The sequence below is a fragment of the Musa acuminata genome, chromosome BXJ2-8 (assembly GCF_036884655.1).
Source record: "Musa acuminata AAA Group cultivar baxijiao chromosome BXJ2-8, Cavendish_Baxijiao_AAA, whole genome shotgun sequence".
Classification (NCBI taxonomy): domain Eukaryota; kingdom Viridiplantae; phylum Streptophyta; class Magnoliopsida; order Zingiberales; family Musaceae; genus Musa; species Musa acuminata.
In genome coordinates this window covers 25,877,098-25,949,186 of record NC_088345.1, presented here as the reverse complement: position 1 = coordinate 25,949,186, position 72,089 = coordinate 25,877,098, and the positions used below count along the sequence as shown (strand labels likewise).

The 72,089-nt window shown below is 38.5% G+C and overlaps 1 protein-coding gene across 5 annotated transcripts; it reads right to left on the bottom strand.

Moving 5' to 3' along the window:
* Nucleotides 1-34,760: 34,760 nt before the first annotated feature.
* Nucleotides 34,761-40,580, bottom strand: LOC103972912 (uncharacterized). 5 transcript variants are annotated; one of them, XM_018821189.2, is made up of 10 exons: nt 40,274-40,580; nt 39,434-39,532; nt 38,783-39,300; nt 37,670-37,787; nt 37,081-37,251; nt 36,562-36,662; nt 36,350-36,418; nt 36,217-36,257; nt 35,375-35,453; nt 34,761-34,968 (listed from the first exon to the last, which is right to left on the bottom strand). In XM_018821189.2, the coding sequence occupies exons 1-9, from the start codon at nt 40,439-40,441 to the stop codon at nt 35,407-35,409; spliced, it is 1,332 nt and encodes a 443-aa protein (XP_018676734.2). In that variant the 5' UTR covers nt 40,442-40,580; the 3' UTR covers nt 34,761-34,968; nt 35,375-35,406. The 5 variants fall into 5 exon arrangements, 3 of the variants coding, with proteins under 3 accessions (XP_018676734.2, XP_009385584.2, XP_009385583.2); XM_009387309.3 differs by having other exon boundaries at nt 37,595-37,787; nt 39,434-39,484; nt 40,274-40,579; XM_009387308.3 differs by having other exon boundaries at nt 37,595-37,787; nt 40,274-40,578.
* Nucleotides 40,581-72,089: the final 31,509 nt, after the last annotated feature.

Here is a 72,089-nt window from a genome sequence, read left to right as displayed (position 1 = left end):
CTCGCCAAGTGGATCGTCGCAAGTCCAGGAGTTTGCCGGAAGTCCACCGGAGCAACGCCGAGGGTTCGCCGGAAGAAGCGATTGACGCACCGGAGCAAGTTGTAGTAAATGTCTTAAGAAATATCGTAGTTAGCATGTAGATTAAGCTAGGAATGAGAGGTGATCTCATTAACTGAATATGGGGGCAATTGGGCCCTTGACAGACCCAAATTGGGCCGAATGGATCAGCCCATTCAGACCTAGATTGCTTGGCCGACGATGGCACCGCCCAAGAGCTCAGTCTCCCAAGAAAGCTAGGTGGTTCAACCACCCGATCAGGCAGTGGCACCGCTTGGGCTCAGTCGCCGAGTGAGACTGGGCAGTGGAACCGCCCCAATTAGGCGGTCGTATCGCCCAGTCTAGTGTTAGTACTGCCAGGACCCCGGAAATCCGGGATATGACATTTTTTAGCTCCAAATTCAAACCAGTTTGAGGCCTATATAAACCCCACCCTTTCCTGCATGAAAGCGCACCGAAAATCCAAACCCCACCCTTTCCTGCATGAAAGCGCACCGAAAATCCAATCTTACTCTGTGATTTTTAGAGCTCAAAAGTGTTGTAAAGGCTAGAAATTCTCCTCCCTCTTTTCTTCTAAGTTTTGATCCTTCAAGAGAGGAGAGAAAATTTTGTAAGGGTTGTCTCCTAAGCCTGTCAAAAGGAGTGAAACTGTAAAATGGTGGTTGGCCTTTGCCTATTGAAGGAAGGCCTCTAGTGGATTTCGATGACCTCATCGGAGGAGGTAGCCAAAAGTGGATATAGGTCAAGATTGACCGAACCACTCTAAATCTCGATTTGCATTTACTTTCTGTTCTCTATCTTAATTGCAAACTACCTCCATAGATTTACTTTAACTGCACTTCGCCTAATCTAAGTTAAAGCAATTTCCGAATCGGCTTTCTTACAGAAATCGTTTTTATCGTACGAACGTCGTTTTAAATTGTCGAAAGTTTTCCGCTGCACTAATTCACACACCCCTCCCCCCCGCCCCCCCTCTTAGTGCTCTTGATCCTAACAATTGGTATCAGAGCGGGGTTAACTCTCAAACAGATTAAAACCCAAGAGAGATGGCATACATCGGAAATCAAGAGGGTCACTCTATTACACGTCCACCCATGTTCAATGGGACGGACTACACCTATTGGACGAATGAGGATCTTCCTTATTTCAATGGATTTTTAACTTTGGAATCATGTCGAAAATAGATTTTTGAAGTCTTCTCTTCCAATGATCGATTGGAGTGAATTAGAGAAGATGACTTTCGCTCTTAATGCAAAGGATATGAATGCCTTATTTTGTGCGCTTGATAAAAATGAGTTCAATCGTGTTTCGATTTGTAAAACCGCGTTTGATATTTGGCATACACTCAAAGTGACTTACGAAGGTACAAGTAGAGTGAAAGAGTTAAAAATCAATCTTTTGATATATTCTTTTGAACTTTTCCGAATGAAACCGAGGGAGACTATTGGAGACATGTACACCCGTTTCACGGATGTCGTCAATGGTCTAAAAGGACTCGGTAAAATTTTTTCAGATTTTGAGCTCGTAAATAAAATTCTAAGATCCCTTCCTAAGAGTTGGGACCCTAAAGTCACTACTATTCAAGAGGCTAAAGATTTAAACAACTTCCCTCTTGAAGAACTAATCAGGTTATTAATGACCTATTAAATGACTTGCACGGCTCATGAAGAGCAAGAAGACATCCTTCTAAAGAACAAGAAGGATATGGCACTTAGAACTGTAGATGACCACTTGAGAGAAAACTCAAATGATGAGGACTATGATAATGACTTGCCACATATAACAAGGAAATTCAAAAAATTCATTAAGAGAAACAAGTTTAAAAATGACATAAAAAATAAATTTGAACCCAAAAAGGACCAAGTTATTTGCTACGAGTGTAAAAAGACAGGACACTACAAAAGTGATTGTCCCCAAGCCAAGAAGAGAATATCAAAGAAGAAGGCGCTCAAAGCAACGTGGGATGACTCAAGTGCGTCTGAAGAAGAGGAGTCCAACACCGAGTAAATTGCTCATTATGCCCTAATGGCCATCAGAGAGTAGGTAACAAATTTAATTGATGTACATTTATCATTTGATGAATTATTAAATGTCTTCCATGACTTATTTAATGAATGTAAAATAATTAGTAGAAAATATAAATTATTAAAAAAGGACCATGATAGTCTTACTAGTAATTTCGATAAATTAAAAACTGAATATCATGATAGTTTAGCTCCATGTATAAAATGTCAGGATATAGAAACTCTCCAAAAAGAGAACTTGCTACTTAAGGACACCTTGAAGAAATTCGAGGTTGGTAGCAAGTCTTTGAATATGATCCTTGTAAATAAGGGTCACGTTCCCAAAAGAAGTAGAATCGGATTTGTGAGAAGTCCTCACCAAAATCCAACCACCTTCATAAAAGGCCCTATCTTACATGTTTGGCACCAAAGAAAATGCAACTTTTGTTGCAAACATGGACATAAAATGTATCATTGTCCATTCAAGAAAATTAACCCGAACAAACTGATTTGGGTTCCTAAAGGAACCATGATAAACTCTATGTAACATGATAAACAATGTAGATTAGTTTTTTAGGCACCCAAAAGTAAATGAGTACCTAAAAATCACCATTTCTTGTAGAAATGTACACCATCAAAAGCTAGGAGCAAAAGATAATATCCTGCTTTTTGGGCACTCGACATTCATGACTCGAGATCCAAAAGAACACGTAATGCTCTCTAGCCTAAATAGTAAAAAGAGGATTAGAAAATTAATATTACAGAGTGATACTGATACAATCGTGTTTGATCCCTCAAATTTCGAAACTCATAATTCTCCCTTCACATACCCTCCGGATTTCTGAACTCATCGAATTGATTTCCTCTTTACCTTCGGATCCAACTATATCTTGAACTTATGTCTTGTAAGCAAAGTTTGTCATAAACTTGTGAAGCTTACTAACTTGGATAATAAGTCATGAACATGTCTAAAATTATGTATGACATTTAAAGTAGAGTATGCGCGTCACAAGATCTATCTTGAACGTACGAAATTTCTCATCTTGAAATCAAAACTCTTACGTAATTACGAAAGTAAAGTTGATTGCTCCATAAATGAAAACTCTCCTCAAGTAAAAAACATCCAAATCAGCCCATACAGCCCCCAAACAAGTGCTCACCGTTGTAGGCGGTGGCACCGCCCAGCTAGCGGTAGCACCGTCGGCTGTCACGGGTTGCAAGCGGTTGCACAGCCCAGCCAACGGTGCCACCGCCTGCAACTTTGCCCCCTTTTAAACCAAACTAGGGCCAGCGGTGGAACCGACCCCAACTCACTCCCCTCTCCTTCTAGCAGCTCCAACACTTCTCCACCTCTATTTCTTCTCTTTAGCTGCCCAAATACTGCCCATTTCAAAGCAAAGTTCAACAATCTCCCACTCTCTTGAAGATCTCACTTAAGGTATTCTCTAAGAAGCTCTTGATTTCTGTTTACTCTTGCTCATTACTATCTTCTTAAATAGCAATAGTTATGGGCTCGAGAAGATCCTCTAGGGACAAAGAGAAGAGGAGATTATAAGAAGACTTTGATTCCACCCTTTTCGATTCAAAACTTCATGCCCAAAAATTTGCTTCCATAGAGTTTAGAAATGTTCATAAGGGAAAGTATGTTGATCTAAATGAACTAAGTAATTTAGAGACAATTCAATGATTTGTAAATTTAGATCTACTCCCAATACTACAAATTAGTAAACCCATCTACCCAAGATTTGTTAGGTTGTTTTACTACAATCTACAAGTAGATGAAGAAGAAAGAGTGTCTACCTATCTCTTAGGATAATACATTTTCATTACGGAAAGATTCATTTACGACATGATAGGCATTCCCGTAAAAGATAGAGGTCTTTATTTTAGAGGATTGTAGGATGATGAAACAGTTGGGACAACCTACGTCGAAGCCCTAGGAACAATTTTCGGTAATCCAAAATTAGTGATAGTTCCTAAAAGCTGTGAGCATCTACTACCACTAAACACTAAAGTATTTCATCATATTCTAACTAGCATCATTCTCCCTAAACAATACCATCATGATGAAGTGAGTCAAATGGAATTAGGAACCATGTATTGGATCATTAAAGGATATAACATCTGTTTTGGTTACCTTATCCAATAGAACATGATAGAAATATCTAAGAAAGATATGATGCTTCCATATGGTGGTATAATCACTAGAATACTTAAAGCCTATGATATTCCTATACCACCAGACGACGAGGTAATAAAAGTAGATAGGTTTAGCATAATAAATAAAAATCTACTTCACCGATTGAGATATTTTTATAGAAACGGTAATTGGGTTAGAAAACCTAGAAGAACCGATCCCCCTCAATCTGAACCTGAACCAGAAACACCAATCTTTAGGGGTACTCAATCTCCTCCGATCTGTCCCTTTGAGGAAACACATCTATTTGAGCAAGCTCCTGCATCATCTGTCGAAGACATAGGGATTCGGATGGACCGATTTGAACAAAGACAAGATCGATTTGAACAAAGACAAGATCGGCTTGAACATCGACAAGATCAAATCATATTTAAGCTGCAGCAAATTCAACAACAATTTGACTCCTTATTTAGGTATTTTAATTTTTCACCTCCTAAATGAGCTTGTATATGTAAATGTGGTCACAATTTCTTCTTGTCTTGTTATAATAATTATATTGTTGTAAACTCTTTATGCTACTCACCTTGATCATAATGCCCCTTGCCTTGATAACTACTAATCCTTGATATGTTTTACTTAATATATTATTTGGTGAGCATATGCAGAGTTAGAAATATTAATGTCGATTGAACATCGTTTTCGGATTTTCCTTGAATCTCTTTACACTACTCGTTTTCAAAATTTTCTTGATCACTTAAGTTTCACATTGAGATTGAATGCTTCTATAACATGCTTACTTTATAAGTTGAAAATCTAGTGCCTTGATTTCCATGATGAGCATGTTATACTCTCATTATGATTTGAGAAGATTCATACATGGAATTATTAATCCTTGAGCACGACAAAATTGTGTCCGAATGCATGAACTTGTTAAGATTATTTTTCGGACTTTTTTCATTTAATGATCAAATAACTTAATTGCCATGATGATTTTACACAATTACATGCTTTAATTACATGTTGGAAATTATGTGTTTTGGATACAAAAATTTTCATAATAATAAGCATGTTTTATCTTCATTTTTGAATTTGAAAATCTATAGCAAAACCTCGTCTGAATGCATGAAAGTGTTAAATTTCATTTTCGGATCTTCTTGATCCTAACAATCGGATTTTCTCGATACATTATTCTCTTCCGGACTTAATAAACATATGTCATATCGAGTTTGATTCACATTATTGATTTTTGACATATGGAATCAACTAGCAAATGTATCTCTCATAGACTTATCATGTGAAAAATATCTTTCGAGAAATGGATTTGATGATTCCTTCTTATATCATTTGAGAAAAAGTCTTACGTGCAAGGATTTGATTCACAAACATATCTTGATCCTTGTAAAAATGAAGCATGCTTTAATATCTTATCAATTTTAACTTCATTCGGATAAGCTCATAAATGACTTTTCTCCTTCATGCAAAAAGATAATAACAAATAAAGAGGAATAAGTAATAAAAGTTATCTCCATGTCATGTTTTCCTTGAGATATTTGTATAATTGGTATCCTGTTCCTCATCGTTGAAAAATGACATAAACCGAGTTAAAATTTACTTATATCGTTCTCCTTTTTGTTGATGACAAAGGGGGAGAAATATATGAATTAATATTATGAGTGCCATATTTGAATAAGAAATATATGAATTGATGCTATGAGTGCCATATTTGAATTTAATGCTACATGAATTGATGCTATGAGTGCCATACTTAAATTTGAATTATGTTGAGATATCAAAAGCTTGCATCGAAATATATGATAAATTGGTGATAGAATTGCTATGATTGTAATATTTGCACTATGTTATTGCCATATTTGCACTATGTTAAGATATCTAGAGCATACATCGTAATTCTACAAATTGATATCTTGTCAAGTGATGAAATGCTATGAGACGTTTGTATTATGTTAAGATATCAAGAACTTACATCGTAGTTTTACATGTTGATATCTTACCATATGATGAATTGCTACGATTGCTATCTTTCACATTTGAAATGTAAAACCTGAAAATGGATTTTAAGCCTTGACATCATTTTCAGATAAATACATCATGATAGAAATCATGATGGGAGTATTGATAAGGTTAAACGATCTTAACTTATCAATTTGTCTCTTGAATTCAAAGGCTTTGAATTCAAGAATGACTTATCTCAAGTATGGCATATAGATAGGGGGAGTTAAGGTTAACTCCGTTATCAATTGATTATCATCATCAAAAAGGGGGAGATTGTTGAATCTCGAATTTTGATGATGAAGTCAATTGTCATTTCTTATATAATCCATATGTTAAGATAAGTGTACAGGATTAACTATGATGGAAGTAAGACATACAGTAGGAGTTGCGCCGGAGTCAAGACCATGATCACGTTGGGGGTTCGAGAGTTCGACGGAAGTCCGGACGGTTGTCGGAGGTTCTACGGGAACAAATCCGAGAAGTCCAGGAGTTTGCCAAAGAAGCTCATTGGAACTCGCCAAGTGGATCGTCGCAAGTCTAGGAGTTTGCCGAAAGTCCGCCAGAGCATCGCTGAGGGTTCGCCGGAAGCTCGCCGGAAGAAGCGATTGACGCACCGGAGCAAGTTGTAGTAAATGTCTTAAGAAATATCGTAGTTAGCATGTAGATTAAGCTAGGAATAGGAGGTGATCCCATTAACTTAATCTGGGGGTAATTGGGCCCCTGATAAACCCAAATTGGGCCGAATGGATCAGCCCATTCAGACCCAGATTTCCTGGCCAACGGTGGCACCGCCTAGGAGCTCAATCTCCTAGGAAAGCTGGGCGGTTCAACCGCCCAGTCAGGTGGTGGCACCACTTGGGCTCAGTCTTCGAGTGAGATTGGGCAGTGGAACCGCCCCAGTCAGGCGGTAGCACCGCTAGAGCTCAGTCTTCGAGCTTTGTCAGGCGATCGTACCGCCTAGTCTGGAGGTAGTACCGCCAAGACCCCGGAAATTCAGGAGATGATATTTTTGAGCTCCAAATTCAAACCAGTTTGGGGCCTATATAAACCCCAACCTTTCTTACATGAAAGGGCACCGAAAATCCAATCTTACTCTGTGATTTTTAGAGCTCAAAAGTATTGTAAAGGCTAGAAGTTCTCCCTCTTTTCTTCTAAGTTTTGATCTTTCAAGAGAGGAGAGAAAATTCTGTAAGGGTTGTCTCCTAAGCCCGTCAAAAGGAATGAAACTGTAAAAGGGTGGTTGGCCTTCGCCTACTGAAGGAAGGCCTCTAGTGAACATCGGTGACCTCATCGGAGGAGGTAGCCAAAAATAGATGTAGGTCAAGATTGACCGAACCACTCTAAATCTTGGTTTGCATTTACTTTCTGTTCTCTATCTTAACTGCAAACTACCTCCATAGCTTTACTTTAACTGTCACGTCCCCCCCCCCCCGAATATAATTTTCATTCAATAGGTGTGAATCTAACTCAAAATTGATAATATTATAATTCAACAAATAATCCGGGATCCAATCACACATTTGTGGTCACTAAGAAAAACATTCAAGTCATTCACCTCTACAATCCATAATTCACAAAACCTGTGTAGTTTATAATCATACATCATGTCACTAGATGATTCTTAAAATCCAAAAGCAACGTAACTAAACCATAACTATATCATAAATCCATAAGCGCGACAATTAATGCAATCACAAAACTAACATGTACTACATGTTTATATCAGTACACAGTTTAGACTTAACATTTCTAAAATCTTGACGTAAGAGGTACTTTTCAAATATTTACAAGATACATCAATCTAGATTTGTCATTGATATTTCATTACACCCAAAAAGAACTTATACAACATCAACCTATCAAGTACAAAATATTTGCCCCAAAATCTTCTAGCCTTCCATTATCTCAACCCAATTTACACATTTTAGTAAGCGATAAGCTATCCTGAAAAATGTATATATCAATGGGGTGAGCATATAAAGCTCAACAAGTGACTAACATATCCATAGCAAAGAGGACAGGCTTCAAACAAATAAGATATCAAAATACAAAGTAGAGATACAAGATGAAACAGTAGCATGTTTTGTTTGAATGCAGAATTACAATGTCATATCGTTCGAAGCACGTTTTGTTCATACAATCGAGGAAAGGTAATTGGAGCATATCATTGGCATAAGGAGCATATCGATGACATATGGTAATTTTAAGGCATAACAAAGACGTAAGGAGCATTTTGGATATCATGAAAGGAGAATTACGATGTCATTTCGTTCGAAGCATGTTTTGTTCATATAATCGAGGAAAGGTAATTGGAGCATATCATTGGCATAAGGAGCATATCAATGACATATGATAATTTCAAGGCATAACAAAGACGTAAGGAGCATTTTGGATATCAATGGCATATGAAACAGTTTGGAACATATCAATGGTGAATGAAATTATGCTCTAATTTATACAAAATAGGTATCATAGAAAGCTTTGTCAATCTAGTTTTAGGCAAATCAAGTTTAACAAGAATTGGAATTTACAATAGGGAGTTACAGATAATTTCATAGTGAAAGGTTTGAAAATATTAGCTCTGTTTTACTGAATCCATAGGGTCGATGAAAGTAGATGTTTTAGTTAGCAATTGTACTCCAAAAATTTCAAATCAGGAATACACAGAAAGCATTTTGAGTCTAGCTTTGAATAAATCATACTTTGTATGAATCCAAATTCACAGCAGAAAGTTATAAGTAGTTAAGCAATAAAAGGTCAGAAATTTCAGTCCCTGTTTTGCAGAATCTATAGGGTTAATTTAAACAGACGTCTTACTAGGCATTTAAACTCCAAATCATTCAATCTTAGTATCAAAATAAAGTTTTTTTTGTCTACTTTCAAATGGAATAGGTTTTGTCTAAATCAGAATTTATTACGAAATGTTATAACCGAAACATTGCATAGAGGTCATATTACCAAAAAATTATAGATTCATAGCTTTATATCAAAACGAAAGAAGGTCTGGTTCTCAGTTGAAATCTTTCAAATTTTGTAGAATAAAAATGGAAACAAAGATTAAGGTTAATGTGGGATAGGGTTAGAACACTTGCCTTAAAATTATTTGAATCCCAAATGTGGGAAAATTGATGAAAAACCTCAATCTCTTCTTCTTCTTCTTCTTCTTTTCTCAAACTCACATTGGCTGCAACTCTTCAGGTTTGTTTTCTTTAACCTTTCATCTAATTATTTGGGTTTTGGCTAATGCAAAAGTTGCAAGGTGTCATGCATGCATGAAAGAAGCTAGGTGTCATCTTTAGAGCAAAGATAAGTGGCACCAACCTTAGGTTAGCTAGTGACACATGTCCACTATTTTTTTTTTAACTTAAATCTGAATCTTTCATAAATTATATCAAACTTCTAATATTTACTCTTAGGTCCTTAGCCATAAACTTTTAATATAATATCATTTAATATAAAATAATTATTAAATAATCCTTATTTTTACAAACAAACCTTTTACTAAATTTTTAAAAATGGGGGATGTTACATTAACTGCACTTCGCCTAATTTAAGTTAAAGCAATTTCCGAATCGGCTTTCTTACCGAAATCGTTTTTATCGTACGAACGTCGTTTTAAATCGTCAAAAGTTTTTCGCTGCACCAATTCACCCCCCCCCCCCCCCCTCTTAGTGCTCTTGATCCTAATAACTTTTAGTGCCTACTTCTTCTTAGATTGCTTCTTCTTCACTTGGGGATATTTACTTTTGAAGTACCCCGACTTCTTGCATTCATAGCAAATTATTTGATCCTTTTTAAGTTTATTTTTATTTTTAATGTCATGTTTAGTTTTTTGTTTTTTTTAATGAATTTTTTAAAATTTCTTGTTAGAAGTGTTAAAGTCATCATCATCATCATCATCATCACTTGAGTTTGCTCTCAAATGGTCTTCTTGAGTTCTAAGTGTCAAATCCTTTTTGTTCTTTGGAAGGTTATTCTCAAGTTATTCGTGTGCATTGCACATCATTTCGTAGGTCATCAAAGACTTGATAAGTTCTTCGAGTGGAAAGTTGTTCAAGTCCTTGACTTCTTGAATTATAGTTACTTTAGGATCTTAACTCTTTGAAAGCGATCTTAATATCTTATTAACAAGTTCAAAATTAGAAAAACTTTTACCAAGTGCTTTTATACCATTGATGACATTCATAAACCGGGTGTATATGTCTCCAATGGTCTCGCTTAGTTTTATACGAAATAATTCATAACTATGAACTAAAAGATTGATTTTTGTCTCCTTAACTCTACTCGTGCCTTCGTGTGTGATTTCAAGTGTATGCCAAATGTCATAAGTCATTTCGCAAATAGAAACTCGATTGAATTCATTTTTATCCAAAACACAAAATAAAGTATTCATAGCTTTGGCATTCAAAGGGAAAGTCTTCTTCTCTAAGTCATACAAATCGTTCATTGGAAGAGAAGACTTTTGAAATCCATTTTCAACGATATTCCATAACTCAAAATCCATAGAAATCAAGAAAATTCTCATTCTAGTTTTCCAATAAGTATAGTCTATTCCATTGAACATGGAAGGACGTGTAATAGAATGACCCTCATAATTATCGATAAAAGCCATCTCTCTTAGGTTTTAAACCAAATCGAGAGTAACCTTGCTCTGATACTAATTGTATGCCAAATGTCATAAGTCATTTCATAAATAGAAACTCAATTGAATTTATTTTTATCCAAAGCACGAAATAAAGCATTCATAGCTTTGGCATTCAAAAAGAAAGTCTTCTTCTCCAAATCATACCAATCGTTCATTGAAAGAGAAGATTTTTGAAATCCATTTTCAATGATATTCCATAACTCAAAATCCATAAAAATCAAGAAAATCCTTATTCTAGTTTTCCAATAAATATAGTCCATTCCATTGAAGATGGGAGGACGTATGATAGAATGACCCTCATGATTGCTGGCGAAAGTCATCTCTCTTGGGTTTTAAACCAAATCGAGAGTAACATTGCTCTGATACCAATTGTTAGGATCAATACGGTATTAAGAGGGGGAGAGGTGTGAATTAGTGCAGCGATAAAAATTACGTTGATTTAAAAATTTTCGTTCGATAAAATCGTTTCAACAAAGCTCGTATCAAAAAGTAATTAAAGTAATGACTTAGAGTAAATGTAAAGTGTAGAGTGCAGCTAAGTAATGAAGGAAAGCAGTAAGGAAAGAACACACTGGATTTATAGTGGTTCGGTCGTTGTGACCTACGTCCACTTCTAATTCCTCCTCCGTCGAGGTCACCGACGTCCACTAATGGTCTTCCTTCAATAGACGAAGACCAACCACCTTCTTACAAAGCTTTCTCCTTTTCACGGGTTTAGGAGACAACCCTTAAAAGCCTCACACCTCTTCTATAATGATTACAAAGCAAGCTGAAGAAAGACGATGAGGACTCTAAGCACTTTTACAACACTTTTACACCCCAACACTTAAAGATTTTTTCACACTTTTCTATTCTTTTTGTTACCTTTCATGCATAAAGAAGTGGGGTATTTATAGGCCCTAATGGTTTCAAAATTGGAGCAAAAAAATATCACATCCCGGATTTTCGAGGTACTGATGGTACCATTGCTATTTCTGGGCGGTACCACCGCTTGACACTCTAACACTAAGCGGTACCATCACCTAGTCTAGCAGTACTATCGCTTGATAAAGCCTCGGTGATTGGGCTCTAGTGGTACCACTACTTGATAGGGCGGTGCCACCGCATGGCAAGGCTCCAAGTAGCCAAGTAAGCCTTCCATCCAGCCCACCCAACTCAGCCTTGTCTTAGGCCCAATTGGCCCCTATTTGAGTTAGTAGGATTTCTCCCAAACCTAACTCAAATTGAACCCCTAACTACGATAATTAAAGGCATAGACAATTAAAACGTAAGTAATCTTCGTTGTCCGTCAAGTTAATTGTTCATCCGAACTTCTAATGAGACTTTCGGTAAAATTCCAGCGAACTCTCATCGATCTTCCGACAAGCTCCCGATCTTCCGGCGAGCTTTCACTACATCGTCTAATCCTTCGGTGAATCTCTCGATTCATCAGACCCAATGCTTAATCATTGACTCCGACTCAAGTTTGATTCTTCTTTAATCGCTTTGCCTTTCTTACAATCATAGTTAGTCCTATATCACTTATCTCAACATATGGATTAGATCATTAATTCACCAATTGATGTCATCATCAAAATCCAAGATTCAACATCTATAATCTCTCATCCATCTAATATCCCAAAGACCGTATATTGGGCATGGTAACATCAGGTCTATATGAAATCCTATCCGAGTCTAACTCTAATTGGATTCTCCCGAAAAACTCCTCTCTCAATCCGAACGACCTTGGCCAAGGATTTTGTCTGAGCAAGCACATAGGATATTTCTCTTACGATACCGAGAGTGGATGATCCTCTATTGACACTCAATTGCTTTCATAAAGTTAGCTATCATTCCTAGGAACCGATTGTACCAGATATGAAACTTTCAAACCTGTAAGTCCAACGTCAAAGAATTGAGTACTTATACAAGGCATCTTTGGTGTCTCAAGTCTAGGGACCAAACACATAACTAGAACTAAGGAATCAATGTCTGGTGTCAAGTATCATTAACCATATAGCATTCCGTAGGTGGATTAATGTAACATCCCTCATTTCTGAATTTTTGTATAAGTTTCTCGTGATAATGTAAGTAACTATTTTAAATTTGACAAAAGAGCTAGAGTATGAATCAGAGGTAACTTATTCTTAAGATTTGGGAGATTTGTTAAAAAAAGAATATGAGGACCTATATGTAAACCCTGAGGACCTAATCGTGAATATAATAAAAACAAGGACTAAACTGCAAAATACACAAAAATACAAATCCCACCGTTTAAGCCTCTCTGCCTTCGTTCTTAAGGAACTAGAGAAGGCAGCTACGTGGATGATCAGGGAAAGAAAGAAAGAAGAAGAAGAAGAAGAAGAAGAAATTGGGGCTTTAAGGTTTCTTGCTCAAATCTTCTCATTTAGAGTCAAAATTCTCAAAGGCAAGTGTTCTAACCCCATCCTACAGAAATATTAGTCTCTGTTCTTATGTTGATTCAAAATAATCTGAAGGATTTCTATTTAGAACCTGATATGTCTCTCTTTGGACATAGAACCATGGATACTGAAAATTTTCGGTAAACTGACCCCTATATACTGTTCCAGCTATAATTTTTAGTACGAAATGCAGATTTGGGCAGGACCTAGTTTGTTTGAAATTAAACTCTTGTATCTTTCTTTTGACATAAATTTTGAAGATTTTGAACACCGAATACTTACCCTAACGTCTGTTTCAAATGAGCCAATAGATGCTGCAAAACAGGGATCAGAATTTCTGACCTTTCGGTACTAAAACACCTATAAGTTCCTGTTGGAAATTCTGATTTGTACAAAACTGACTTCATTCGAAACTAGACTTGTAAATCTTTCTTTTGACACATAGAGTGATAAATTTGGAATTCATATGCCTATCCTGTTATCTGTTGAACCCGACCCTATGAATTCTGCAAAACAGTGATTTTGTTTGACCTTTGATTACTAAATTCATGATAACTCTGTGTTGGAAATCCTGTTTCATATGAAATTTGTTCCATCAGAATACAGATTGATATATTGTTCGGTATTGGAGCATAATTAACAATTTGAAATAATTGTTCAATGTGCCTCTTGATTTTTGCCAGAAATCGAACTTGGATCGATTTCGCATCTCTTGTTTTCATTCGCTTGGGAATAGATTTCATTCAGGTCCCTTCACTCAATTGAGGCTTATATTAATGCTTGAATTCTCATTTGCTCTTGTCTATAAACTATTTCCATTCTTGAACATATTGTGTAACTTTTATGCTATATCACACTAACTCGTAAAGGCACATGTACGTTTTGTTGTTCCGTGTGTGCTTCCGATATGTGCTATTTATTGTTCATACTGCCTTTTGTACTCTGGTGTTTGTGGGATTATCTGGACCTTTGTCAGAAATAGTAAAGGGTATGTGCATAGAGCCTGAGATGCTCTGCCGGCCCCCCTCTGACTTCACCTAGACATGGGTGGATGGAGCTCCCAAACGTGGGAGACTTCTGTCTGGTGGTCATTCAGAAATGGATAATTCACATCCTGTCTGCGATCCCGCTACACCTTCTGTATGTTTGATATGATATCCAGAGCTTTGGTTATATGTTTCTGTACATGCTTTGGATAAGAATTATATGAATGCAATGTCAAATACGACGTTTGAGCTTCTGTTTGGTATTTGCTATTCATATGCTCCGAAATGTTTCATACGCCGTTGATATGCTTCGAAACATTTTATACGCCACTGATAAGCTCCGAAACGTTTCATTTGTTGTTGTTATACTCTGAAACGTTTCATTCGTTGTTGATATGCTCCGAAAGATTTCATCTGTTATTGGCATGCTCCGAAATGTTCCAAATGCCGTTGATATGCTCCGGAACATTTTATACTCTATTGATATGCTCCAATTACTCTATGATCTGTCTGTTAAGAACCAAAAATGTCGATTGAAATGATATGTGTGATTCTACACCTAATGAGATTTGGTTTATGGATTCTTATATTCTGCCTTTCATTATGAAACCTTATTTGTTTGGAAATTTTCCTCTTTTACCATGGATATGTTAGTCACTTGCTGAGCTCTATATGCTCACCCCGTTGCTGTATAAATTTTTCAGGATAGCCTGTCGCTCGCTTAAATGATTAAGATTGGGCTGAGGTAGTAGAGAGCTAAAGGACTTTGGGCAGATCCTTAATTGTATATATGTTTTTGTTGTATAAGTACACTCTGCATCTAATGAAATGTTGACGATGAATCTAACCTTGTAGATTTTGTATAAGTTTAAAAGACTCCTTTTTATGTCTAGGATTTTGGAATGTTAAGTGTAATTCGTGTAATGATATGAACTTATGGTAAATGTTGGTTTTGTGACTGTATAGACTCCTATACTGGTGAATTTATGTCGTGGTTATTATTTTGGTGAGTTGGGTTCAGATTTTATGAATCATCGAACGATATGTTGTATGTTTATGAACTGCACAGGGGTTTATAAATTTGTAGATTATAGAGGTGAAGTTTTGATCTGAATGTTTTCTTAGTGACCTCAAATATGTGATTGGATCCTGGATTGATTGGTTTTTGATGAAAATTTTAAAATCATAGATATTTTTTTTGAGGGGCGTGACAGAGGTGGTATCAGAGCATGATTTGAGAATCACTAAGAATATTCTTTTTTTTATATATATTTGATGTGAAAAAAAAAATATATTTTGAGGTTTATTAACTATCATTTAGAGATTGATCAAAGAAAATGTTCTTGTGATGTTTTAGGAAGCAAGGATGACGAGATCATCTGGTTCTCCTGTTGCATCTACTGCGGATCAATTGAGTGGTATCATGCGGACTTTGGAGACTATGGCACAAGTGATGCAACAACAACAACAACCTGTCCAACAAGGAAAAAATGATGGAACAGGGACATCAAACCAGACGGGGTTGGGAATTGAATAGTTTAAGAAGCTTAGTCCTCCCAGTTTTAGTGGTGAGTCTGATCCAATGGTGGCAGAACGATGGATGATGCAAATAGAGAAAATATTTGATGTCTTAAATTACCCTGATGATCGAAAAGTCTTTCTTGCCACCTTTATGCTGGAAGGAGAAGCTGAACACTGGTGGAGAATGATTAAGAGGATTTCTGAAATCAAACATGAGCCAATGACATGGAAGTTATTCCAAGAAAAGTTTAACGATAAATATTTTCCAGATTGTACGAGAGAGCAAAAAGAATTGGAGTTCTTGAATCTTATCCAGGGAAGTATGACGGTTACAAAGTATGAATCTAAATTCACTGAGCTCTCCAGGTTTGCCACACATATAACTGATGATGAATCTAGAAAAGCAAGAAGGTTTGAAAGGGGATTACGACCAGCAATAAGAAGTCGAATGTCAGCTTTAAAACTACAAACATATGCAGATACGATAGAAAGAGCTCTGAAAATTGAGAGGGACTTGGAGGAAATTCAAGAAATCTTGGGTAAGAACAAAAAGGACAAATTTGCTAGCAAAAGTAAGAGGGAAAATGAATATGGAGCTAGTGACAAGAGGATCAAGACATCTAGATTTGAAAAAGGTAAACCACTATGGAGGACTCAGTTATGTGCAAAATGTGGATTAAATCATGAGACAAGTCAGTGTTATCGGACGATTGGAGCCTGTTTTGCTTGTGGAAGGTTAGATCATCAATTAAGAGATTGCCCACTGAAAAGGAAGAGAGAGCCACTGCCTCCTAGACCTTCAACCCATGCTAGAGTGTATGCTATCACTGAACAAGATTATAAAGCTTCTAAATCCGTGGTTGAAGGTATTCTTCATGTTTCTAAAAGAAGTGCAAAAGTTTTGTTCGATCCCGGTTCTAACCTATCCTTTGTTTCATAATACTTTGCTTGTCACTTGGATATTCTACCTAGATCCCTGGGTGATATGTTATATGTAACGACTGCTGTTGGGGATTCTTTGGCAACAAATTTGGTTTACCCATCATGTTCGATCTCTATTGGATAACATGAACTTCTTGCTGATTTGATTCTCCTAGAGATCCAGGGCTTTGATATTATACTTGGCATGGATTGGCTATCTTCCTATCATGCTGGTATTGATTGCTACACAAAGATAATTACTTTTTGTATACCATTATCAGCCTATATTTTACTTTGAGGGCATTAGGCATGATTTGCCTCCTTGCTTGATATCAGCACTTCAGGCTTATCGTCTTATGCAGAAAGGTTGTTTTTGTTATATAGTGTGTGTAAAGGAGCATTTAAAACAGGAAACCCATCTAGATGAAATTTCAGTGGTCAAAGAGTTCCTTGATGTATTTCCAGATGACTTGCCCAGTTTACCTCCAGATAGAGAGGGTGAATTTGTTATTGATCTGGTCCCCAGTACAACCCCAATATCTAAGCCTCCCTACAGAATGGCACCACTCGAGCTAGAGGAATTAAAGAAGCAACTACAAGAATTATTAGATAAGGGCTTCATATGACCCAGCGTTTCACCGTGGGGTGCTCCGGTATTATTAGTGAAGAAGAAGGATGGAACATTAAGGCTTTGTATTGATTATAGACAATTGAATCAGGTGACCATAAAAAACAAGTATCCCATACCCAGAATTGATGATTTGTTTGACCAACTACAGGGAGCACAAGTATTCTCTAAGAATGATCTCAGGTCAGGTTACTATCAGTTGAAGATCAAGGAGGATATTCCAAAAACAGCTTTTAGAACTCGATATGGTCACTATGAATTCTTGGTGATGCCTTTTGGTTTGACTAATGCTCCTGCAGCTTTTATGGAACTAATGAATAGGATATTTCAATCGCTCTTGGATGACTGTGTAATTGTATTCATTGATGACATATTGGTGTATTCAAGGAGTAATCAGGAGCATGAGGAACACTTGAGAAATGTATTGTCCATACTAAGAGACAAGAAGTTGTATGCAAAGTTCAGCAAATGTGAATTTTGGTTTAATGAAGTTGCTTTCTTAGGTCATGTGATTTCAGGGAAGGGTATATCTGTTGATCCAAAGAAAGTGGAAGCTGTAGTTGAATGGGATGTACCAACAAATATAATAGAAGTTAGAAGTTTCTTGGGCCTGGCTGGATATTACAGGAGATTTGTGGCGGGATTTTCTCGAATCGCTCGACCTCTCCCCAACCTCACTAAAAGGAATGTGAAATTTGTATGGGGTGATGATTATAAGCAAAGTTTTCAAGAGTTAAAAAGAAGATTGACTAGTGCCCCTATTCTCACTATTTCAAGTGGTAGTGAGGGATTTGTAGTTTATACTGATGCTTCAAGAAAGGGCCTTGGATGTGTTTTGATGCAAGAAGGGAGAGTGGTTGCTTATGCTTCTAGGCAAATAAAAACTTATGAAGTAAATTATCCAACTCATGATTTGGAATTGGCAGCAATTATTTTTGCTCTAAAGATTTGGAGACATTATTTGTATGGTCGACAATTTGAAATCTTTACTGATCACAAGAGTTTAAAATATATTTTCACTCAGAAAGAGTTAAACATGAGGTAGCGAAGATGGATAGAACTTCTAAAGGATTATGATTGTGCCATCCGTTATCACCCGGGCAAAGCCAATGTTGTTGCTGATGCACTTAATAGAAAATCTACAAGTTTTATGGCTAGTTTGGTGGTGAAGCAATGGAAGTTATTAGAAGAAAATTCTGATTTGAAAGCTTTGGGGAAAGAGCAAGACTCGATGATATTGATGGCCTCCATTCAAGTGCAATCTGATCTTATTCAACAAATTAAGAAAGGACAATTACGAGATCCACGTTTAATCTACTTGAGGAATGAAGTAGAAAAGGAATTGAAGTCAAAATTTCAAGTTTCAAAGGATGGCCTATTGAAATTTGGGGAGAGGGTATGTGTGCCAAATGAGCCAGATATCAAGAATCAAATCCTAAAGGAAAGTCATACTTCAAAGTACACTATGCATCCAGGGAGCACTAAGATGTATAGGGATATCCAAAGTCATTATTGGTGGGAAGGCATGAAGAAGGAAATTGCAATGTATGTTTCAAAATGCTTGACTTGTCAGCAAATCAAAGTAGAACACCAAAGACCTGGAGGGTTGTTGCAACCTTTAGATATTCCTGAATGGAAATGGGAATGTATTACCATGGATTTTGTTTCGGGACTACCTGTTGAATCTCGGATTTTGATGATGAAGTCAATTGTCATTTGTTATCTAATCTATGTGTTGAGATAAGTGTGCAGGATTAACTACGATGAGATTAAGACAAGCAGCAGGAGTTGCGCCGGAGTCAAGATCATGATCATGTTGGGAGTTCGAGAGTTCGACGGAAGTTCGGACGGTCGTCGGAGGTTCAGAGAGAACAGATCCGAGAAGTCCAGAAGCTTGCCAAGCGAAGCTCGTCGGAACTCGCCAAGTGGATCGTCGCAAAGTCCAGGAGTATGCCGGATGTCCGCAGAAGGATCACCGAGGGTTATCGGTTGATCGACGGAAGTTGGCCGGAAACTCGCCGGAAGAAGCGATTGACGCATCGGAGCAAGCTGCAGAAGTTGTCTTAGAGATAATCGTAGTTAGCACGATGATTAAGCAGGAAAATGGGAGGTGATCCCATTAGCTTAATCTTGGGGCAATTGGGCCCCTGAAAAGATTCAAAGTGGGTCGAATGGAGTGAACCATTCGGACCCTGATTGCACCAGGAGGTGCAACCGCCCCAGCCAGGAGGTGCAACCGCCTGGGCTGTGGGGGTTGAGAGGTGCAACCGCCCCAGCCAGGAGGTGCAACCGCCTGGGCTGTGGGGCTGGGAGGTGCAACCGCCCCAGCCAGGAGGTGCAACCGCCAGGGTTGCAAGGCTGGGAGGTGCAACCGCTCCAGCCAAGAGGTTGCACCGCCAGAGCTCAAGTTCCGAGCTCTGCCAGGCGATGCAACCACCAAGCTCAGTCTTCGAGCTTTGGCAGAGTGGTGCATCAGCCTGAGCTCAGTCTCGAGCTTTGCCAGGTGATGCATTCACCAAGCTCAGTCTTCGAGCACTGGCAGAATGGTGCATCAGCTTGAGCTCAGTTTGGAGCTCTGCCAAGTGATGCAACCACCAAGCTCAGATTTCGAGCTCTGCCAGGTGATGCAACCACCAAGCTCAGTCTTCGAGCTCTGCCAGGTGATGCAACCATTGAGCTCAGTCTTCGAGCTCTGGCAGAGAAGAAGCAATCGGCAGAGCTCAGTCTTCGAGCTCTGCCAGGCGGTGCCACCTCTCCAGTCGAGAGGTGCAACCGCCTGATCCCAGAATTCTGGGATTTGATCGATTTGATCGTTTTGAGCTCGAATTTTGAATTGGGTTGGGGCCTATAAATACCCCACCCATTCAGCACTGAAAAGACACAGACCTATACCGAAATTGTGATCTTTTCTGTGATTCTAAAGAGCTCAAAAGTGTTGTAAAGCCCTTGAGTCTCCTCCTTCTGTTCTTCAAGTTTTCAACTGTAAAGTGAGGAGAGAAAGGTCTGTAAAGGTTGTCTCCTAAGCCTGTCAAAAGGAGAGAAACTGTAAGAGGGAAGTTTGGCCTTCGCCCATTGAAGGAAGGCACCTAGTTGACGTCGGCAACCTCATCGGTGGAGGAAGCCAAAAGTGGAGTAGGTCAAGGCTGACCGAACCACTCTAAATCTCTGGTTTGCGTTTATTTTCGAGCACTTTATCATTACTGCAAACCTCCCTCGTCACTACTGCTCTCTGCGCTTTCACGAACAAGTTCTAAGTGCTGTTCTTCCAATTCTGCATTCAGACGTAAACTCGTATTTTCATACATTACAGTTTACGTTTACGTTTGATTCTGCAAATCTGTTTTCCGTGCTTTTACGAACGGGCTTCCTTGCAGTTTACGCTTACATTTTAATCCTATTAATAACTGCAATCTGTCCTCTACGATTTTACAAACGAGTTTCAACATTTAGACGTAAAACTGCATTCAGACGTAAATCGGCTTTCTTCGCTCAATCATCAGATTTCAGTTCACGTTTACGTCTTGGTTTCAACTGCATACTGCCTTCTGCGAGTATACAAACAAGTTTCAAAGTTTAGACGTAAATCTGCGTCTAACTGCGTTTAGACGTAAATCTGCGTTTAGACGTAAAACTGCGTTTAGACGTAAAACTGCGTTTAGACGTAAAACTGCGTTTAGACGTAATACTGCGTTTAGACGTAAATCTGCGTTTAGACGTAAAACTACGTTTAGACGTAAAACTGCGTTTAGACGTAAATCTGCGTTTAGACGTAAATCTGCATTTAGACGTAAATCTGAGTTTAGACGCAAAACTGCGCTTAGACGCAAAACTGCGCTTAGACGCAATCTGCGCTTAGACGCAAAACTGTGCTTAGACGCAATCTGCGCTTAGACGCAAACTGCACTTAGATACAAACTGAGAATTTGCTTTTGCATCATAATAGTTTTTGAACAAACGCAGCTTTTGGTTTTAAATTTATTATACGATTTCCGCTGCACTAATTCACCCCCCCCCTCTTAGTGCTCTCGATCCTAACAATTGGTATCAGAGCTCGGTTAACTCTCTAAAGGATTAAAACCCAAGAGAGATGGCATACGCCGGAAACCAAGAGGGGCATTCGATTACACGTCCACCCATGTTCAGTGGAACGGACTACACTTACTGGAAGACCCGAATGAGGATCTTTCTTATTTCTATGGATTTTGAACTATGGAACCTTGTTGAAAATGGATTTTCAAAATCTTCTCTTCCAATGATCGATTGGAACGATTTGGAAAAGAAGGCTTTCGCTCTTAATGCAAAGGCTATGAATGCCTTATTTTGCGCACTAGATAAAAACGAATTTAATCGTGTTCCAACTTGCGAAACTGCTTTTGATATTTGGCACACACTTGAAGTGACCCACGAGGGCACAAGTAGAGTGAAAGAGTCAAAAATCAATCTGTTGCTGCATTCTTTTGAACTTTTTCGAATGAAACCGAGTGAAACCATTGGCGACATGTTTACCCGTTTCACGGATGTCGTCAACGGTTTAAAAGGTCTCGGAAAGAGCTTTTCGGATTTTGAGCTTGTGAATAAGATACTAAGATCCCTTCCTAAGAGTTGGGATCCTAAAGTCACCGCCATTCAAGAGGCAAAAGATCTGCAAAATTTCCCTCTTGAAGAACTAATCGGGTCATTAATGACCTACGAAATGACCTGCAAAGCTCATGAAGAGCAAGAAGACATCCTTCCAAAGAACAGGAAGGATATGGCACTTAAAACTTCTGAATGCCACTTGAGAGAAATCTCAAGTGATGAGGATTGTGATGATGACCTGGCACTTTTGACAAGAAAGTTTAAGAAATTCTTCAAAAGAAACAAGTTTAAAAACGATGTGAAAAATAAACTTGAATCAAAGAAGGACCAAGTAATCTGCTACGAGTGTAAAAAGCCGGGACATTACAAAAGTGATTGTCCCCAAGTCAAGAAAAGAACAACAAAGAAGAAGGCGCTCCAAGCAACATGGGATGATTCGAGCGCATCTGAGGAGGAAGAATCCAACACCGAGCAAGTTGCTCATTACGCCTTTATGGCCATCGAAGAGGAGGTAACGAATTTATTAGATGCTGATTTATCTTTCGATGAATTATTAAATGTCTTCCATGATTTATTTGATGAATGCAAAGTTATAAATAGAAAATACAAGTTGCTAAAAAGGGTACATGATAATCTTACCTGTGAGTTTGATAAATTAAAAGTCGAACATCATGATAGTTTAAACTCATGTATCAAATGTCATGATTTAGAAACCATACAAAAAGAAAACTTGCTGCTTAAGGACACCTTGAAAAAATTCGAGGTTGGTAGCAAGTCATTAAACATGATCCTTACAAACAAGGGTCATGCTCCCAAAAGAAGTGGGATTGGATTTGTGAGGAGTCCTCACCGAAATCCAACTACCTTTGTAAAAGGCCCCATCTTACACGTTCAACACCAAACCAAGTGCAACTTTTGTTGCAAATCTGGACACAAGACACATTGTTGTCCATTCAAGAAAATAAGTCCAAACAAATTAATTTGGGTTCCTAAAGGAACCATGATAAACTCTATGCAACATGATAGAAAATATAGATCTGTTTATGAGGCACCCAAAAGCAAATGGGTTCCTAAAAATCATCCGTTCCTATAAAAACATTAAAAGTCTAGGCCGGAGCAAGAAATAATGTTCTGCTCCTTGACTCTCAATGGTCATAAAATCAAAAAGGAACTCGCAACGCTTAAGTAACAAGTGGAAGCTATGAAATCACAAATACGATACAATTAGAAACATATGATATCCAAATTCACATACCCCTGATCTTCAAAACCTGTTCATCTACGAATTAATTCTTGTAGAAACTAAACATGTCATAAAAGGGACACCAAACAAACATTCGTATGCACCTTAAAAGATCTATCTTACAAAGAGCTTCTTCCTTAAATAAAAATTCATACGAAATCATGTAACAAACATCAATTGCTCTGAAACTCTCCTCAAGGCAAAGGCTCCCTAAATCAAAACATCCTAAAATGCTCATCCTAAGGAGCTAATCCTAGGAGACACATCAAAAGGGGTTCAAACACGATCTTCTTTTAAAAACTTTTGTGCCAACGCCGCTTTTCTCTCCCAAATTGAACCCAAATGTGTTGATGAAGCCATGAAAGATGATTCATGGATTATCGCAATGCAAGATGAATTAAATCAATTTGAGAGAAATGAGGTGTGGACGCTTGTTCCTAGGCCAAATGACCATTTAGTAATTGGTACTAAATGGGTCTTTAGAAACAAGCAAAATGAAAATGGTATCGTGGTTAGAAACAATGCTAGATTAGTGGCCAAAGGTTTCAACCAAGAAGAAGGTATCGATTACGAAGAAACCTTCGCACCTGTGGCTCGATTGGAAGCCATAAGGATGCTCCTTGCCTATGCTAGTTGCAATAATTTTAAGTTATTTCAAATGGATGTTAAAAGCGCTTTTCTAAATGGTTTCATTTCCGAAGAAGTTTATGTTGAACAACCTCCTGGATTTGAAAATAATGGCTACCCTAATCATGTGTTTAGATTAACTAAAGCTCTCTATGGTTTAAAGCAAGCCCCAAGGGCTTGGTATGAGAGACTTAGCTCTTTTCTCATTGAAAATAATTTCGTAAAAGGCAAGGTTGATACTACATTGTTTATCAAGAATTTTGAAAATGATTTTCTCATTGTTCAGATTTATGTTGATGACATTATCTTTGGTTCTACAAATAAATCTCTTTGTGAATCCTTTTCGAAAACTATGAGTCATGAATTCGAAATGAGTCTAATGGGAGAGTTAACATTCTTCTTAGGCCTACAAATCAAACAACTAAGCAATGGCATCTTTATTAGTCAAACCAAATATGCTGTAAGTTTGCTAAAGAAGTTCAAAATGAATAATTCAAAAGCCATTGACACTCCTATGAGCACCTCCACTAAGTTAGAAATTGATGAGAATGGAGAAAGCTTCGATCAAAAAACCTATAGGGGTATGATAGGAAGTTTACTTTACCTCACTGCCACCAGACCAGACATTATGTTCAGTGTAGGACTTTGTGCTAGATTTCAATCAGACCCTAAGATATCTCATCTCAAAGCTGTCAAAAGAATACTCAGATATCTTAATGGAACTACCAATCTAGGATTATGGTACCCAAAAACAGAAAATTTTGAATTAACAGCCTATGCTGATGCGGACTTCGCTGGCTGTAAACTAGACAGAAAAAGCACATCAGGATCATGTCAATTTTTAGGACATGCCCTTGTATCCTGGTCATCTAAGAAACAAAACTCGGTTGCCCTATCAACAACCGAAGCTGAATACATTGCAGCAAGTGCATGCTGTGCACAAGTTGTATGGATGAAAAACACTTTAGAAGATTACAAAGTGAATCTTAAAGATATTCCCATTAAATGTGATAACACGAGTGCAATATGCTTAACTAAAAATCCTATACAACACTCAAGAACAAAACACATTGATATTAGACATCACTTTATACGTGATCATGTCACTAATCATGACGTGACCATAGAGTTTATTGATACCAAACATCAACTGGCTGATATCTTCACAAAACCCCTATGTGAAGAACAATTTGATTACATAAGAAGAGAATTAGGTATGTTGATGTGTCCAAATACTTAAACTAGTTAAAATTATCTTTCGGATGTTATTACTATTACATGCCTTGACAACGCTTGATCAAATAACATGTTGCAAATTATGTGACAAATATTTTTAACCAACTGCATGTAAAAAGTTCATTTTTCGGGTTGTATGCTAAAAATGGGATGTTCCCGTACACTCTTATGAAAACTCGTTGGAAAATGACTTTCCTCCGTCAAAGCAAAAACAATAAAGAGATATATGTGTCATGACTTCCTTTATATGCTCGATAATGCTATCATGCTTTTTGTTGATGACAAAGGGGGAGAAAAATATGAATTGATAAACACTATGTCATAGCTGAACTGCCATAATCATATCTATGTCATAGTTGCAAATACTTGAGTGATGCTATAAACAATGTTATGCCATCCTTGCATCACCAAGAGATATGTGAACATGTACTATAGTTTGCATCATATCTTGATTTGATATTGTGAAGAAAATGCAAACTTACTAGAAAATCTCAAATGTAAGCATCATGTAAAAAGTCCTTCGTAGCTTTATATCATTGCATGATGAATGGTTACAAACACTATCATACAAACTTGATGATGTATGTCATGCCTTGACATAATTCTTGAAGAGATACATCATGATAGGCATCATGATGGAAGTATTGATAAGTTTAACTGATCTAACTTATCAATACGTCACTTGAATTCTTAGGTCTTGAATTCAAGGTTGACTTATCTCAACTATGGCATATAGATAGGGGGAGTTAAGGATAACTCCTTTATCAATTGATTGTCATCATCAAAAAGGGGGAGATTGTTGAATCTCGGATTTTGATGATGAAGTCAATTGTCATTTGTTATCTAATCTATGTGTTGAGATAAGTGTGCAGGATTAACTACGATGAGATTAAGACAAGCAGCAGGAGTTACGCCGGAGTCAAGATCATGATCACGTTGGGAGTTCGAGAGTTCGACGGAAGTTCGGACGGTCGTCGGAGGTTCAGAGAGAACAGATCCGAGAAGTCCAGAAGCTTGCCAAGCGAAGCTCGTCGGAACTCGCCAAGTGGATCGTCGCAAAGTCCAGGAGTATGCCGGATGTCCGCAGAAGGATCACCAAGGGTTATCGGTTGATCGACGGAAGTTGGCCGGAAACTCGCCGGAAGAAGCGATTGACGCATCGGAGCAAGCTGCAGAAGTTGTCTTAGAGATAATCGTAGTTAGCACAATGATTAAGCAGGAAAATGGGAGGTGATCCCATTAGCTTAATCTTGGGGCAATTGGGCCCCTGAAAAGATTCAAAGTGGGTCGAATGGAGTGAACCATTCGGACCCTGATTGCACCAGGAGGTGCAACCGCCCCAGCCAGGAGGTGCAACCGCCTGGGTTGTGGGGGTTGAGAGGTGCAACCGCCCCAGCCAGGAGGTGCAACCGCCTGGGCTGTGGGGCTGGGAGGTGCAACCGCCCCAGCCAGGAGGTGCAACCGCCAGGGTTGCAAGGCTGGGAGGTGCAACCGCTCCAGCCAAGAGGTTGCACCGCCAGAGCTCAAGTTCCGAGCTCTGCCAGGCGATGCAACCACCAAGCTCAGTCTTCGAGCTTTGGCAGAGTGGTGCATCAGCCTGAGCTCAGTCTCGAGCTTTGCCAGGTGATGCATTCACCAAGCTCAGTCTTCGAGCTCTGGCAGAATGGTGCATCAGCTTGAGCTCAGTTTGGAGCTCTGCCAAGTGATGCAACCACCAAGCTCAGATTTCGAGCTCTGCCAGGTGATGCAACCACCAAGCTCAGTCTTCGAGCTCTGCCAGGTGATGCAACCATTGAGCTCAGTCTTCGAGCTCTGGCAGAGAAGAAGCAATCGGCAGAGCTCAGTCTTCGAGCTCTGCCAGGCGGTGCCACCTCTCCAGTCGAGAGGTGCAACCGCCTGATCCCAGAATTCTGGGATTTGATCGATTTGATCGTTTTGAGCTCGAATTTTGAATTGGGTTGGGGCCTATAAATACCCCACCCATTCAGCACTGAAAAGACACAGACCTATACCGAAATTGTGATCTTTTCTGTGATTCTAAAGAGCTCAAAAGTGTTGTAAAGCCCTTGAGTCTCCTCCTTCTGTTCTTCAAGTTTTCAACTGTAAAGTGAGGAGAGAAAGGTCTGTAAAGGTTGTCTCCTAAGCCTGTCAAAAGGAGAGAAACTGTAAGAGGGAAGTTTGGCCTTCGCCCATTGAAGGAAGGCACCTAGTTGACGTCGGCAACCTCATCGGTGGAGGAAGCCAAAAGTGGAGTAGGTCAAGGCTGACCGAACCACTCTAAATCTCTGGTTTGCGTTTATTTTCGAGCACTTTATCATTACTGCAAACCTCCCTCGTCACTACTGCTCTCTGCGCTTTCACGAACAAGTTCTAAGTGCTGTTCTTCCAATTCTGCATTCAGACGTAAACTCGTATTTTCATACATTACAGTTTACGTTTACGTTTGATTCTGCAAATCTGTTTTCCGTGCTTTTACGAACGGGCTTCCTTGCAGTTTACGCTTACATTTTAATCCTATTAATAACTGCAATCTGTCCTCTACGATTTTACAAACGAGTTTCAACATTTAGACGTAAAACTGCATTCAGACGTAAATCGGCTTTCTTCGCTCAATCATCAGATTTCAGTTCACGTTTACGTCTTGGTTTCAACTGCATACTGCCTTCTGCGAGTATACAAACAAGTTTCAAAGTTTAGACGTAAATCTGCGTCTAACTGCGTTTAGACGTAAATCTGCGTTTAGACGTAAAACTACGTTTAGACGTAAAACTGCGTTTAGACGTAATACTGCGTTTAGACGTAAATCTGCGTTTAGACGTAAAACTACGTTTAGACGTAAAACTGCGTTTAGACGTAAATCTGCGTTTAGACGTAAATCTGCATTTAGACGTAAATCTGAGTTTAGACGCAAAACTGCGCTTAGACGCAAAACTGCGCTTAGACGCAATCTGCGCTTAGACGCAAAACTGCGCTTAGACGCAATCTGCGCTTAGACGCAAACTGCACTTAGATACAAACTGAGAATTTGCTTTTGCATCATAATAGTTTTTGAACAAACGCAGCTTTTGGTTTTAAATTTATTATACGATTTCCGCTGCACTAATTCACCCCCCCCCTCTTAGTGCTCTCGATCCTAACACTACCCAGAACCTCTAGGAAGCATGATGCTATTTGGGTTATCATTGATAGGTTAACAAAATCTGCGCATTTCCTACCGATTAATATAACTTATTCGCTTGATAGACTTGCAGATTTATATGTCAATGAAATAGTAAGACTTCATAGTATTCCAAAGGAGATCATCTCTAATAGAGACTCCAGATTTCTCTCTAGATTCTGGAGAAGATTGCAGGAGTCGATGGGCACTAAAGTTAAGTTTAGTACTGCATATCATCCTCAGACTGATGGTCAGTCAAAAAGAACAATTCAAACACTTGAGGATCTGCTTAGAGCCTATGTTATGGATTGGAAGGGTGAATGGGATAAAGATATTTCACTTATTGAGTTCACTTATAATAATAGTTATCATTCAAGTATTCAAATGGCTCGTTACGAAGCTTTATATGGGCGAAGATGCATAACACCTATATGTTGGGAGGAAGTTGGTGACCGAAAGATGTTAGCACCAGACAAAGTGCAGGATACTACTGAGAAAATTCAAGTTATAAGGCAAAGGTTAAAAACTGCTCAAAGTCGTCAAAAGAGTTATGCTGACAATAAAAGGCGAGATATCGAGTTCGAAATTGGAGATTTTGTGTTTTTAAAGGTTTCCCCTTCCAAAGGCATTATAAGGTTTGGGAAGAAAGGAAAGTTAAGCCCGAGGTTTATTGGACCTTTTGAGGTTCTTGAGAGGGTTGGTTCTGTCGCTTATAAGATTGCCCTGCCACCATCGTTGGGCCACATCCATAATATATTCCATGTTTCGATGATTAGGAAGTATATATATGACCCTTCTCACATCATTAAGTATGAGCTGATGGAGATCGATAAAGATTTATCTTATGTGGAAGAGCCTATTCAGATTGTTGATAAGAAAGAAAAAATCCTAAGGAATCGGGTCATCCCACTAGTTCAAGTAATTTGGAGACATCATTCTAGAGAGGAAACAAATTGGGAGCTAGAGGAGGAAATGAAAAAGGTGTACCCTCGTCTTTTCATCGATAGAGGTACGATAAATTTAGAGGACTAAATTTTTCTTTTAAGGGGGGGAGAGTGTAACATCCCTCATTTCTGAATTTTCGTATAAGTTTCTCGTGATAATGTAAGTATCTATTTTAAATTTGACAAAAGAGCTAGAGTATGAATCAGAGGTAACTTATTCTTAAGATTTGGGAGATTTGTTCCAAAAAGAATATGAGGACCTATATGTAAACCCTGAGGACCTAATCGTGAATATAATAAAAACAAGGACTAAACTATAAAATGCACAAAAATACAAATCCCATCGTTTAAGCCTCTCTGCCTTCGTTCTTAAGGAATTAGAGAAGGCAGCTACGTAGATGATCAGGGAAAGAAAGAAAGAAAGAAGAAGAAGAAGAAGAAGAAGAAGAAATTGGGGCTTTCAGGTTTCTTGCTCAAATCTTCACATTTAGGGTCAAAATTCTCAAAGGCAAGTGTTCTAACCCCATCCTATAGAAATATTAGTCTCTGTTCTTATGTTGATTCAAAATAATCTGAAGGATTTCTATTTAGAACCTGATATGTCTCTCTTTGGACATAGAACCATGGATTCTGAAAATTTTCGGTAAACTGACCCCTATATACTGTTTCAGCTATAATTTTTAGTACGAAATGCAGATTTGGGCAGGACCTAGTTTGTTTGAAATTAGACTCTTGTATCTTTCTTTTAACACAAATTTTGAAGATTTTGAACACCGAATACTTACCCAAACGTCTATTTCAAATGAGCCAATAGATGCTGCAAAACAGGGATCATAATTTCTGACCTTTCGGTACTAAAACACCTATAAGTTCCTGTTGGAAATTCTGATTTGTACAAAACTGACTTCATTCGAAACTAGACTTGTAAATCTTTCTTTTGACACATAGAGTGATAAATTTGGAATTCATATGCCTATCCTGTTATCTGTTGAACCCGACCCTATGAATTCTGCAAAACAGTGATTTTGTTTTGACCTTTGATTACTAAATTCATGGTAACTCCGTGTTGGAAATCCTGTTTCATATGAAATTTGTTCCATCAGAATACAGATTGATATATTGTTCGACCATAGCTTTCTTGAGGGTATTGGAGCATAATTGACAATTTGAAATAATTGTTCAATGTGCCTCTTGATTTTTGCCAGAAATCGAACTTGGATCGATTTCGCATCTCTTGTTTTCATTCGCTTGGGAATAGATTTCATTCAGTTCCCTTCACTCAATTGAGGCTTATATTAATGCTTGAATTCTCATTTGCTCTTGTCTATAAACTATTTCCATTCTTGAACATATTGTGTAACTTTTATGCTATATCACACTAACTCGTAAAGGCACATGTACGTTTTGTTGTTCCGCGTGTGCTTCCGATATGTGCTATTTATTGTTCATACTGCCTTTTGTACTCTGGTGTTTGTGGGATTATCTGGACCTTTGTCAGAAATAGTAAAGGGTATGTGCATAGAGCCTGAGATGCTCTGCCGGCCCCCCTCTGACTTCACCTAGACGTGGGTGGATGGAGCTCCCAAACGTGGGAGACTTCTGTCTGGTGGTCATTCAGAAATGGATAATTCACATCCTGTCTGCGGTCCCGCTACACCTTCTGTATGTTTGATATGATATCCAGAGCTTTGGTTATATGTTTCTGTACATGCTTTGGATAAGAATTATATGAATGCAATGTCAAATACGACGTTTGAGCTTCTATTTGGTATTTGCTATTGATATGCTCCGAAATGTTTCATACGCCGTTAATATGCTTCGGAACATTTTATACGCCACTGATAAGCTCCGAAACGTTTCGTTTGTTGTTGTTATACTCTGAAACGTTTCATTCGTTGTTGATATGCTCCGAAAGATTTCATCTGTTATTGGCATGCTCCGAAATGTTCCATATGCCGTTGATATGCTCCGGAACATTTTATACTCTATTGATATGCTCCAATTACTCTATGATCTGTCTGTTAAGAACCAAAAATGTCGATTGAAATGATATGTGTGACTCTACACCTAATGAGATTTGGTTTATGGATTCTTATATTCTGCCTTTCATTATGAAACCTTATTTGTTTGAAAATTTCCCTCTTTTACCATGGATATGTTAGTCACTTGCTGAGCTCTATATGCTCACCCCGTTGCTGTATAAATTTTTCAGGATAACCTGTCGCTCGCTTAAATGATTAAGATTGGGCTGAGGCAGTGGAGAGCTAAAAGACTTTGGGCAGATCCTTAATAGTATATATGTTTTTGTTGTATAAGTACACTCTGCATCTAATGAAATGTTGACGATGAATCTAACCTTGTGGATTTTGTATAAATTTAAAAAACTCCTTTTTATGTCTAGGATTTTGGAATGTTAAGTTTAATTCGTGTAATAATATGAACTTATGGTAAATGTTGGTTTTGTGACTGTATAGACTCCCATACTGGTGAATTTATGTCGTGGTTATTATTTTGGGAAGTTGGGTTCAGATTTTATGAATCATCGAACGATATGTTGTATGTTTATGAACTGCACAGGGGTTTATAAATTTGTAGATTATAGAGGTGAAATTTTGATCTGAATGTTTTCTTAGTGACCTCAGTCATTGGATCTTGGATGGATTGGTTTTTGATGAAAATTTTAAAATCATGGATATTTTTTTTTAGGGGCGTGACAATTAATTAGTGAACTCATTCTTCGATGAGCACATGCACTGTACCTCTAATGTCCCCATACGATGGATTATGAGACCAACCGCCTCAATCATATGGATGAGTATATAACGCACCGGTCTATCCGATTATCTAGATGTCCTTCTCGAGTAACCTATGACCAAGATGATTTAGGGTCTTTGTTTAAAGGTGAATCAATCTTATTATCATGATCTCATCACGATCTACTTTTTATTGCACATATCCAAGGATATCATAATATATATCCAGATAATATATGATAAAATGTCAATAATAATATGCAAAGATATTGTCGCAGTATGTTACAAGTGTCATCACTCATGTGATTAGTTTATAGGGCACTTATAACTAACAAAGGGAACTTTGGAACTAGGGATACTAGCATGGAAGAAAAAGATTAGTTCTACTGTCTCTATTACGTGCCAAAGAATATCTCCGACATGAGCTACATCAGTTCTTGGTAGGGTGATAAAGTCCTCTACATTGAAGATATTATTGATGCCCATATCTTTTGGTAGCTCGACATAGGCATTATCACCAACCCTTTGTAGTAACTTATAAGGACCTAAGCTCCTAGCATATAATTTTTTTTGGTCCTAGTGGGATATCTCGCAAGACAAACCCTTACCATCACTTGCTTTCCCTTCTGAAAAGAGTAATACCTAGGGTGCACATCTACTGACTTATATAATTTATTGCTCAAAGTAATCATTCATCCAATCTCATCATGCAACTTACTAATGTGTTTAACAAAAGATCAGCAATGTTTGAGGAACGAAAATGGGTGAGAAGAGGGGCAACATCGATAGGTTTTCAAGATTGACAACCAACAACAACCAAGAATAGATTAAGACTAGTTGAGCGATTTATGGTACTACTATATATAAACTCCACGATAGATAGTAGTACCCTATCCAAGTTAGTTATGTGATCTGCTAAACATCAAAGTAAGTCATCCAACAACCTATTGACCACTTTGATCTGATCATAAGTTTGGGATGGTATGTCCAGAGAAACATAAGTTTAATCCCTAATAATTTCCAACCGTGAAACCTAATGATCTCTTTAAGAAATAACTTGACCATATGAGAGGCATAGAGATCTTGGAGTAAGGGATAATGTGCAACATCTTCAAAAATCGAACAACAAAGATAAAATCGTGTTTGGCAACAATACGAGGAAGGCCCAAAATAAAGTACATATTTATATCTTTTGAAGTTACTAACTACTTCCGCCTATTTGATAGGGGTCTATTTTTTTAATCAAAAACCATCAATTTTTTAATCAAAAACTATCAAGCCAGTTGTTTGAACTGAAACCAAATCCAGTTCGAAATTGATAGTTCTGATTCCCAAACCTAGGAACCAAAACCAAATTTCCCCTAACCGGTTCCGGTTCGGTTTAGAACTAACGAACCACTAGATTGGTTTGGTTTCGATTCCGGCTTGATTTGATTCCGATTCAAACTAAACAATGATCAAAACTACCATGAATGAACTTGATTGAACCTCAACAAGTGTGACCTCGGTCTCTACCAAATCTTTTAGTCGATGTCAACATATTGATTTTCCTACTCCCCATGCTTAGAGACATCATACAGATCTCCTTGCCTTACTCCTAGTCTCAAATACTTGAGTGCCTAGTATTTATAGCGAGCTTAATGTGTCAATGGAAAAAAATTAAAGAAAAAATAACTGGCCATGTCCTGATCAGCACACCCACCAAGATGATTATCATGTAATCGACCCAGCACTGGCTCCTACTATACCGACCATTAGCCCAGAGTAGGGGCGGAAGATTACTGGAATTCCTTCATCGCCATGAGATGAGGAATGCTGCAAATGAAATATACATTCAAAAGCATCGTTTTGATAGCTCTTTTCGCCTCAAAAAGTGTCAGTGTCTACCTAAAGATGCTTTGGGTGGCGATCCAAAGTGTTCCTTGAGCAAATGTTTTCATCATGCAATTCCTTCAAGCCATTGAAATTTCCCTAGAGAAACTGTGGTACTTTTCCAGTGGTATCACAGCATCATCAAGAGTTCAGCACAGGACTACATGTCCACACTGGTCGTGGGTTGAATGATGGTTATCTGTGTGAGATAATACACTTTATGCGTCAAACTTTTCTCATTTGGCCTTTGGAGATTATTAACGACAGAGCATAAAACAAGAATATGAATATATATCATCAGCTCATGAGTCAACTTCTAGAGGACCAACAGTGCAACCCCTGGCAAGTCTTATGGTTGAAGTTCGGCCATCGTCCAAAATCATCAAAACTCCAAAAGACTTTGGTCAAGATTATCATCAACCCTATTCAAAACCAGCATCAGGTTTTGTTACCTCACTAATAAGCCAATTAGCTTGTTCAACTCACGATGATCTGAGTATCTATTATCTCCCTGCCTAATATGCCAATTAGCTAGTTCAATAGGATGTACAGAAGATTCAAGTCACCAGCAAAAATTTTGATTTGCATCAATCAAAACCACCTTAGTTAGCATCAACTGAAACCAACTCAATTAATTATATTCAGCAGCTACATACAATATCCAACACCAAAAATAGACAATCAATTCATGCAACAGAAAAGGGTATTTGTTTTCATCACCAAGTTCAGGATGAGTGAACCCTAAAATGTAGTTCAACAGCCCAATTGCTAGTTAAGGAAAGAGACCAAGCTCAATAAGTCAAGCAAAATCAATTAACATAAAAATAAAGCAAATACCTGACAAAAGTTAAAGACATGATAATCATGTATGGGAAAGGCCTGTGCATAAGCCTTGACAAGTTCACATGCAAAAGAAATGATAGAATCATGGAAGGAAAAAAACAGACAGATGTAGCAGAACAAACTATTTTAAGTGAATGAAACAAAAAAATCTACAACAAAAGCTGGCACACTGGATATATTTGCCTATTTCTACGTGAGACCAAGAAAGTCAAAATCGAAGCGAGAAAAAATACCCAAGTGTGTACACTTGCAAACAAATTAATAAACAGGTGTGATATGTTGGTAAACACAGATAGATCTTTCAAAAGGAGTTGATGCAGAGTAAAAACTGGTTCTCCTAACAAAACCTTACACAGCAATATCTCACTTGAACTGAAGTAAAGTTATTTACATCTCCAAAACCTGTGAAAGATCAACAACCAATGAAAGTAATTGTAAGAGCTTGTGCGTGATTATATATATATATATATATATATATATTCATGCTTATCATATAACTTATACTCGTCACTCGCCATCTATACATTTTAGTTTATGGTGTTAAAACTCAACACTAGGCAAGCTTGAGTGTGCTAACTTATAAATGTTCTCATGCTTATTTTATGAATTTTACACATCATTCACCATTTATCCATTTTGGTTTGTGCTATTGGAACTCAGCATTAGGCTTGTATATTTTAAATGTTTTATAGAGCAACATTTTCTCATCTCTCATTAATTTGGCTAACATTCACATGCTTGTTGGACATTGTGCTTATGTAACTGCTATTTGATCCTATATTAGTAGTCATGTAAATACATAATTTACCTTTCAAGAATCAGCAGCTTTCAGATCAATTATCAAATATGGAATGCGTAGAGGCATCGTATCCTTTCAGCAACTTCACCTGTATTCACACATTTTTGTACATGGTCAGGAGTACTTAAGTATACCTTTGGATGATAGAATGAATGCTAGAGATAGCTAACTCTGGACTTAACTAGGCTTTGCATGTATTTAATTGGTTATAAGCAGCCACAAAAGAAGTGCAGTGTTTGTTTCTCCATTTTAATGACCAACTCTTCTAGCAGTAGCCAAAATACATTATTTCTTTAAGCATGGTAACCAGTGCTCTATCCAGTTACCAAAGAATATGACGTATTGTTTTAGAATTGCACAACAGAAAAAAGGAAAAGAAGAAAAGTGCATTACAATATCGATATTCACTGTATCTTTTACTTGGAAGAAAAAAAATTCACCCTTTTATAACCAATTCAATACTGTTTAAACAAATAGCCTCTAATCAAACTAGACTTGAGCAGCACAACAAATAGCTGAAGTTATAATAACCCAGTCTGAAAAGCAGTGTTGTCTGTGAGAGCAAGTCAACAACAAACATTAAACTATGTAATGGAAATATTAAATGTACATGTACAGAAAATGACTTGTCAATTTTCAAGTTAGACAACTCAACACCAAGGACCTATAAGTAAACACATTGGGAGAACATGATATAGTTTATCCATTCTCAAGTCATGCCTCCTACCATCCTAGAATACATGATAACATAATACATTTGCCATAAAACCTCCATGCTAGGAGCAGGATAGAATATTTGTTTTTCAGAAAACAAGTCAAGCTTTAATAGAATGGTTTATTAGAAAACTCACAATCTCTGTGCTCCTTTCCATCTTGACCACAGTCATAACATCTATAGAACACAAATCGAAACAAAAGTAAGCAAGCTAAATTTTTTTATAAATGATTCTGGAAGGTGAAAAGTTCTGATCGAAGGAGCAAAACCTGACATCAGAAGATGCTCCAACAAACCGTTTATTCAATTCATTCCAAAATGCTCTGAACAAAATTGACCTGTCAGCCTAAAATTAGATATATTAAATGTTTAAAGTTACTCGCTGATGTGGCCAATAAGATCTTGCTCATCTAAATCAGAATTGTAAATAAAAAAAAGAAGCCACATTGCAGTACTGCCGTCACATAAGTTGAGAAGTTACCATGAAGGAATTGCTGCCGCGACAAGGACTGGAGGAAGTAGCCATAATTTGTGATAGTGACAATCCAGAAATGTAGTCATATAACCAAGGATATCCTTCTCCTGATCATCATCAAAACACTAGGTTGGACCAAGAAAAAAAACATCCTCAACAAAAGAGGCCACAGCAAGAAAGCAATTATACCAGAACAACGAACATATCAACATTCAACTAATGGAAGTTCAGTTGTTTCCTAATAAATGAAAGATACTGTTTAAAATTATTTCCTTATACAGACAAATAGATGATGTTTGGCACTATTAAAACAAATTAATCAAGTACATACTCAATGGAGCATTTGACCTTACTGATTCACAAGAACTTTTAACAAAAGACAAACAAGCCCTTGGATCTACAGAACTGCAATAAGTTTCTCTACAATTAATCATTCTGGATAACAATACAAATTCTCATACTAAACCAAACTTCAAACATTGTATTTTAAAGGGACAACCAGGGAGAGTAGCTCTACCCTCCTACCTTGGAACTTAAAGCTTCCATTTTTGAGTGTGCACATTGAGTATTCTCCTGTAGCAAGCAATGAAGAACAGAGTACTGCTCAGAGATAGTAAGGTAATCACAAGAATGTGACATAAACTGGCCAATCAAATTAGTCCATCTGGAGGATATAAAGCCCAATAATGATATTTCCTGTTTTGTCATGAAAATAGATGATTCAGTAAGTCCGGAGATTTAGTCGAATCTTCAAACATGTAGGACTCAGCAAAAAATTCAAAACGAAAAAACAGGACAAAGCATGTCTAATTTCAAAATATACGCAGGTCTTTTGAAAAATATGATTGTCAGGATCAGTAAAGGATAAGATGTGTATTGAGAACTAAAATAGTCAAGAAGATGTTATCCATGGTTTGGGATGCAAAGAACTCCTATGCTAGTCTCAGTGGCATCCATTAGCTAAAATAGTCAATGATGGAACGTTGTCAACATTCAAAATTAATATATACAAAGATTTGTCTGTCTTAGCAATGATTACCATAATCTCAAGAAGGTGATCGTTAATGGAATCTGACAAAACTTTCAATGGATCAAGGACTTGAAGCCAGTGAACCTTAGGTGTGCTGAAAATCAAATTGGCACCAGAGAGCAATCTGATAGTTCTGTTGTCTACTAAATATGACAAACACCTTGACCTCCATTGGCTCCAGAGGAAAAGCTCAGACATGCTCCTTTAGAGAAAACCAATTGCATTTTAGTTCAACAAACTCTCTAGGAATTTAATGCATCGAATGGAAATAAATTGAAACATCAAATTGGTGAGGTAGAGGCAGAAAGAAGTTCATCAGTTCAATTAAACTAGCAATCATAGAGTTTTCTTTCTCAAAAATAATTTCTTGCAGCAGTTGTCTAAAAGATATCAAAATTCCATGCCAAGTTACTCATGGTTTTTGAAACCATAGGAATTGCCTTTATAAAGTATCATCTCTTAAAAGGAATTATTTATGAAACATAAATGAACTCATAACAATCTTTGTGGGCATATGCATTGTCAGAAGAGCCAACCCAAAAGCATGAGTGTTGTGAGAAGAGATACACATAAATGCATATAATTAAATAGTTTGCATCCTAAGTTAACTATAGTCACTGAATAAGCATGCTTCGACATCATTTTCATTATCTGTAGCCTCCCAGGTAGAAATCAAAGACCTTAACCAGTTAGATAAGCACAAGTCATGGAACAATAAGTTTGGACATATTAGTTTTTTATTATTTTTTCAGTGATACCAGGTGGTACAAGTCGGTATGCTGCTCAATCTATTAGTATCATACTCATTTGACTAGTTGCTAAAACTGATATCATACCAGTATTTAAAACCTTGGCCCTAACAAATAAGGCCATGTAGTTTGTTCTATTAATTTTTAAATGGATGTATAAAACAATTGTGCTTTGATGAGCTCTTTCAATCATTCTCTATGAAATGAGTTAATGGTTCATATTTACAAGATGAAGATTGTTTCACAACAACAACTATGGTGCTTGAGATCCAATTGTGTGAATTTGATTAGCTTTCTAGGTTCTTAATGGAGAAAGGGATATGAACCAAAAAAGAAGGAGAAAGGAAAATGCCACTTGCCGCTAGCATTGTTGTCATTCTATGACATGTCTTGCTCTAGAGTGAAAGATATGACCCGACAAACAAATATACAATATGAAATGACTTACTTTGGCGAATTACCAGTTGATGGTTTCCCTTCCAATGAGTTCTTTTCAGGTACAAGCATGTGCTCAGTCATAAACAACTTCAAAATTGAATCTAAGCCCGTCTCTGCTGAGGTTATGCATAGAATAGAAGCTTGCCTCTGTAAAATTTCATGAATCAGAAAGCAAGAATGATGGGCAAAACTATAGTCCATGGGTTCTGGCATAGCAGGATTGCAACTTCCGGCCCTTGAAACACCAGAAATCTTTGAAGTGCTTGGTGTTGATGCAGCTCTAGTCTTGACAAAGTTTCCCCTATCCATAGAAACTAAATTTAGTGATTCCATCTGCAACATTAAGATGTCCGTGTATACAGTAGAATTAGCATTCCATGTCCCATTAAGGTCATTAACATCCATCTCAATGACTGCTGTTAAAAGAGACGTCAGATGTTTAGCTCCCATTATGTGACTTTGAACTAAACATTCGATAACCAAATCTCTTGCTCTAGAAAGAGATGTTGAAGTCAGATGGACCAGACCCTGCATTCAAATATACAAATGAATTAAGATTTCTTTCGAAAGTTTGATCCATCTGTGCAACTAATTATGAAAAACTAAAAATGAAAGCTTAACTAAATTGTTTATTATTGATAACAGTGTCAAGGAATATCACCTGTGGACAAAATGGATTAGACATCAGATTCCTCAAAGCTGCATCAAGTTCCTTCATTGAATTGTCAAAATGACAAGAGTCATTTATATGCTTAAATACCTAAGAAAAATCGCAGCAACCACCATGAGACCATGAGCAACGTAGATCTAATTTTGAGCTATGTGCAAAGAAAACAAGCACATGCACACAGAGGTTGCAACAGTAAGTTCCAGGGTTTTCCATTGGCACAGCATTTTTCAAATATATTTCCTGGAATATTATCTCTCCGAAGCATTTCTTAGATTCCTTTTCCATTTGGTGATGGGGAGATTAAACTTTTGGCAGCTTAACAATACTAACAAAAAGACCATTGAGGATGGTGCTCCTCTCAGAATTGCTTTCCAAGAGAATGGTTTAAGTTTCAGAAAACCTCCCATTGACAGATTTTTAATTTGTGATGCTATCAATGATAGACTTCTTCTGTACTGAAAGAACAATTGTTGATAGCATTTTGTGAAAGAATGGGGCTGCTCTCACTAAACATTTTGAGAGGAAAGCTGACATAGTAATGCACTTGAAGCTTAGTTTGAGGGAGAAATCTACTTCATCCAGCGACCTAAGACTTTGATTTCTTGAACTCACACACTGGCTACTTAGGATTGAAATACACAGCAGCAACGAATGGCAACTATTAAACAACTTTTATTGACTCCGGATCCTGAATGCAACCACAGGCACATCCAGAACGCACGAGCGAAGGCCAAGCGAAATCAAACGGCGACAAGTTTAAACAGACAAGAAAAGAAGGGTAGAAGACAACATAAAAGGAGGAAGAAAAGCGATGGGGATTAGGGTTCATACGTCCTGGAAGAAGAGGCCCCATCGGACAGCGTTCTTAATGCTGGGGGCGTCCCAGACGGCGGGAAGACCAGACGACTGGTAGCCATTCGCGAGGATTAGGATATCGACGAAGCCCTTGATCAGTTGCATGAGGTCCCCAAGAGTGATATCGGGATGACACCAACTCATCGCGCTTCGCTTTCCCCCAAGTCGATCGACGAGAAAAAGATGGGCAAACAAGAGAGATGGCGGAACGGTTTCGAGTTCCAAGGATCAACTGAAAACGTATGCCGAGTCCAAACTCCGTCCAAGGGAACGGATTCAGGTCCCAAGGATCAACTGAAAACGTATGCCGAGTCCAAACTCCGTGTAAGGGGAACGGATTCGGGTCCGAAGGATCAACTGAAAACGTATGCTGACTCCAAACTCCATCCAAGAGTGTCGTTCATCAGAACTTGCATCCTTTAATTTGTTTGTTTGTTTATTTTCTATAAAAGTAATAATTTTTATTTTAAAATAAAAAATATTTTCATACAGACTTCCCATTCTATTAAATGATTCCTAGGTCAAAATTGTCAGCAAAGACAAAAGAATGGATAACAATATTGGATAACAATATTAATCCGAAATAATTTTTTATGATACTTTGAGGATATAAACCCTAAAAACCTTTTATTTCCCCAGATTATTTTTATTCTTTTTCAGCATAGCGCTTCTTTTTATCCTAAATTATAAATACATCGTTGGATGTGATATCGGACTTGTTTTCTTAATGGCTGGGCTGACATATGTTTAAATTAAAAAAAAAGGCTAGTATAAGGTGAAATTGTTCGCCCTATCTCATCTTCTTTGTTGGAAGTTGATTCTTCTATCCTTCTGTTAGAAGTCCTCCCATGGCAACTTTTCCACTTTAAAGTCCTCTTTCTTATCTCAACTTGATAGGTCAATCGGACAACTCTTCGATTGAAAGCCTTCTATAGTTGGAAGTCATCTCTACTTGGAATCTTTCTTTGGTTAGAAACCTTATCGGTGAAGTGAGGACATTCTCTTCTCTCCCTTAAACTTCTCTTCAGTTGAAAGCTCTCTCAACGAAGATCTATCTGCCTTAAGACTTCCTTAATATTTTCTTCGTTACAGGTTTCTCAGCTATGCTTAATTCTAAAGTAAATATTAAACAATGATTTCTACAATAGTCATCCAAAAATTATGGTTGAAATAATTTATTTTTGTTATTCACCAATTCTGTTAATTTATTTTTATTTTTTGAGTTTTTCTCTAAAGGTAACCCTATAATATATTTTCGAAGGGGCACTTTCACTTTTTCATAATTTTTGAAATACTCTTGACATACCATAATAACATCTTTCTCTTTTTTTTTTTTTTTAACCAATCCATAGAACAAATCAGTCCATCTACTTTGGATTAACCTGTAGACCGATCCAATTTCTCAATTATAGTATTTTCTGAATAGGCTTATGGTATTTTCTTAAAGCTATTCAAAATTATTGTAACTACAAGTTTCCCTATATGTTCACTTTTGTTCCTAAACCAATAAAGATATATATTTGAAACTTTTTTTTTTTTGTCTCGAAAACTATGTTTGTGCGGTACCATCGCCTAGACTAACGGTACTACTGCTTGACATAGTCTCAGAGATTATGTCACAATGATTCCACCTGTTAGGTCATTATTTAAGCATTTCACTTGGCCCAACATAGCACAAGCTTTGACCCAATTGGCCCCTAATTGAGTTAGCCTAATTTCAACCTAATTACACTTAAAACCTACTTCATCTAGATAATTATTACAAAGCTATAAATCAAATGTTATCCGGTATGTCATTGGTTCATCGATGCCTCACCCGATTCTTCGGCGCATGGTCCTCTCTTGCGGCCTATTGCCCAATCGGTCAGTTGACCTCCGTAACTCTAATTTCCTTGGCATAATTTTCGCTCTTCTTGGGTCGATGCCCGATCCCATGGCCCAAGGCCTTCTGTCGATACGTCGATCGATCCTCCGGCTTGATATCCAATCTTCTGACATGTTCCACTCTGGCCTAACATGGTTCTTCCCTGCTTTAATTGTCTCTCTCTGATCGAAGTTTCCTGTGTCACTCAAAACACAAATCAGATTATAAACACTATCAATTGGTTTCATCATCAAAATCTGAGATTCAATAATCTTCCCCTTTTTAATGATGACAACCATTTAATGATTGAGTTAACCTTAACTCTCCCTATCAATATGTCATATTAATAGAACTCTTGAATTCAAAAATCTAAGTTAAAGCAATTTTAATCATGAATCCAAGCAACATATCATCATAAAATAATGCATAATCAAAATTTTAATACTTCATTCCATTATCATCATAACTTCTCTCCTTTTGTCATCAACAAAAAAGGAAAAGTGCAACTAACAAGTTTTTAAATATAATTTTAAATCATTGTATAATTTTAAATTTTTGAAACATCATTACATATATCATTATGCAACCTAACAAGTTTTTTGATATGAAAGTTAGCAAATTTTTTACATCTTTCGAAATGTGTAAGATAGCACTTTTGCTTCTCTTGAGATTGCAAGTTAGCAATTTTGCTTCATAGCAAGTATTTCTCCTTAAAATGTGTAAGCTAGTAAGTTCTTTACTTCTTTTTGAAATATACAAGCTATCAATTTTTATCTCCCTTTGTCATTATCAGAAAGAAGGGAAGAATATAATATTATAATTTTGTAATTCTTTTTCTTTTATATCAATTTCTAAATGATGACAAAGGTAAAGTATCAATCTTATTTCAATATGTTTGTGCATTATTATAATTTCAAATTAAAACATACATAATTTAAAAACCTTATATTGTTGAATCTCATATTTTGATAATGAAATCAATTGTAAATTATTTGATCTAATCCATATGTTGAGAAAAGTATGCAGGATTAACTACGATAGCAATAAGACATAGAGTAGGTGTTGTGTCGGAGCCAAGATCAGGAGTTCGAGAGTTCGTCGGAAGTCTAGACATTCGTCGAAAATTCTGTCGGAACTGACCGAGAAGTCCAAGAGCTTGCCAAAGAAGCTCATCAGAACTCGCCAAAAAGATTATCATAAAGTCCATAAGCTTGCCAAGAGTCCGTCGGAACTTTACCAAGAGATCGTCGGAAGATCACTAGAAGAACAATTGACGTACCGAAATATATTCATTCTCCTACATCTCCATAAATTGTTTGAGGAATAGGAAAGAATTCAACGATATAAAATATCCAAGAGTCGCTTCCACGTTAGGATGATAGAGGAGATATTAGTTCAAAAACATATCCTTAAGATGATTAAGTAGATAGAGAAGCTCATAGGTCTATGAATGGTCCTAAAGGATAACTTGTGTGTGGATCTTACATTTTAGTACCTATCAGACTCATTTTCAGTTCATTATAAATTTTAATATGAACAAGCTTCAAGGTGACTCTCCTTGAGCTCCTCAATATGTTGAGGGAGGCTAAGAGCACCATCAAGAATGAGAAGCCTAGTTCTCTATGCTAGTGAGACTAGAAAGAAAAGAAATAAAAAAAAAATTCCTTAAGAAGGGCAAAGGCAATAGCAAACCAAGCAAAGCAAAGGTTACTAAAAAGGATCCGACAAAAGACAAAGGCTAATGCTTCCAGTATGACAAAGACGGGCATTGAAAGAGGAACTACAAAGAGTACCTTACATAGAAGGTGAAATAGAAGCTTATAGAAACTTCATGTACATTCATGATTATTCTTCATTTGTTAGATTCTTATGATAACACATTATTATTAGATACTAGCAATACTTATCACATCTGTAATTCGTTGTAGGTTTTGACAAGTCTTAGGAGATTGGCGAGAGGCAAGATCGACATCAAGATGGGCAATAGAGCAAAAGTTACAGTAGTGACTATTGGTGAGGTCATCCTACATCTATTTGGTAGAACTATTATTGCATTGGATGCATAATACTTTGTTCCTTCTATTATCAAAAATATTATTTTCATGATAGTTTATGGAAATAAATTAGTTTTTGAGAATAATGATTGTTTAATAATATTGGATGATAAGATCATCGCTAGAGGAACATTTCATACCTATGATATTGTAGGCTAGGTCACATTCATAAAGAAAAAATCTAAAAGTTACTAAAGAATGGATACCTAGATCCATTTGACTATGAGTCATATGCAACTTGCAAGCCTTGCCTTCATAGAAAGTTGACCAACTCTCCATTTAGTAGAACTAGAGAGAGAGCCATTGAGTTGCTGAAACTCTTACTATTGGGAAATCTAGGGTGACATCACATACATAGCAGAAGAAAAGAAAATAAAATCTCCGAATTTCCCGCATAAAAAAAGGTTTCATCATCGTGCAAAGATTGATACACAAAAACCTATAAAATCGAAAACTATGCATATAAGAAAGATATGTTACCTAGGGAGATCGTATATCCCTAAAAACCTATAAATCTTTGAGAGAGGATGAAGGAGGTCAATTGTCCTCCTCTCTAGTGGTGATCCACATGACAGGGGCTACGAAGTTGCTCCTCAATTCACTACTCAAATCTCCTCATTACACGCACCATGCAATCAAGAAGGGGCCAGCCCTTCTTGCTATCCACACACCCTAAGTAGGGGCTGCTAGTTGATGAGGAGAGAGAGATATAAGAATAGGAAGTGGCAGCCAAAAAGGGTGTAGCTTATGGCCCTTTGATTCCCTCCTATTTATAGAGACCCCCTTTTAACTTAACCCTAATGGATCCTACCATATTCGGTACTAGATCTCTATCCAACTACCCAATGCTAGTCATAGGTGCCCAACAAGCTAATCACGTGAGTGATGACATATGTGACTTATACAGAATCTTTTTGCTTATTATATTTTGACATATATCCCTTTATAACTATTGTATATATGCATATATATTGTGATGTCCTTGGATTTGTGCAAAGGGAATCGGATCATGATGAGATCATGATAATGAGATCGATTCACCTTTAAACACAGATCCTAAATAATCCCGATCACAGGTTACTCGAGAGGGACATCGTGATAACCGGACAGACTGGTGTGCTGTATACCCGTCCATATAATAGATGCAGCTAGTCTCATAGCTACTCGTGTAGGGACACTGGGGATACAGTACAGGTGCTCATTGGAGAATGAGTTCACGGATTGATCCGCTTACGGAATACTGGATGATTGATGATGCCTTATTGTTAGACAGCGATTTCATAGTCCTAATGGTGTATCTGGTCCATAGACTTGAGACACCAAGGATGTCCTGTATGAGTTCTCCACTCTTTGATACCATACTTATAGGTTTGGCTATCCCAGATCTAGTACAGCTGGTCATTGGGAGTGGTAGTCGACCTTACAAGGGCTATTGAGTGTCGATAGAGGATCATCCACTCTCGGCGTCATGAGATGAATATCCCATGTGTTCTTGCTCAGACAAATCCCTAGCCAAGGTCATTCGGGTTGAGAGAGAAAGGTTTCTCTGGGAGAATTCGATTAGAGCGAGACTCGAGTAGAAACCGTATGGGTCTGACAGCACCATGCTCGATATACGGTCTTTGGGATATTAGATGGATGAGAGACTATAGGTACACGGTAACTAAGGACAGATAAGTCCAATGGATTGGATTCCCCTGTATCGTTTGGGGACTACGGCGTAGTGGCCTAGTATGTCCGTAGTCGATGAGTCGAGTGAATTATTATAGAGATAATAATTCACTGAGTTAGAAGGAGTTCTGACAGGTATGACTCACGGCCAGCTCGATATTGGGCCTAGAGAGTTTCACACATATGGTAGGCCTTATCTTATTGGATGCAAATCCAATACCCACTAGGGGAGGACTCATTAGGGTTTGACAGGAGACCTCTATAAATAGGAGGGATTCAGAGCCTTATAGGCTAGAGCCTTTGTTTGCCTCTCCTATTCTCCTTCCCCTCTCTACCTCAGAGCAGGATTGGAGTTTTAAGGAGTGTCGTCGCAGCCTTGCTATGTGGATCACCGCTAGAGAGGAGGACGCTTGACCTCCTTCACCCTCTCCTAAAGATTTGTAAAGAAATAGGGATATACGATCTCCCTATGTAACACAATCTACTCTATACGCAATTTTAAGTTTCGCAGATTTTGCGCACCAATCTTCGCACGACAATGAACATCTCTTTGGGAATCAGGGATTTTGTTTTCTTGTTCTTCCACTGCACATGTGATGTCGCCCCCAAGATTTCCCAACAATGGTATTAGAGCCAGGTTGTTCGTGCGAATGATTGGTTTTGAACTGTGTGTGTTGTGTTTAGGAAGAATTTTGATGTCAAAATCATTGACGCAAAAACAAGGAAGGGTAGCAACAGTTGTTGCCCTCGATCTACGTGCATGTAGCGCAACCGACGACAAGCAGCATAGGGCTACTCCTACAGCAGCCGATCGGCGGCCTGCTTGCAGTAGGCTTGCAGCCGGTGGGGCTGGCAGCACGCGGGTGCCCCACCCGCAGTCGTTGCCGCACGGTGCCGGCAGGCAAGGCTACAAGCAAGGCGGCCACCTGCGTGCGGGCACTGTGCCCGCGCGCAAGGGCGACGCCTGCGGGTGCTGGACCCGCGGGCAGAGGCACCGCGAGGCAAGGCTCCTACGGCCGCAGCGCCCGCGGGCTGAGGCGCTAGGGCAACAGCGCTTGCAACCGCTGCTCCTACGGGCAAACCAGCGCGTCACCACCCGCAGGGGCACCAACCCACGGTGACGCCCGCCTACAGGGGCGACGCCCTAGCCCTGTCGCACATGCCATCATCAACAGGGTGGCGGTGGTGGCAGTTGCAAAGGGGAGTAGGGCATTAGGGTTTTCTGGGCAAAAGATAGTTTTGCCCCTCAGAATTTGAGAAATTTCAGTTTATGTCTTTTGTCTAAATTATGAAAATACCCCTATGCATTTAGAAATTCCCTATATGTCCCTGATTTCATAAAATACTAATTAATTAAAAGGTTTAGTTGATTATTATTTTTTATCATTATCTAGTAGTCCTATATTATGATGATTATTTATACATGTGATGTATGATGTATGGACGGATGATCATGGACCGTGTGATGTGTACTTGTGATTATTATTATTTAAGTCTGCGAGCTTCCATTATATTTCCCATTTATTATCGGGCCTACGTACCTATGATTAAGTTGTAATCACATGAGGAGGCGCAGTTGAAGCATGGATGTGATAGCGGGACCCATGTGACGGATCATCGCGATGCATGAAGATGCATCAAGATGTCGATGGAACCAATGAGGACGAGATGGACGATCAAAGGGCATGGTGACCAAATTATAAATATATCTCTCTCGATAATATTAAGTCGGTAAACATGAGGCAATTAGATTGACCCACGTGGCCTTCCATCGTTATAAGTACGAACCGATTCCCGGTGTAGGTTGAGTTGGTCGAGTCCCTCGAGACTCACCTATATCACAATTGCTATCTTGCTTATGACATAGAGATGTCACCGGTGACCTGAGGACATGATATACTTGGTCGAGTCCCTCAAGGGTATATCATCAAATCAGACTCATCTTGTAACGAAGGTATTAACTTGACCGAGCATCATAGTTGGTTGAGTCCCTCGAGACCATGGTGATTCGGAGGCCGAACAGGATGGGAATTACAAGGAGTTGTGATCGGCAAGAGTTACCTACCTTTTGGGCTTAGTGTGATTGGTCGAGTCCCTCGAGGTTACATTAATACGCTGATTGGAACTTGATCCCCACTAGAAGTCTGTCGGAGACTTTCGTTTCACGTGCTGAGGGTGTCGCGTACTTGCTAGTAAAATAGTGGGAGCATATTAAGATAGAAGTCCATATCTTGATAGTTTATTTCTTGTAAAATCTACATGTTATTCATTTCTGCATCTTTATTTTTAGAAAATGTTGCTTTTAAATCTCTTACGTAACATACTTGATGTCAATCGCCTCACTGGTCCAAATTATACGGATTAGCTCCGTAACTTGAGAATTATTCTCATAGTGGAGAAAATCACGTACGTCCTTGATACAGTGATGCCTACGCCCGAGAAAGGGGCAAGCGAGGATGAGATCGCTTGCTATGTGAAGTACATTAATGACTCCACTCTTACTCAGTGCTATATGTTGGTCTCTATGACTCCTGAGTTATAGAGGCAACATGAAAAGATGGATGCCAGATCCATTCTCCTACATGTCCGTAAATTGTTTGAGGAACAGGGAAGGACTTAGTGATATAAGATATCCAAGAGCCTCTTCTACCCTAGGATGACTGAGGGGACACCGGTTCAGAACCATGTCCTAAAGATGATTGAGTGGATAGAGAAACTCACAAGTCTAGAAATGATCCTAGAGGATAACTTGTGTGTGGACATTGTGCTTCAGTCTCTACAAAATTTCTTTTCACAGTTCATAATGAATTTTAATATGGACAAACTTGAGGTGACTCTCCCAGAGCTCCTCAATATGTTGAGTGAGGTAGAGAGTACTATCAAGAAAGAGAAGCCAGTTCTCTACACTGTTGAACCAGAAAGAAAAGGAAAGTAGAAAAGTCCCTTAAGAAGGGAAAGGGTAAGGACAGACCAGGTAAAGCAAAAGTTGCTAAGAAAGACCCTACAAAGGACAAATGCCGGTGCTTCCACTATGGCAAAGATGGGTACTGAAAGAGGAACTGTAAAGAGTATCTTATAGAGAGGGCGAAATAGAAGCTTGGAGAAGCTTTAGGTATATTCATGATCAGTCTTTATTTGTCAGACTCTTATGATAACACATGGGTATTGGATACCAATAGTGCTTATCATATATGTAATTCGTTGTAGGTTCTAGCAAGGCCTATGAGACTAGAGAGAGGCGAGATGGGCCTTAAGATGGGCAATGTTACAAAAGTTACTGTAGTAGCTGTTGGTGAGGTCGCCCTACATCTGCCTGGTGGAGCTTTTATTGCATTAGATGCATATTATTTTGTTCCTTCTATTATCAAAAACATTATCTCCATTTCATGTTTGATAGTTAGTAGATATAAATTAGTTTTTGAGAACAATAGTTGTTCAATATTATTAGATGGTGAGATCATCACGAAAGGAACATTGCATAATGGTTTATTTATGCTAGACACTACTCCAGATATCATGAATTTAAATATGTCCAAGAGAAAATGAGATGAGGTGAATAGTATATACCTGTGGTATTGTAGGCTATGTCACATCCATGAGGGAAGGATTCAAAAGTTACTAAATGATGGATATCTAGATCCATTCGACTATGAGTCATATACCACTTGTGAGCCTTGCCTTCGTGGAAAACTGACCAACTCTCCATTTAGTGGAACTAGAGAGAGAGCCACTAAACTGCTGGAACTCATACATAGTGATGTATGTGGACCCATGTTAACTCATGTCATTGGTGGTTACTCCTATTTCATTACATTTACTAATGATTTCTCAAGGTATGGATATGTGTACTTAATGAAGTACAAGTCCAAGGCCTTTGATAGACTAGAAAGAGTATTAAGACTCTTCGATCAGATCGAGGAGGTGAGTACTTAAGTATAGAGTTTACTCAGTTCCTCAAGGACTATGGGATATTATCCCAATGGACACCTCTTTATACACCTCATCTCAATAGTATGTCTGAAAGGAGAAATCGTACGCTATTAGACATGGTACGGTCCATGATGAGTTTCGCTGATCTACCTATCTCATTCTAGGGATATGCCTTAGAGACTATAGCTTACTTTCTGAACAGAGTTCCAACTAAGTTGGTAGTGTCTACACCATATGAGATATGGAAAGGGAAGAAGCCCGTTCTTAAAATTATTAAGATTTGGAGCTATCTTGCCCACATTAAAAGACATAACCCCGATAAGTTGGAATCGAGGACAGAGCGGTGCAAGTTCGTGGGATACCCCAAGGAAACTTGTGGGTATTATTTCTATCAACTCGAGGACCAAAAGGTCTTTGCAACTAAGAGAGCAGTGTTCCTTAAGAAGGAACACATTCTTGGCGGAGACAGTGAGAGCAAGATAGAGTTAAGCGAGGTTGGAGAACCTAGCTCAAGCACCACTCTACAGCCCGAGTTTGTTCAAGTACCTAACACACAAGTTCCAACTTTACATAGGTCCGGCAGAATATCTCATCCTTTTGAGAGATATGTGGAACATATGATGAGAAGATATTGAAGATATTGATCCTCAAACCTACGAGGAGGCTATTATAAGTATAGACTCCAAGAAGTGGCAAGAAGCCATGAATTCTAAGATGGATTCTATGTACTTCAACAAGGTTTAGAACCTAGTTGATGTACCCAAAGGTATTATACCCATCGGTTGCAAGTGGATCTTTAAGAAAAAGATCGGAGTAGATGGAAAAGTAGAGAGCTATAAAGCAAGGCTAGTGGCTAAGGGGTATCGTCAAAGGCAATGTGTTGATTATGACGAAACCTTCTCACCCATAACAATGCTAAAACCCATCCGAATTCTATTGGCTATTGTAGCACATTATGATTATGAAATCTGGCAGATGGATGTGAAAACCATATTCCTCAATGGGAACCTCGAGGAGGAGGTGTATATGATATAACCCAAGGGATTCGTATCCAAGGACTGCCTAGATAAGGTGTGCAGGTTGCTTAGATCCATTTATGTACTAAAGCAAGCTTCCCAAAGTTGGAACATAAGATTTGATAAGGCCATCAGATCTTATGACTTCGTTAAGAACAAAGATAAGCCTTATGTGTACAGGAAGGTAAGTGAGAGCGCTATCATCTTTTTGGTGTTATATGTGCATGACATCCTGATCATTGGGAATGATATAGGAATGCTATCCACAATAAAGACATTGTTATCTAGACACTTCTTTATGAAGGACTTCGGGGAAGTGTTGGAAAATCTTGGGGGCGACATCATATGCGCAGCGGAAGAACAAGAAAACAAAATCCCTGATTCCTAAAAAGATGTTCGTCGTCGTGCAAAGATTGGTGCGTAAAATCCGCGAAACTCAAAACTGCGTATAGAGTATACTGTGTTACCTAGGGAGATCATATATCCCTGTTTCCTTGCAGATCCTTAGGAGAGGGTGAAGGAGGTCAAGCGTCCTCCTCTCTAGCGGTGATCCACACAGCAGGGTTGCGACGATGCTTCTCAAAACTCCAGGCCTGCTCTGAGGTGGAGAGGAAGAGGAGAATAGGAAAGGCAAGCAAAGACTCTAACCTATGAGGCTCTGAATCCCTCCTATTTATAAAGATCCCCTGTCAGACCCTAATGGGTCCTCCCCTAGTGGGTATTGGATCTGCATCCAATAAGATAAGGGCTCCGTCGAATATCTCATATCTGAACCTTTACTCATCGCAATGCCTACCATATGTGTGTGACCCTCTAGGCCCAATATCAAGCTGGCCGTGAATCATACCTGTCAGAACTCCTTCTAACTCAGTAAATTATTATCTCTTTAATAATTCACTCGACTCATCGACTACGGACGTGCTAGGCCACTACGCCGTAGTCCCCAGAAGATACAGGGGAATCCAATCCATTAGACCTGTCTGTCCTCAATTACCGTGTACCTATAGTTCCTCATCCATCTAATATCCCAGAGACCGTATATCGAGCATGGTGCTATCAGACCCATACGGTTTCTACTCGAGTCTCGCTTTAATCGGATTCTCCCGGAGAACTATTTCTCTCTCAACCCGAATGACCCTGGCCAGGGATTTGTCTGAGCAAGAACACATGGGATATTCCTCTCATGACGCCGAGAGTGGATGATCCTCTATCAACACTCAATAGCCCTCGTAAGGTCGACTACCACTCCCAATGACCAACTGTACTAGATCTGGGACAGTCAAACCTATAAGTCTGGTATCAAAGAGTGGAGCAGTCATACAGGACATCCTTAGTGTCTCAAGTCTAAGGACCAGATATACCACTAGGACTACGAAATTGCTGTCTGACAACAAGGCATCATCAACCATCCAGCATTCCGTAAGCGGATCAATCAGTGAACTCATTCTCCAATGAGCACTTGTACTGTATCCCTAGTGTCCATACACAAGCAGCTATGAGACCAGCTGCATCCATCATATGGACGGGTATACAACACACCAGTCTATCCGGTTATCATGATGTCCCTCTCGAGTAACCTATGACCGGGATTATTTAGGATATGTGTTTAAAGGTGAATCGATCTCATTATCGTGATCTCATCACGATCCGATTCCCATTACACAAATCCAAGGACATCACAATATATATATATATATATATATATATATATATATATATATATATATGCATTTATACAATAGTTATAAAGTGATATATGCCAAAAATATAATAAGCAAAAAGATTCTGTATCAAGTCACACGTGCCATCACTCACGTGATTGGCTTGCCGGGCACCTATGACTAGCAATCTCCCACTTGACCTAAAGCCAATCACCTATGTGTCTGATCCCCATCAGACCCCTGTGACGCTCAAAGACAATCTGAGACAACAGCTTTGTCAATGGATCTACAATGTTATCTTCGGATGGAACTCTTTCCACTGCTATATCTCCTCGGGTTACGATCTCTTTGATAAGCTAGAACCTCCTCAGAACACTTCTGATGAGACCCGGGTTCCCTTATTTGAGTAATCGCCCCATAGTTGTCGCAATATAAGGAAGTCGACTTCTCGCTATCCGGAACGACTCCCAAATCTATGATGAACATCTTCAACCAGACTCCCTTCTTTACTGCATTTGATGTAGCAATGTACTTCGCCTTGTGGTCGAGTCAGCAGTAGTATCTTGCTTGGAACTCTTCTAGCACACTGCTCCTCCATTTAAGGTGTACACATACCCTAAATTTGACTTGCTATCATCGACATCAGACTGAAAACTTGAGTCAGTATAGCCTTCGACCTTAAGGCTATTACCTCCATATACTAGTAAAAGATCCTTAGTTCTTCTCAAGTACTTATGGATACACTTTACTGCTTTCTAGTGCTCCAGGCCTGGATCCGCCTGATACGTGCTCGTGACACTAAGAGCATGCGCTATATCAGGCCTAGTACATAGCATGACATACATTATAGACCCTATTGCTGAGGCATAAGGTATCATATCCATGTTCGCCCTTTCTTTTGGAGTCTTTGGGGACATACTCGTAGAAAGCGATATCCCATGTCTCATCGGTATGAGACCTCTCTTGGAATTTTCCATGCCAAACCATTTGACAATAGTTTCTATGTACTTGGACTGGGACAAGCCAATCATCCTCTTGGATCTATCTCTATATATTCTAATCCCCAAGATATAAGATGCTTCCCCTAAGTCATTCATGGAGAAGTGTCTAGATAACCAAGCCTTTACTATGGACAGCATTCCTACGTCGTTCCCAATGATGAGGATGTCATCCACATATAACACCAAAAAGGTGATAGCGCTCCCACTTACCTTCCTGTACACACAAGGCTCATCTTCGTTCTTAACGAAGTCATAAGATCTGATTACCTCATCAAATCTTATGTTCCAACTTTGGGAAGCTTGCTTTAGTCCATAAATGGATCTAAGCAACCTACACACCTTATCTGGGCAGTTCTTGGACACGAATCTCTCAGGTTGCATCATATACACCTCCTCCTCGAGGTTCTCATTAAGAAATACGATTTTCACATCCATCTGTCAGATCTCATAATCATAGTGTGCTGCAATAGCCAATAGAATTCTGATGGATTTTAGCATTGCTACGGGTGAGAAGGTTTTGTCGTAGTCAACATCTTTTCTTTGACGATACCCCTTAGCCACTAGCCTTGCTTTATAAGTCTCTACCTTTCCATCTACTCCGATCTTTTTCTTAAAGATCCACTTGCAACCGATGGGTACAATACCTTCGGGCGCATCAACTAGGTTCCAAACCTTATTGGAGTATATAGAATCCATCTCAGAATTCATAGCTTCTTGCCACTTCCCGGAGTCTATACTCATAATAGCCTCCTCGTAGGTCTGAGGATCAATATCCTCAATATCCTCTCCTCTAATAAGTCCCACATATCTCTTAGGAGGATGGGATACTCTATCAGACCTGCGTAAAGTTGAAACTTTTGTATTAGATATCAGGATGGGATATTCTGTAGAGTGGTGCTTGAGCTTGGTTCTCCAACCTCGCTCAACTCTATCATTCTCCCACTATCTCCGCCAAGAATATATTCCTTCTCAAAGAACACTGTTCTCTTAGCTACAAAGATCTTTTGGTCCTCGAGATGATAGAAATAATACCCACATGTTTCCTTGGGGTATCCCACAAATTTGTATCACTCTGTCCTTAATTCTAACTTATCGGGGTTGTGTCTTTTAACATGGGCAGGGCAGCCCCAAATCTTAACAACCTTAAGATCAGGCTTATTCCCTTTCCATATCTCATATGATGTAGACACTACCGACTTAGTTGGAACTCTGTTCAGAAGGTAAGCTGTGGTCTCTAGGGCATATCCCTAGAATAAGATGGGTAGGTCAACGAAACTCATCATGGACCGTACCATATCTAATGACATACGATTCCTCCTTCCAAAGACACCATTGAGTTGAGGTGTATAAGGAGGTGTCTATTGGGATAATATCCCATGGTCCTTGAGGAACTGAGTAAACTATGTACTTAAGTACTCACCTCCTCGATCTGATCGAAGAGTTTTGATACTCTTTCCAGTCTGGTTCTCCACCTCATTCTTATACTCTTTGACTTTCTCAAAGGCCTCGGACTTGTACTTCATTAAATACATATATCCATACCTTAAGAAATCATCAGTAAAGGTAATGAAATAGGAGTAACCACCAATGGCATGAGTTGACATGGGTCCACATATATCACTATGTATGAGTTCCAACAGCTCAGCGGCTCTCTCTCCAGTTCCACAAAATGGAGAGTTGGTCAGTTTTCCACGAAGGCAAGGCTCACAAGTTGCATATGACACATAGTCGAATGGATCTAGATATCCATCATTTAGCAACTTTTGAATCATTCCCTCATGGATATGACCTAGCCTACAATGCCATAGGTATGCATTGTTCACCTCATCTCGTTTCCTCTTAGATACTTACATTCATGATGTGTGGAGTAGTGTCTTGCATAAACATATCTTTATGCAATATTCCTCTCGTCAATCTCCCCTCGACTTTGCTAGAATTTACAATAAATTGTAGATGTGATAAGCAATACTGATATCCAATACCAATGCACTATCACAAAAATCTGACAATTAGAGATTGATCATGAATGTACCTAAAGCTTCTCCAAGCTTCTATTTATCCCTTTCTGTAAGGTACTCTTTGTAGTTCCTCTTCTAGTGCTCATCTTTACTATAGTGGAAGCACTAGCCTTTGTCCTTTGCTGGGTCTTTCTTAGCAACCTTGCTTTACCTGGTTTGCCCTTGCCCTTTTCCTTCTTAAGGGACCTTTCTGCTTTCCTTTTCTTTCTGGTCTCACCAGTGTAGAGAACTGGCTTCTCTTTCTTAATAGTACTCTCTGCCTCCCTCAACATATTGAGGAGCTCTGGGAGAGTCACCTCAAGCTTGTTCATATTAAAATTCATTATGAATTGTGAAAAGAAATCTGATAGGGACTGAAGCACAATGTTTACACACAAGTTATCCTCTAGGATCATTCCTAGACCTGTGAGTTTCTCTATCCACTCAATCATCTTTAGGACATGGTCTAAACCGATATCCCCTCAGTCATCATAGTGCGGAAGAGGCTCTTGGATATCTCATATCGCTGAGTCCTTCCCTGTTCCTCAAACAATTTACGGACATGTAAGAGAATAGATCTAGCATCCATTATTTCATGTTGTCTTTGTAACTCAGGAGTCATAGAGCCCAACATATAGCACTGAGCAAGAGTGGAGTCATCAATGTACTTCACGTAGCGAGCAATCTCATCATCGCTTGCCCCTTCTTCGGGCTTAGGCATCATTGTATCAAGGACGTACGAGATTTTCTCTGCTGTGAGAACAATTCTCAAGTTACGGAGCCAATCCGTATAATTTGGACTAGTGAGGCGGTTGACATCAAGTATGCCACGTAAGGGATTTGAAAGCGACATTTTCTGAAAATAAAGATGCAGCAGAAATGAATAACATGCAGATTTTGTAAGAAATAAACTATCAAGATATGGACTTCTATCTTAATATGCTCCCACTATTTTACTAACGAGTCACGTGACACCCTCAGCACGTGAAATGGAAGTCTCCGGCAGACTTCTAGTGGGGATCAGGATCCAATCAGCGTCTTAGTGTAACCTCGATGGACTCGACCAATCACACTAAGCCTAAAAGATAGGCAACTCTTGCCGATCACAACTCCTTGTGATTCTCGTCCTGTTCGACCTCCGAATCACCATGGCCTCGAGGGACTCGACCAACCATGATGCTCGGTTAAGTCAACACCTTCGTTTCAAGATGAGTCTGATTTGATGATATACCCTCGAGGGACTCGACCAAGCATACCATGCCCTCAGGTCACCGGTGACATCTCTATGTCGTAAGCAAGATAGCGAATCACGATATAGGTGAGTCTCGAGGGACTTGACCAACTGAACCTACATCGAGAATCGGTTCCTACTCATAACGATGGAAGGCCACGTGGGTCAATCTAATTGCCTCACGTTTATCGACTTAATATTATCGAGAGATGTTTATATGATTTGGTCTCCTAATATGACATGTCACACATATACATATTTAATATATATCTGCATCGCATGTAAATATATATACATATCTAGTATGTGTATAAGCAATCACACTAGATGATCATAGACCACAACCTAATATGATTAGGCCTGAGCCAGTAGGCCTAATCACTCACATCAAGATCTATGTGTGCAACGGTGCATCTCCATGCCTTGTGATCGTCCATCTCGTCCTCGTCGGTTCCGTCGACATCTTGATGCATCTTCATGCATCACGATCGTCTGTTTCGTGGGTCCCGCTATCGCATCCACACTCCCGCTGCGCCTCCTCATGTGATTACAACTTAATCATAGGCACACAGGCCCGACAATAAACGAGAAATATAATGGAGGCTCGCAGACCTCAATAATAATAATCACAAGTACACACATCACACGGTCCATGATCATCCGTCCATACATCATACATCACATGTATAAATAATCATCATCATGTAGGACTACTAGATAATAATAAAAATAATAATCAACTAAACCTTTTAATTAATTAATATTTTCTGAAATCAGGGACATGTAGGGAATTTCTAAATTTATAGGGGTATTTTCGTAATTTAGACAAAAGATAGAAACTGGAATTTCTCAAATTCAGAGGGGCAAAACTATCTTTTGCCCAGAAAACCCTAATGCCCTACTACCCTTTGTTGCTGTCGCCGCCCTGCTGGTGGCGGCCTGTGCGGCGAGGGGCGGGGCGCTGCCCTCGCCTGCGGGCGGCACGCCCGCTAGCGGCGCTGCCGCTGCAGGTGGGCTCCCCCGCGAGCGTCGCCGCCTCCGCGGGCAGTTCTGCCGGCGAGGCAGCGCCCGCAAGCGGTGTTGCCTCGCTGGCGGCCGCCCCTATGGGGTTTTTGCCCGTGGGAGCAGCGGCCACAGGTGCCGCTGCCCTACGGTGCCTCAGTCCGCGCTGCTGCCCCGCGGCGCCTCTGCCCACGGGCTCAGCGGCCGCAGGCGCCTCTACCCGCGGGCTGCCAGCCCCGCCGGCCGCAAGCCTGCTGCAAGTAGACCGCCGGCCGACTGCTGCAGGCACAGCGCTTGCGCCGGTGCTGTGCTGCCTGGCTGCGGCTACGGCTGCCGCTGCAGGTGGCTGCAGGCATGCAGATCGAGGGCAGCAACTGTTGCTGCCCTTCCTCGCTTTTGCGTCAACGATTTTGACGTCAAAATTCTTCCTAAACACAACACACGCAGTTCAAAACCAATCATTCGCACGAACAACCTGCTCTGATACCACTGTTGGGAAATCTTAGAGGCGACATCATATGCCCAGCGGAAGAACAAGAAAACAAAATCCCCGATACTCATTGCAATGCTTACCATATGTGTGTGACCCTCTGGACCCAATATCGAGCTGGCCGTGAGTCATACTTGTCAGAACTCCTTCTAACTCAGTTAATTATTATCTCTGTAATAATTCATTTAACTCATCGACTACGGACGTACTAAGCTACTACGGCATAGTCCCCAAATGATACAAGGGAATCCAATCCATTGGACCTATATGTCCTCAGTTACCGTATACCTATAGTCCCTCATCCATCTAATATCCTAGAGATCGTATATCGAGCATGGTGCTGTTAGACCCAAACGATTTCTACTCGAGTCTTGCTCTAATGGATTCTCCCGGAGAACTCTTTCTCTCTCAACCCGAATGACCCTGGCCAGGGATTTTTTTGAGCAAGAACATATGGGATATTCCTCTCATGACGCCGAGAGTGGATGATCCTCTATCGACACTCAATAGCCCTCATAAGGTCGACTACCACTCCCAATGACCAACTGTACTAGATCTGGGATAGTCAAACCTATAAGTCTGGTATCAAAGAGTGGAGCACTTATACAGTACATCCTTGGTGTCTCAAATCTAAGGACCAGATACACCACTAGGACTACAGAATCACTATCTGACAATAAGACATCATCAACCATCCAACATTCCGTAAGCGAATCAATCAGTGAACTCATTCTCCAATGAGCACTTGTACTGTATCCCTAGTGTCCCTACACGAGCAACTATGAGACCAGCTGCATCCATCATATGGACGGGTATACAGCACACCAGTCTGTCCGGTTATCACGATGTCCCTCTCGAGTAACCTATGACCGGGATTATTTAGGATATGTGTTTAAAGGTGAATCGATCTCATTATCGTGATCTCATCACGATCCGATTCCTATTGCACAAATCCAAGGATATCACAATATATATATATATATATATATATATATATATATATATATATATATATATATATATATATATTATGCAATAGTTATAAAGTGATATACACCAAAATATAATAAGCAAAAAGATTCTGTATCAAGTCACACGTGCCATCACTCACGTGATTGGCTTGCCGGGCACTTATGACTAGCAGGAAGCATCCTATATCTTGGGGATTCGGATCTATAGTGATAGATCCAAGAGGATGTTTGGCTTGTACTAGTCCAAATACATAGAAACCATTGTCAAAAGGTTTGGCATGAAAAATTCCAAGAGAGGTCTTATACCGATGAGACATGAGATATCATTTTCTAGGAGTATGTCCCCAAAAACTCCTAAAGAAAGGGCAAACATGGATAAGAAACCTTATGCATCAGCAATAGGGTCTATCATATATGTCATGCTATGTACCAGGCCTGATATAGCGCATGCTCTAAGTGTCACAAGTAAGTATCAGGCAATTCAATGCTTGGAACACTAGAAAGCAGTAAAGTGTATCCTTAAGTACTTGAGAAAAACTAAGGATCTTTTACTAGTATATAGAGCTAATAACATTAGGGTTGAAGGCTACACGGACTCAAGTTTTTAGTCTGATGTCGATGATAGCAAGTCGAGTTCGGGGTATATGTGTATCCTAAATGGAGGTGCAGTATACTGGAAAAGTTCCAAGCAAGATACTACTGCTGACTCGACCATAGAGGCAAAGGCAGTAAAGGAGGTAGTCTGGATAAAGAAGTTTATCATAGATTTGGGAGTCGTGCCGGGTAGCGAAGAGTCGATTTCCTTATATTACAATAATAACGGGGTGAATAGTTAAATAAGAGAACCAAGGTTTTATCAGAAGTGTTCTAAGTAGATTCTAGCTTATTAGAGAGATCATGACCCGAAGAGATATAGTAGTGGAAAGAGTTCTATCCGAAGATAACATTGTAGATCAACTAACAAACCCATTATCTCAAATTATCTTTGAGCGTCATAAGAGTATGATGCGGATCAAACACATAAGTGATTGACTTCAGGTCAAGTGGGAGATTGTTAGTCATAGGTGCCCAACAAGCCAATCATGTAAGTGATGGCATATGTGACTTGACACGCAGTCTTTTTGCTTATTATATTTTGGTATTTATCATTTTATATTGACTATTGCATATATGTATGTATATATTGTGATGTCCTTGGATCTGTGCAATGGGAATCAGATCATGATGAGATCACGATAATGAGACCGATTCGCCCTTAAACACAAATTGTAAATAATCCTGGTTATAGGATACTCAAGAGGGACATCGAGATAACCGGACAAACTGGTGTGTTGTATACCCGTCCATATAATGGATGCAACTAGTTTCATAGCTACTTGTGTGGGGACACTAGGGATACATTACAGGTGCTCATTGGAGAATTAGTTCATTGATTGATCCGCTAACGGAATGCTGGATGGTTGATGATACCTTGTGTGTACAGGAAGGTAAGTGGGAGCGCTATCACATTTTTAGTGTTATATGTGGATGACATCCTGATCATTGGGAATGACGTAGGAATGCTATCCATAGTAAAGGCTTGATTATCTAGACACTTCTCCATGAAGGACTTAGGGGAAGCATCCTATATCTTGGGGATTCGAATCTATAGAGATAGATCCAAGATGATGCTTGGCTTGTCCCCTTCCAGCTACATAGAAACCATTGTCAAAAGGTTTGGCATGGAAAATTCTAAGAGAGGTCTCATACCGATGAGACAAGGGATATTGCTTTCTAGGAATATGTCCCCAAAGACTCCAGAAGAAAGGGTGAACATGGATATGATATCTTAAGCCTTAGCGATAGGGTCTATCATGTATGCCATGCTATGTACTAGGCCTGATATAGCACATGCTCTGAGTGTCACGAGTAGGTATCAAGCGGATCCAAGCTTGGAGCACCAGAAAGCAGTGATGTGTATCCTTAAGTACTTGAGAATGACTAATGATCTTTTACTAGTATATGGAGGTAGTAGCCTCAAGGTTGAAGGCTACACAGACTCAAGTTTTTAGTCTAATATCGATGATAGCAAGTCGAATTCGGGATATGTATACACCTTGAATGGAGGAGCAGTGTGCTGGAAGAGTTCCAAGCAAGATACTACTGCTGACTCGACCACAGAGGCGGAGTACATTGCTGCATCAGATGCAATAAAGGAGGGAGTCTGGGTGAATAAGTTCATCACAAATTTGGGAGTCGTGTCGGATAGTGAGGAGCCAATTTCCTTATATTGCGACAACAATGGGGCGATTGCTCAAATGAAGGAACCAATGTCTCATCAGAAATCTAAACATATTATGAGGAGGTTCCACCTTATCAAAGAGATCGTAACCCGAGGAGATGTAGTAGTGGAAAGAGTTATATCCGAAGATAACATTGCAGATTCACTAACAAAGCCATTATCTCAGATTGTTTTTGAGCGTCATAGGGGTTTGATGGGAATCAGACACATAGGTGATTGGCTTTAGGTCAAGTGGGAGATTGCTAATCATAGGTGCCCAGCAAGCCAATCACGTGAGTGATGGCACGTGTGGCTTGACATAGAATCTTTTTGCTTATTTTATTTTGGCATTTATCACTTTATATTGATTATTGCATATATGCATGTATATATTGTGATGTCCTTGGATTCGTGCAATGGGAATCGGATCGTGATGAGATCATAATAATGAGACCGATTCACCTTTAAACATAGATCCTTAATAATCCCGGTCATAGGTTACTCGAGAGAGACATCGTAATAACCGGACAAACTGGTGTGCTGTATACTTGTCCATATGATGGATGCAGCTGGTCTCATAGCTGCTCATGTGGGGACACTATTGATACAGTACAATTGTTCATTTGAGAATGAGTTCACTGATTGATCCACTTTTGGAATGCTGGATGGTTGATGATGCTCTATTGTCATATAGTGATTCCATAGTCCTGGTGGTGTATTTGGTCCTTAGACTTGAGATACCAAGGATGTCCTGTATGAGTGCTCCACTCTTTGATACCAGACTTATAGGTTTGGATGTCTCAGATCTAGTACAGTTGGTTATTGGGAGTGACAGTCAACCTTACATGGGCTATTGAGTGTTGATAGAGGATCATCCACTCTCGGCATTATGAGAGGAATATCCCATGTGTTCTTGCTCAGACAAATCCCTAGCCAAGGTCATTCGGGTTGAGAGAGAAAGAGTTCTCCGAGAGAATCCGATTAGAGTGAGACTCGAGTAGAAATCGTATAGGCAACACAGCACCATGCTCGATATATGGTCTTTGGGATATTAGATAGATGAGGGACTATAGGTACACGGTAACTGAGGATAGACAGGTCCAATGGATTGGATTCCCCTGTATCATTTGGAGACTACGGCGTAGTGGCCTAGTACGTCCGTAGTCGATTAGTCGAGTGAATTATTAAAGAGATAATAATTCACTAAGTTAGAAGGAGTTCTGACAAGTATGACTCACGGCCAACTCGATATTAGGCCTAGAGGGTCACACACATATGGTAGGTATTGCAATGAGTAAAGGTTCGGATATGAGATATCCGCTAGAGCTCCTATCTTATTGGATATCTAATAAGCCCCTGAATTATTGGATCCCATTGACGAGATCCAATAAGAGCCCATGAGAGATTATTGGATAGAGATCCACTAATCGAAAAGGCTTAGTAATTGGGGATGTAGATCCAATACCCACTAGGGGAGGATCCATTAGGTTTTGACAGGGGGCCTCTATAAATATGAGGGATTCAGAGCCTCATAGACTAGAGCCTTTACTTGCCTCTCCTATTCTCCTCCCCCTCTCCACCATAGAGCAGGCCTGGAGTTTTGAGAAGTGTCGTCGCAGCCCTGTTGTGTGCATCACCACTAGAGAGGAGGACGCTTGACCTCCTTCACCCTCTCCTAAAGATCTACAAGGAAACAGGGATATACGATCTCCCTAGGTAACACAATCTACTCTATACGTAGTTTTAAGTTTCGTGGATTTTGCGCACCAATCTTTGCACGACAAAGAACATCTCTTTGGGAATAGGGGATTTTGTTTTCTTGTACTTCTACTACTCATGTGATGTCGCCCCCAGATTTCCCAACACTTCGCCTTTGTGGTCAAGTCAGTAGTAGAATCTTACTTGGAACTCTTCTAATATACTACTTCTTCATTCAAGGTAAACACATATCCTGAATTAGACTTGCTATCATCGACATCGAATTGGAAACTTGAGTCTATATAGCCCTCAACCCTGAGGCTACTTCCTCCATATATTAGTAAAAGATCCTTAGTCCTTCTCAAGTACTTAAGATACATTTTATTGCTTTCCAATGCTCCAAGCCTTGATCTACTTGATAATTGCTCGTGACACTCAGAGCATGCACTATATTAGGCCTGGTACATAGCATTGTTAGGATCAGAGTGGAACTAAGAGGGGGGGGGGGTGTGAATTAGTATAGCGGATTAAAACTTGTAAGTTTGAAATCGATTTCGTAAATGTGTAGATATTTCGATTCGACGAAAGATGACTTAGCTAAAATAGCTTGAGTAAAGGTAGTCAAGAGTAGGGAGATGAAAACCGAATGATTTGTAGCTAAGTAGAGAAATGGTTCAGAACATTAAACACTCACACATTCAAGGAACACCATGATGTATATTGGTTCGGTCAAGTGACCTACATCCACTTTCGAAGCCTTCTTCGATGAGGCTCCCAACTTCCACTAGCAAATCACTTTGAAGGGGAAGGACCAAATACTCCTCTTACAACTTTCTTATAAGTGGTTCATACTCTTATAGATTTTTCAAAGAGAAAGAGAGAGGTGAACAGTTAGGCTATTGAAAACAAGACTTTGCTAGAACTTTTTCTCACTTTTTAACTTGTCAAAAATGTGTTTTCTCTGTTGAGAATTAAGGGGTATTTATAGGCTCCAAGAGGATTCAAATTTGGGCTCCAAATTTGAATTACTTTTGGGTTTCCTGATACTAGCGGTGCCACCGCCTATCAATAGCGGTGCCACCGCCTATCAATATCTGACATTGACAGTGTACTAGCGGTGCCACCGCCAGACCTCTCGGGTTCTGGGCGGTGCCACCACCTGGTCCGGTAGTGTACTGGAGGTGCCACCGTCGGACCTCTCGGGTTCTAGGCGGTGCCACCGCCCAGTCCGACGGTGCCACTGCTTGGACTATTCCAGCTCATTGGTTGGGCTCTAAACTTGGCCCAAACTAGTCCAAACTCGAGCCCAATTGGCCCTTAATCGGGTTATAGGATTAACCCTTAATCTTAGCCCAAATTATATGCAAACTATGAAATTAATACATAGCCCTAAGCAAATTTTTAACCGGCAACTTCGAGTTTCCTTCCGGCGAGCTTTCCAGCGAACTTCCGACGGACTTCTAATACACCCTCGGATTTCTTCCGATGGACTCCCAACAGGCTCCCGGTCTTGTGGCGAGTTCAACGAGTCTTTGGCAAGTATCCGAACCTTCTTGGCAATCTCTGCGAACCTCCGATGATCTTTCTGGCGGACTTCCAAAAACTTCGGTAGTCCCCGATTCTTTCTCGGTTGGTTCTGGCAGCACTTCCGATGATTCTTCGGAATTTCGGTGGACTCTCGAACACCCATCGAACTTGACTCTGGTAAACTTGCTTTATGTCTTCAAGCTATTATAGTTAATCCTGCACATGTAAAACACACTCTGATCTAGACAATTAATCCTAAGCATCTAATCAAGTTGTCCAATATGTCATTGGTCCCTCAATGCTTTATCCGATTCTTCGGCGCATCGTCCTCTCTTATGGCCTATTGCCCAATTGGCCAGTTGACTCCACAACTCCGATATCCTTGGCACAATCTCTGCTCTTCTTAGCCCGATGCCTGAATCCACGGCCCGACGCCTTCTATCGATATGTCGACCGATCCACCAGCCCGACGTCTAATCTTCTAACATGTTCCTCCAGCACAACATGATTTTCTTTCTTTAATTGTCTCATCCTAATCGAAGCATCCTGTGTCACTCAAAACGTAGATTAAAACATAAACACATATTGATTGGTTTCATCATCAAAATCTGAGATTCAACAATCTCTCCCTTTTTGATGATGACAACCAATCGACGACGGAGTTAACCTTAACTCCCGGAGTTTAAACAAATCCCCTTATTAATATGCCATATTGATAGAACCTTGAATTCAAACTGAATTCAAGTCATTGCAATTATTCATCTTGAATATTTGTAATACGTCATCATGCATAACATGATCATACTTCTCCCCCTTTGTCATCAACAAAAAAGAGAAGTTCCACTATCATGTGTTTGGAAATACAAGTTCAACTCATTACACGAAAAATATAATATCCATTTTTATCATCATGCAAGTTTGTTATCATCATAGATATACATGGTAGTACGATAGCAAGTTTACAATATACAAGCTAGCAAATTTTTTTTAACAGTTTAAGACACGTAAGCTAGCAATTTTGAGATGTTCAAGAAAGCAACTCTTGCTTCTTGAAATATAAGTTTTGCTAGATATGCAAGTTAACTTTTTGCTTCTTGAGATAGACAAGATAGCACTCCTTGATGATATTCAAGATAGCAATTTCTTCTCTTTTGAGAAGTGTAATTTTTATTTTTTTTATTTTTTTCTTGAATTGTGCGAGCTAGCAAATTAGCTTTCTAGCATATTTTGCTCCCCCTTTATCATTGTCAAAAAGAAGGGAAGACCCTTTACGTTAATTTCTAAATTTTGACAAAGGTAAATAGCATAAATGAAAATTCAAGTCTTGAATGTTAAAATAATTATTTTATCATGAATATTTCATCATTGCGTGCATCATTATCATATGTTAAATTATTAATGCATAATACCAAATCATCATATATAATTTCAAAACATATAAACTCATCATTATATGCATTATTCCAAATCATTATTCATATTATTTCAATCATTGTTTCAATCATCACTATAACATCATGCACAAAATGTAAAATCATCTAACATGATACAAACATTTGTTTTCAAAATATTTATCAATGTTTTCATGTATGATAATAAAGTATTCATGATACCAAACATTAAATCAATATTTTTAAGTATTTATTACTTCATGATTGTTGGTACCAAATATTTATCATTTAAAGCATTTATGATGCACATCATATACAATACATCACATAAATCATCTTAATAAAAAACATATGCATCATTCCAAATCATAAATATTTCAAATCATCATAGTATTAATCTGTCAAATTGCATCCTACCATGCATGATCATAACTTTTCCCCATTTTATCATTGTAAACAAGAAAGAATAAGGAAAGAACAAAATAACGTAAAATATTTCAATTATTTCAAGGCATACAAGCTATAAATCCAACGACATCATGTCATGAAAAGATAAGACCTCTTGAATTACAAAAGACATGATTCATTTTATCAAATCTCTTCTTTTTATAAATAATAAAAATTATAGGTGTACAAAGAAGAGATCATGATTAAAAAAATCTCAAGTAGTAAATCCAAGAAATCAAGATCATGATTTGAATACAAACTTATTCAAATTTAAATCGTCAAATTCATCAAAATCTCAACATTACTTTCAAGAGATTCAAAATGGTATACATAAATTTATCATAATAATCATCAAGATCAATAAGATAGAGAAAAATAATTTTTTTTAAAAATATTTTCCTCTTTTTAGTTGTTTCAATTCATATGATTTTATTTTATTTATGCCAAATAAAAACATGTATCATGTTTAAAACTGAAAGTGTAAGATTTATTATGATAAAGATCAATAAGGCACTTTCATTATGGTAAAAATCAATAATCCCTAAATCACAAGATTCATCATGCATAATTTTGAATTATAAAACCATTAAATATGATTTCCAATCAATATGCTCAAGTTTTTTGTATGAAAACAAACATCATACTTAAAACCAAAAATGTAGCATTTCATCATGATAAAAATCGATAATCCATAAATTACTTAAAAATAACCATGCATAATTTTGAAATTTATTAAGCATGATCATTATGCATGACATTAAAACATGGTTTCAAAATGTTTAATATTTTCATTACATAATTTCATCATTATGCATCATTATATTTTTAAATTCGAACATGCACAATTTTAAAACCATACATTTCATTTTTCATGCATGATACAAATAAATCAATCATCATTATGAGCATATCATACATGATATTCAAGCATTCATGATATATCATTTTGGCAACATGATCATAGCATTTCAATTGATGGTATCTAAATGTCAAAGTTCATTACATCCTATCAAGCATGATTATTAACTTCTCATTTGTATTTCATGATAATTTCATTTCATCACATTAAGAACATCAAGAAGAATTAATTGGGTGATGAGATAAATATTTCATGAATACAATGAGAAATAACGAGGCTATGATACTAATTGTTAGGATCAGGGGTCGGCACTAAGAGGGGGGGTGAATTAGTATAGCGGAAAAATCAAGTCTTCAAAAACTTTCATACGATAAAATCTGTTTACATTGAAAACAATTTTGAAAACTTAACTTAAAAGTATATGGAAGCGTAGTGACTAAGTAAAGTAGTTTGCAGCATGTAAATGGCAACAATAGAAATACAAACCAAATTTTAGAGTGGTTCAGTCAATGTGACCTATATCTACTTTCGACTTCCTCGTCTGACGAGGTCACCGGCGTCCACTAGAGGTCTTCCTTCAATAGGTGAAGACCAACCACCTTTTACACCCCTCTTCTCCTTTTCACGGGTTTAGGAGACGACCCTTACAAGCACTCACACTCTTCTTACAGAATTCTAAACTTAGAGTGGAGGGGGGAATTTCTAAAGAGATTGTAATAGCGTTTTCTCACTTTTGAATACTCTGTGCTTGTGTGTTTTAAAATAGGGATGAGAGGTGTATTTATAGGCTTCAAGTTGATTCAAACATGGAGCATAAAAACTTCTCATCCCGAGTTTACCGGGCACAGGTGGTACCACCGCCTAGTGTTAGTCTGACACTAACACTACCCTGGGCGGTACCACCACTTGGGGGGCAGTGCTGAGCGGTACCATAGCCCAGACTGGTGGTACCACCGCTTGACATAGTCTCGAAGACTGTGCCATGATGGTGAGACTTCTTGGAGCACTGTTTAGGCCTCTCATTAGGCCCAATACAGTCCTTACATGGGCCTAGCTAGCCACTAATTGGGTTGGCCCAAATCCAAACCCAATTACATGCTAACTGTGATTTCTAAAACATATTCTTAAACAGGTCCGTAAGTCTTGGTTCTTCTGGCAATCTTCCGGCTAACTTTTGATGATTTCTCGGCAATGGTCCGATAGACTCCCGACAAGCTCCTAGACTTCACAATGATCTTCTTGGTGAGTTCCGACTAGCTTCTCTAGCAAGCTCTGAGACTTCTCGGCTGGTTCCGGTAGAACTCCCGACGAACGTCCGGACTTCATTTTGCTTTATGCCTTGCTATCGTAGTTAATCCTGCACATGTAAAAATATACTTCGATCTAGACAATTAATACTAAGCATTAATCATGTTGTCCGGCATGACATTAGTCCCTCGACACTTCATCTGATTCTTCGGCGCATCATCCTCTCTTGCAGCCTATTGCCCAATCGGCCAGTTGACTCTGCAACTCCAATATCCTTAGTGCAATATCCGCTCTTCTTGGCCTGATGCCCGAATCCATGGCCCGAAGCCTTCTTTTGATACGCCAACCGATCCTCCGGCCCGACGTCTAATCTTTTGACATGTTTTCCTCCGACACAACCTATCTCATCCTGATCGAAGCATCCTGCGTCATTCAAAATATATATTAAATCATAAATAATTATCAATTGGTTTCATCATCAAAACATGAGATTCAATAATAGTCTCTCTAATCATGTGTTTAAATTAACTAAAGCTCTCTATGGTTTAAAACAAGCCATAAGGACTTGGTACGAGAGACTTAGTTCATTTCTTATTGAAAATAATTTCTCTAAAGGTAAGGTCGATACTACATTGTTTATCAAAAATTTTAAAAATAATTTTTTTATTGTTCAAATGTATGTTGATGATATCATTTTCGGTTCTACTTTGTAAATCATTTGCTAAAAGTATGAGTCTTGAATTTAAAATGAGTTTATGAGGGAATTAACTTTCTTTTTGGGCTTACAAATCAAATAACTAAGTAATGGTATATTTCTTAGTCAAACAAAATATGTCTAAGATTTGCTAAAAAGGTTTAATATGGATAGCTCAAAAGCTATCAACACTCCTATGGGCACCTCCACTAAGTTAGAAATTGATGAAAGTGGAGAAAGTTTTGATCAAAAAACTTATAGGGGTATGATACGAAGTTCACTTTACCTCACCGTAACTAGACCGGATATCATATTTAGTGTAGGACTTTGTACTAGGTTTCAATCTAATCCTAAGATATCTTATCTTGAAGCAGTTAAGAGAATACTTAGATATCTTAAAGAAACCACAAATCTATGATTATGGTATCCAAAATTCGAAAACTTTGAGCTAATTGCTTATGCTGATGCGGATTTTGCTAGATGTAGATTAGATAGAAAAAGCACTTCAGGAATATGTCAATTTTTAGGACATATACTTGTTTCTTGGACTTCTAAGAAACAAAATTCGGTTGCACTATCTACAACCAAAGCCGAGTACATTATAGCTAGTGCATGTTGTGCACAAGTTGTGTGGATGAAAAACACTTTAGAGGATTAAAGATTCATCTTAAAAATATCCCCATAAAATGTGATAATACAAGTGTAATATATTTAACAAAGAATCTCATTCAACACTCTAGAACAAAACATATTGACATTAAGCATCACTTTATACGAGATCATGTCACTAATCATGATGTAGTCCTAGAGTTTATTAATACAAAACATCAATTAGCCGATATTTTTACAAAGCCTTTAAGAATAATTTGATTTTATTATAATAGAGTTAGGAATGTTAATATGTCCGAATGCATGAATCTATTAAATTTCGATTTCGGACTTTCTTGATTCTTTGATCACTCACTTAAATTATGTGCTGATACTTGTATGATGTGAATTTCACATGATGATAAGGTTGCATGCTTCAATAACATGTTTACTTTGATGTTGAAAATTTTGTGCTTTGATGTAAAAGTCTCTATGATGATGAACATGTTATCATACAATGATGCAATATCATGTTTACCTTGATGATTATGATTTCTATTAAATATTGAGTAGTTTTAATCATATATCGGATTCTTAATCTTTGAGTACTACAAAGCACTAATGATATTACCTAATACAAGTAGTGATGAAAAGCTATGACAAAACATTTTATGAATGCATGAAGTATTTATACATGAAAGTCATTGACAAATGCATCTCTCATATTTATCTCTTGTGAATTTTTATTGAGAAATGAATTTGAAGGCTTATTCACGAATTTCTTTTATCCTTTATATGATGACTCTTTCACATGAATTCTTTCTTAATAAAGGAAGAATTTTTATGATGTTTTATGAGATGAACACTTGCAAGAATGAGGATTTGATTTCACATGAATATTTTTATTATTGTGAAAACTGAAGCATGATTTAATGAAACTCTTTTATCATTTTTAACTTCATTCAAAGTTGGTTCTCAATGGATTTTCCTCCTTACTCTCCTTCTTCATGCAAAGTTTTAATGAAAAATAAAAAGGGAGAAGTTGATGGAAGCCATCTCTTTTAATGTTTATAACTTTTAATGTTGAGAACTTTTGAATGATACCATGTTATGAATACTTGAAATATAATTGGTATGAATTTTTTAAATTTGAAATGTGACATGAATTTTTACCACACTTGCATTGTTGAATTGTTCTCCTTTTTGTTGATGAGGGGGAGAAATAATATCAAAATATGGTAAATTAATGACAAATGTATGCAATGTATTTCATCATATATACTTGAAATGTTTTCTTGATAAATTTTCTTCATTATGATAAGATATTTAGAGCTTAACTTATAATTTTATAATTGATATCTTGTCATATAATGATGAATTGCTATGTTTGTCATCTTTCATATTTAAAATATTAGACTTGAAAATGGATGTCATGCCTTGACATCATTTTGAAAATGTTAGATCATGATAGGAATCATGATGTGTGTATTGATAAGTTTAAATGAACTTAACTTATCAATATGTCTCTTGAATTCAAAGGCCATGAATTCAAAAATGTCTTTTCTTAAGTATGACATATAGATAGGGGGAGTTAAGGTTAACTCCGTCATCAATTGATTGTCATCATTAAAAAGGGGGAGATTGTTGAATCTCAAATTTTGATAATGAAGTCAATTATAATTTGTTTGATCTAATCTATATGTTAAGAAAAGTGTGCAAGATTAACTACGATGTAAGACATAAAGCAGGTGTTGTGCCGGAGTCAAGATCGAGATCACGTTGGGAGTTCGAGAGTTCGATGGAAGTCTTGACGTTCGTCGGAATTTCTTCGGGAACCAACCGAGAAGTCCAGGAGCTTACCATAGAAGCTCATCGGAACTTGCCAAGAAGATCGTTGCAAAGTCCAGGAGCTTACCGGGAGTCCACCGGAGCATTGCCGAGAGTTTATCGAATGTTCGCCGGAAGTACACCGGAAGCTCATTGGAAGAGCAATTGACGCACCGAAATAAGAAGTGCAGTAAACATGTCTTAATTGTCATAGTTAGAGTGTAAATTAAGTTAAGATTGAGAGATAATCCCACTAACTTAATTAGGGGCCAACTGGGCCCTTGTTAGGGCTGAATTGGGCCGAATAGAGTAGCCTATTCAGCTCTTAAATTCCTGGCCGATGGTGGCACCGCTTGGGAGACTCG

What these genes read in the sequence shown, in the direction of transcription:
- LOC103972912 (XM_009387308.3), bottom strand. Translation starts at nt 40,441, where the DNA reads ATGAGTTGGTGTCATCCCGATATCACTCTTGGGGACCTCATGCAACTG. An exon ending in TCAACTGGTAATTCGCCAAA is followed by an intron (nt 37,788 to 38,782) that starts GTAAGTCATTTC and finishes TTTTCTCTAAAG; the next exon opens with GAGCATGTCTGAGCTTTTCC. An exon ending in GCGGCAGCAATTCCTTCATG is followed by an intron (nt 36,419 to 36,561) that starts GTAACTTCTCAA and finishes TTAGGCTGACAG; the next exon opens with GTCAATTTTGTTCAGAGCAT.